The sequence below is a fragment of the Anabas testudineus genome, chromosome 4 (genome assembly GCF_900324465.2).
Source record: "Anabas testudineus chromosome 4, fAnaTes1.2, whole genome shotgun sequence".
Taxonomy (NCBI): domain Eukaryota; kingdom Metazoa; phylum Chordata; class Actinopteri; order Anabantiformes; family Anabantidae; genus Anabas; species Anabas testudineus.
Window position 1 is genome coordinate 9196674 of NC_046613.1, and position 64140 is coordinate 9260813.

Sequence of the window (64140 nt, forward strand, 5' to 3'; positions counted from 1 at the left end):
TTGTGTTCACACAAAATGAGACAATGTCTTTCCCATGTGAAAGGCTACTTATTTACTGTTTTATGTCTAAGATTTGACACTTGATAAAATTGTTCCAACAATTTCTGTCAAATAAGGACACAATACAAATCCACCTTTGACAAGATGTGTTGCTCAAAAACAGATGCTGCACAACTTTTAAACACTTAAGTATGCCTATTGGGCTCAAGGGGGGGTTGACAGGAATCCAGTGGAAAAAGTAACATGTGTCAAAATAAATCTAGCGCAGTGCCAGATCACAAAAACATATCTTAGCATGTGAGAAGGGAGAGCACAGGAGCCCTGAACCTGCATAGGTAAGACCTAGGTTTTTTTTTACTCATTTAGCCATGAGTGATGCAGTGTTGAGGTATATGATACAGATTTGATGGAGATATTGCATTAACCTGTATTGAGTTTTTCACTTCCCCGAGGCTTCTGTACTCGGCTGTGTCTTTTTAATCCGTTTTTTTTTTTTCCATCTTGATAGTGACAATCTTTTTTGCCAGTGCTGTAAGCCACTGGCTAAAGATACAGCAAAGCCACTTGATACACAAAGGCACCACCATGTGGCAACATTTTATAAAACGTATTATATAAAACAGTTAGTGTTAATGTTAATAATTCAACTACTTACAATGAAATAGGCAGAATTTTGTTTCCTTAAAATTACACAATTATTTAGCACAATGAACCTTAATTCTTAGGTAAAGAAATTATTAATTGACCCATTAATATTTGCATAATTAAACAATTTTAATGGGATTTTAAGAGGGAAATAATTGTATCAATCAATGTAAAATAAATTAAATTAAACTAAATTGATGGATTTTGTGTGATGTGATTTAAACCCTTTAAATCGTACCAATATGGGGAAAAGGCTTAGACAACTGATTCATTATTCTTTAAGTAGCACTTTATTTAGGCCTAACCCCCTGAATTAGCACCTGAATTTAAAAAAAGACTTTTTAGGGTTTATTTATAAATTTTTTAGTCAAGGTGGACAGTGGGATTAATAATAGACTGATATATTGAGGAATATAATCCAGTCATTTAAATCACATGTTCGCCGTATTTTCCAGGTTAACATTGTCCTTTTCGGTGCTCCGTAGTCCTCCCTCCTCTCTACCTGTATAGTTGCTAAAGATGGCAGAAGCTCCTCCATGTCCCAGCCGGTTCTTCTGTCACAGATGCTCGGCAGAAATTAGTCCTCGACTTCCCGTGAGTACCACCTGAACAGAGTGAAAACAGGGACCACTTATCAAAGTAAAAATGCTGTAGCCTTGTTGTTAGTTTAGCAGAAATTGGTGTAACAGAGCGGCCAACTGATAGCATGCTAACATGCTTAGCTGACTCTTACGAGATCTTGCTAGCGCTGCTCAATGGTAGCTACTCAGTGTCAGTTAGCTTGTTCTTAGTTAGTTAGATCTATAATTGTGCTAAAATGAACTGCTTAGCCATTACGCACAGAATAGTGAGACTTTTCGTGCAGGATTTGTAACATTAGCTGGGGAGGATCCTCTATTCATTATTGTTATATTATAGCATATTAGCCTAACTGTTAGCTGTCTTGGCTAGCAATAATGTTAAATGTCGACAATAGGGCGGTAATAAACTCGAATACTCCACTTGAGGTATTCCTTACATTAATTCACGTTAAACGTCGTTAACGCTCTTCTTTAGATTAGATGTATATGAATAATCTAGTGGTAACAATGCCACTGTGTCCCTTTCTTGTTTCGCCATTCAGTAAGGCACACAAGTGAGCTGGCTGTCACCTGCTAGAATGATCTGTTGAAGGGCTGTGGTTAAATACGCCTCTCACAATGTGAAGGATGAGCCACAGGTTTCAGTGGCTCGCAAAGACCAGTATTCGCCTCACACCACTTCTTTATTTTTTCAAAATCCCCCATACAAATGTATTATTTGACTTCATCTTTGTTTTATTATTTCAGTAATACTGCACTAGTGTCACGAAATAATCATATAAAAGTTAATAAAATGTAAAAACAAAAAGAAAACACAGGGACATGTATATATTCAAATATATCACGAGATATTATATTAGCTAAGGAATGTGTTGAATCTTGGTTAAAGGTAATTAGTAGTATGGAAAAAGACAGAGTTGGACTGATGGTGGCCAGGTGTGTTTTTTTTTTTGTAAACATCTTCCTCTGCAGATGTCCTGAAAACAGGAAACGGAGCCTCTACTTAATTTTCTCAGCTGTCCTTGGTGTTTGTGGAAGGAGCTTACAGACATTGTTTCCTGCACCAGCTGGTGGAGACAACAGTTCAGATAGGTGGTCAGGGTTAAAGAGGGAAGATCTTCTCTGACAGCATGTCTCATGCTGACCCCTCATGTCCAGCATGGTTATATTTAGGGACCAGGAGAGACAATCAGCATTCTGCACTCTAAGAAATCTGGTATTGAGGTATTCCTTCCTTTCTCAGAGCTTGTCTAGTGTTGCCAAATGTCTGTCAGACAGACTTTTATCAGACGTATGGACTGAGCTTAATCTGTAATTAGATCATGTCCAGTTGTTTTAATCAAGTCTAAATGTAATCTGTTTGGATTGCGCTCATCCCACTGTTCAGCTGGTCAAAACACCAGTGTACTTCTAAATCAGTTTCAGTATAAAGTTGAACGAATGAGCAAAACTTTACCTAATCTAGGTTTCTATTCTGTCCCCAGTCTAATATTTTGGTTTAAATTAATGTTTATTTTGTTTCTTTGTTTTTTTACAGGAGTATACATGTCCAAGATGTGAGTCAGGGTTTATAGAGGAGCTGCTGGAGGAGAGAAGGTTTGTATATTGAACATGTTATATCAACTTATCAGTGTATGTGTGTCTCAGTTGCATATACAGAGACACACACTATTCGTTATGGATGAAGAAAACCCCTAAATAGTCTTTTTTATGTTTTTCTTTATATGTTTTATCATCCTTCCTAACAATTAATATGTGACATTTATAGTATGACAGAGAAAACCTGTCATACAAAAAAAAAAAGAAGCTTTAAAACAGTAAATTTAGGAACCAGCAAAACATGAGTGTCTGGAACCAGTTCGATGATTGACACTGTCTTAGTCTCCATTCATCATCAGTCATTGCCGCACACAGTAATTCATCATATGAATACTTTGTAATCATATTTCCAGGTGCCTTAAACATTTAGATTTGACTTCAAATATGCAGTTGTGATTAGATTTGTTGCAAACAAAGGCATGCACTGCTATCTTTATTTGTTCAGATTGACTATGTATTACTTACCTTTATCTCTTTTTTCCAACTGTTGTCATATTCTATTCTTACTAAATCTACACATAACTTTGTCAACTATCTGTGCCCTGTTTAGTGCTGACAATGGCTCCGTGTCCACAATCTCCAGTGGGCCCCAGAACCAGCAATCATTTGAGGTTTCTAACTTATTTTTCTACTCAGATTATCTCTCACTGTTTTCACACACTCTTGAATAATGTGATACTCATTTTTAAAAACTGTTTCCACTGATGTTTGTGCTGATCTGGCAAGAGACAAAATGGAAATCATCTTAGGGTTTCCACTTCTGCTTTTACAAATACAATTCAGCCCTTCACAGAAATATAATCAAAAATGTCTGGGCTGATTCAACTTGGCCTATTCAAAGATAAGTGACACTCTTACTCTGCTATGTAGTTCGTATACCGTAAGTGTGAGGAGGCATTTTCCTGCAAAATACAAGAGGAAATGCTTTCTTTGGGATGACTTAAATTTATTAATAAAAACAAATAAACTGGTTCTATTGCCTTTAAGGACAGGTCACTTTCTGTTACTTATACCACAGCACTCAGCTTGCTTTGTTTGCTTTGCTCTTTGTGTCTTCTAGAATGTGGACCAGCATTTATTTACATTCCCTTCGAGCTATGGTCAGTTTGCTCTGGGTGTGTTTGATGACAGTTTTGATTTCGGAGCTGGACTTGGAACAGAGGATAATCGGGATGCTGAAAACAGGCGGGAAAGGGAAACGGCATCGAGACAACGGTATGGTGCCAGGCAACCGAGAAGTCGCCATGGTTCAAGACGACAAGCAGGAAGGCATGAGGGAGTTCCCACTTTAGAAGGGTAAAGCGCTTGTGCGACTGAAATATCACTTATTCTTGAGTTACTATGTGTGTCTTTGGTCACCCTTTCTCTAAGTGTTATTCGTCTACCTTGATTTGTACATGTCAGTATTTAAAAACGACTTTAACTAATATCTCATTCACAATATTCTTATTAAACCTGTATGTTCTCTTTTGTAGCATCATTCAGCAGCTAGTGAATGGAATAATTGCACCTACTGCAATGCCAAATATTGGTGTTGGACCCTGGTGAGTCTCTGGAACAGAGCTATAATGTACTAGGAAGCAATTTGTCATCAAAATACAACTGGCTTGGTCTGGTTGATCTAATGTTTCCTTTTTTTTAAAGGGGTGTTCTTCATTCAAATCCTATGGATTATGCCTGGGGGGCCAACGGACTTGATGCAATTATAACACAGGTAATTTTGGGAAGTCTTCAGATGTTTAAACAGAAGCTTTTTTTGGTTAGTTATACTAATTGTATAATACAAGATAATGTTGAATTTCATACTTTAGATGTGTATATGTTATTATACAAATGCGACAAATAACTTTCTTTTCACTCTTTCCCTCTTTCATCTGTAGTTATTAAACCAGTTTGAGAACACGGGACCTCCTCCTGCTGATAGGGATAAAATTAAGAGTCTTCCCACAGTACAAATCACAGATGAGCATGTTGGTAAGTTACAATAAAGAATAGTGCTGTAATAAGTTTTGTCATGCAAAGTTGGACACCAGTGCAATTTTGTTCAAAACACACGGCTGTTTGCTCCTTTTACATTGCAGTATGAGACAGAGGACCAGTCACACTTAGACTGACACCGACAAGCAATTTTACACTCTCCTATTAGCCTAACTGCATGTGATTTAGAGTAAGTATTTAGTCAAAATGTATTTAAGAACACAATATGACTGGTATATATACATTTAAATTTTTTTTATCATATATTTATGGATTTTTATATATATATATATGTTATATATATATTTCAGGAAAACTGCATGTTAATAAATATGCACATACAACAAAACACAACTAAAACAACAAACCAGTAAGGTACACAGCAAAGGCAACAGAGCCAGTTAAAGCTAATAAAAGCTAGCCACAGCTGTCCCTGACAAAAGCTGCATTCACTTCTTCCCTCCATGCCCCACCACCACCTAAATCTTTCCTGAAAATGAAATGAAATCAGTTTGTTGATGCCAGTATCATGATGAGTTAATTTGTTATACAACACAAAGAAGGCAGCAGCTGAATCCGACGGTGGAGAGTCGGTAAACTGGTCTTAAAGTCGCAGTAGCAGCCAATTTGGATTTGACTCTGACTGGTGTGATTAAGCTAATATTCAGTTGTTTAAGTTTAAATAATGTAATTAATAGTGTCATCACCAGTAAGGTTAAAAAGCACAATATAGGTGTACACCATTGTACTATTTTTAAGTGTTTATTATTCAAACCTACAGTGCTGTGCTACAGTACCGGGCATATCATATTTATAATGGTATGTTTTTCAGCTTCAGGACTGGAATGCCCTGTGTGTAAAGAAGATTACAGTGTTGGAGAAAATGTGAGGCAGCTCCCATGCAATCACATGTTCCACAATGACTGCATAGTACCCTGGCTGGAACAGGTATTAGTCATCAACGATTTAATGCTCTTTCCACCCTAACATTCAGCAGTAGTCAGTTACTATTGGAAACTGTTAAATTACTTTGAAACATCACCGATATGACTAAGGCAGCTTTATATTTTTTCTTCTCTCTAGCACGACACTTGTCCAGTGTGCAGGAAAAGCCTGAGTGGACAGAACACGGCAACAAACCCTCCAGAACTATCAGGGATGAACTTTACCTCATCCTCTTCCTCCTCCTCATCTTCTTCATCCTCCTCTACTCCTCAGTCTTCAAGTTCAGCCAGCAATGAGAACTCCACCGATAACTCCTAGAGAAACATTTGTCCTTATGAACCTATGAGTTGCTTATAGCTCCTAGGCTGCTGTACTTCAGAGCGGTGACCTCCAGTCTCTCCCTGCCGAAGGGCAGAGACCTGAGTGCATCTCGTCAGGAGCACTCAAGCCTAATTCAGGGGTGATTGATACATGAGATCCATGTAATTCTACTTGCCCTGTTGCTCCCACCTTCATCAGGAACCTGAACAAATGAAGGATGGAGGCCTGGAGTGCAGCTTCTGTCAGGGAGGATGTAGAGAAACATGGAAACTACAAGAGGCTCTATCTGCTTGAATCAACCTCATACAGGGAAGAAGAAAAACAAAGGAATCCAAAGGTAGAAAACTTGGGACAACAAGGCAGTTGCTGTAATTTCTTTAGTTTTTTTTTTTTTAATTTCCAGATTTCTATGATTTAAAACGAAAAGGAAAATTAAATGTATAGTTTGTCGCTTTTTATAACTAGTATTCATATCACAGATAATGAGAAAAAGACCCAAAGTGCACTGTCTAAGGGTGCATTTCAGTTTCTTTGTGGTTTAGAAGGCTGTTTGATATTTGATTAATTTAGTTCTCATATATGATGAATATGACATCATTTTTTTATAGTCAAGATCCTACAGTTTTAAGATTACCTGACACCTCACAGGTACCATTGTATGCACTTGAAACAATATGTCAAATTGCAGTAATTTTGTGCAGTTTCAACAATGATGTGAATAATCTTTATTAAATCACACACACACACATACAGGTTTGTTTATAAATTCTGTCTGAAAGGCCTGATAAATATGAGCTTTTCACAAAACACACTTAGAAACAGTTCAGTACATTTTAACTTAAGCATAAATTAAATATTTTTTCTAAAGTTGCCAGTTGAAGGACTATTGCAGTATGATCATGTATTAAGAAAATGGTATGAAAATAAAGATGTTTGGGTGCTATCACTCAAAATTCATGTAAATGGTTCTCCGTGTGTGTACATATTCTGGAGGCCTGCTTGTGAGCAACAGTAGTTGCACACTAAAATGGACTTGATGACATTGCATGGTAAAATTAAGCTTGTATTTCCAGAAGTGACAGTAACCACAAAGAAATGTGTTTTTATTTTGTGTGAACAACCACTGAGGCAAAGTTGGTGTTCTCTGCTGCGCTGTCTGTGCGGTGCTGTGGTTAGACACTAGATGGGAGTGCAGTAATCAAAACGACCATGACATTATATTTGATGATATTTTCTGTGGTACAGCAGATATTCTAAAATTGAACAAAAGTGACACAGTGACATGTTTGTCCTAATACCACATAAATAAAATAGTAGTATGTTAAACAGGTTTGGCTAACAAGCGGGTTGTGAGCCGTACTGGTTTGTGTTTCCCAGTATGAATTATGTGTTCTTTTGATGACGTCTTGCAGGCTCTTAGAACAACCAAGCACCAAGCGGGGAACAATAACATCATTAGTGAACACTGTTGGAAGTGATTTCAATGCATAATACAGTTCTGAGATGTTTTGTACTTTCAAAGTGAGGCCTGACCCAAGGCATTCCAATAGTAAACAGAGTCTATATTAAATCCTTCAATGGGTACTTGTGTGCTTTATGTTATCAACAAGCTAATAAATTCTGCTTCCTCTTATTGTTTAGTCACATGGGTGAATTTCCTCCACATTGTACCTTTCTTTTCCTCTGGGGTTTAGGTTCAAAGGCCTTTAATCTGAGGGGATTGTTCCTTTTGGACAGAACATTGGTCTAACTGAAAGATAAATCTATAAACCTGATTTATATCTATGAGTTTGACTTTACAATGTGAAGTTGCTACCTCGTGTATAGTTTGTTTCATTCTGATTAACACAGTAACCACAGTTATTACCTATTTAAAGTTGTAAAGTCACTACATCTGTCAGCATGGCACATTGGAATTTTGATTTCATGTATGTCATTTTTTTAATGTAAGTTTTCCATTTAATTTGTTCTACAAGTGTCCACTTTAGTGACACTTAACCCCACAGCAATATTTCCAATAACAGCATGTTTTGTGTTAGTATTGTAATTGTGTCATCTCTTAACACTGTTCAAAAAATTGTTTTTGTTTTGCTTTTGTACAAAGTTCAGAAATTGGATTTCTGAAATGATATGCATCCCTGATGAAACTGTTCTTAGTTTTCTACAGGTGAAAGCTACACTGCATTATGAGCAATTAGCTCTTGAGTTATTTCAACCCAACGTGAAACAATTCTGTTTTTGTATTGTTTGCATGCTACAATCATTTACCTTCACTTATAATCAGGCCATTAAATACGTTAAACTTAGTATAAGTTAAGAAAATTGGAAGAGAATATAAGCAAAGATTAAGTTTGAATGAATTCAGATACAAAGCACCATAAGTCACATTTGACGTGACCACGCCTCTGAGCTTGCGTCATGCGTACGTGCTTATCAGTGCGTGTACGTGAGGTGCAACTAGAGGACGAACGTCGACTTCGGTTCCAGTGACACGCTCGGCTCAACGCGGAGAAGTTCACCCGAAGAGGAGGAAGAAAAATCGGCTTTCCCTAATCAACGATAACTCTATTTATTCGACGATTTTATAGATACTACATTGTTAACCATGAAGTTAGTGTGGGCTGTGACTGCCCTTATTCTGGGCTGCTGGCGAGCTAGTGCGTCTACAGGTAAGATTTTTTTGGTCAGCCATGTTTGTTGAAGATGTAGACTTTGCCCTGAAAACGAACATTGACATTATTATCGCTACTTCTCTGTGTGAAGGTAACAACAACTGGGCTTTTCTCTGTCGCATACGTTTTCTAGGAAAACTACACGTTAAAGTCCATATTCAGCATTAAACTGTCACATATTGACGTTTGCTGCTAGGCGGACGCTGGTGATAATGCTAGCTAATTAGCGGACAGTAAACCGGGCCATTTTGTGACTGCGCTACAGCACTAAATGTGATATTTTCGATATATTTTTTTTGTCATTGTCTCACATAAAGTGAATTTAAATTTCTATCTTATGGTAGTGTTATCTTGCCACTTGAAGTTATATTACAGTGAAGGGTCTTCGGTAACGATAACCTTTGTATGTTGGCACGTTAGCTAAACGCTAGCAACGTTGCCCAAATCGCAGTTGCCTGACATTACAAATGGTTGCTATCAGTGTTGCAGTTGCTGTTTAAAATTTTCTTTCATTTTTGTTTTCTGACCTACGCCATGTTTACCAAAACCGTGGGTAAAATGATTCCAGCCATTAGGTAAGCCGCTTACGAAACGGAGTGCAGCCTTGTAACATTAGAAAGAAATCCAGTTGTCACGGCTGAACATCAGGCCTCACCTGTGTGACTGACGATCTTCACCGACCATGTTAGATCTACCAGCTCCACGCACTTCGCCATAGTTGTTGTTTTTTTTTTTCCAGTTTTAAGCGGTCATCATTTTGTCTTGGATTCAACAAGTCACATGGCTTGCTCAACGTGACGCTTAACTTATTAGCTGTCACAGTATAAGCTGAGCTTCCTGTCATTCAGTTGTATTAACTTGACATTACCAAATTACTTGTCAGTAGCCTCTCTGCTTGCTATTGCTTGGTCGACCTGGATCGCCAGACTAACGCGGTGCTTTGCTTGGCTGCTAATGATAACGATCAATTATCTGTTGTCTGTGTCATGTGATGCTGTGTTTGCCACTATGATGGTAAATAACTGACTAGGACAAGCATTTGTTTAGTGAATATTTTGTTGTAACAGCCCTTAGGGATTAGGTGGAGCAGGAGGCCTGTTCATAGGGATTCTTGGGTTACCAGGCAAGACTCAGCAGTTCAAGTGGTGTTATTATGAAGCTGCTAAACTATTATTGTTTTGACAGGAACCAAATGAGCGTGGAAGTTTGAAAATGTAGTTATACTCCTCACATGCAAAATTGACATGTAGGTCTCAGATTCCAATCACATTGTATTAACTTATGTCTGGCATTTACTGTTGTGTGGCTTTTCTTTTTTTGCATTGTGTATTTAATAGGGGGAAATTGTAACAATGAGTTTTATTACTGGAACTGGTACTCCCATTCTTATGACACTTTAGAAAACCAGGGGTGAGTCATTTCACTTCACCACAGCATTTCATCACCCCATGACATTTATTAAGGACATGTGCTGCATCCCTGGTTTCATAAATCAAATGTTTAACAGGGTATTTTTAATTTTGAGTTGGTGCCATCTACCACAATTTATGAATATTATAGGTATTATTGTAGTTTAAAAAAGTGCAAGAAACCCTCATGCCGCTCACTTGATAATGACAGAGGTGAAGTGGATCAGGAGTAAAATGAGTTGTCCCTAGAGTTTCAGCTTCTTTTATTTTTTATTTTTAGCCTAACTTTGGCAAGAAAAATAGGTTGTCATGCATCAGGGTAGGTGAGGCGGCTACTTGTGAAAAAAGCATGAAATATCCTATTTTTAAACTTGTTAAAGAATTTACTAAATAGCGTTGAATATAGACTCATTTTGTTATTGCCCTCCATTTTGAGACTAAAGCTACTTAACCAGCTCTCATCCAAATTATCCATTTATGATCATGACAAAAGCCCTTAGTCAAAGCAGTAGCACTGGTAGTAACTCTCTTTTCTTGCTGGTGTGGGAGTTGACATCCTTTCAAAAGTAGTGACTGTGTGCTGGTCCACCTCAAATTAATGATTACATTAAATGAAGTAGCTACCTGATTAATGCAAGATCGAGTTGAGATTCAAAATATTTATATTGGCTATAAATAACTGAGCAAGAATAAACCTGTTCATCAGAAGTTGCTTATTTCTAAACATGGCAATGACCAAATTATACAGGCCATTAATTAAAGCTTGAGCTGGCCTCCTTCAACCATGTTTCTCAATGTGTTACTTCGCATATTGTACTGTATTGTTGGCTTCACCTGTTGAGCATGAAAATTTCAAAATACTTTGAGTGTTGAAAGTGGCCTGAGGATAAGTTAGTCTTTGTATATACTCTACAAAAGGCTGAATAAATCCCTCCCCAACTTGTAAATTTTTAACCAGCCAGTTGAATAAAAGTTGAGACAGACTTTATGGGAAAAGTCTGAAGTACAGATAGTCATTCTTTCAGTTTATTTGCTACCTTCTAGTCTGTGTGCTTAACACGTCTTGTTCAATCACATCAAATATTCAATCCTTTTCCTGTGAAATGGTAAAATGGTTGATTTCTAGCCCTGCACATTGTTCCGGCTGTTGAAATTGTTGATTACCGCATGCAATGTAGAAAACTTACTTTGAAATTCATTCTTTGGAGGGACTCCAAATTAAATGGACCTGATTCATTATGTCAAACAGAAGATTATAGGCAGTAAACCAGACAGTCAGGATTTGTGTGGTTTACATCTAATCACAGTAGGGACTCTGAGCCAGGACTATATTTAATTTTGAACTTTCATAAAGCATGTGCTGTGAAGGTGACCTTTGGAAATGGTAGGGAGGCTACTCTAAGTTAGAAATGTTACTTGATATGCATGTAGAGACAACTGTCTGGTTTTTCTTTTGTTTTTACTAATATATGCTTACAGTTTTGATTCTAAATTGTTATTCCCAAATTAAAAATTAACTTTATCTTTGTGAAGGAAATGTAGGGGGGAAAAAAGGAGATGTTATAGGCGAAATGGCTGGCTTTGCTTTAGCCTTTAGTGTGAGAAGGTTACTCTTTTTTTGGACCTACCTAAGTAAATGACCTGAGCACCACTGAGTGGGTCAAATACTAAAAAACTGGTTGCCTGGAAAACCTTGTGGATTATTTTGGTGTCTGATTTAAGCTTTAAGCACATACTAATGCATAACGCAATAATATTCATCCAACTGGACTTCACAGGATTGTATTTCATTGTCTCACCGGTATGTGAAACAACACAACCACCCCAAACCAGCTTCCTCATCACCAGCATAGGGAGAAAATAAGTTTACTGATTTTTGCCATCTGTACACACTCAGCAGGACTTGACAGCCTACTCAAAATCACCAGAGCTTTAAAGAACTTTCTGATCATCTTTCTGTAAGTTTATAAGAATATTTGAATTGTAGCATATTGCATTAAACAAACTGTTTTTTTTTTTTTCTTAATCTGTTTTGTAACACAGAGGATACTGACTTGTGCCTCAGTGTCATGTGCATAGCCTTACATTAAAAGGCAGAAAGTCTTGAAAAACACTTAGTGGCCCATTTAAAAAAAAAAATAAAAAATAAAAATAATTGCTTTGTCCCTTATTTTTTATTTAGCTTTTTTAAACAACATCTGCTTGTCATGTTTCTTTACTTTCATTATAGAGCTCCAGACATGATGTGACTAGTTCTGTTTATGCTGCCATGTTGCCAGGAAGCATAAGTGAAGATGAATGGAACTAGTATGATTTTCAAGCTACCAGTTTATTCTAAGAACACTAGGATTACAGATCTGCCGTATCCAGACATCTATTTCCTTTGCCACTTCATCATTTTACAAATCAACATACGGAACATCAGTGTATATTACTTGTGTGAAAATCCTGGTAGTCTGTAGTTCTGTGCTTTAAGAAGAGTTAATTAGAGGATGTCTGCAGCATTACATTTGTCTATATGACAACCACCATCTACCTTTTTTTTAAGTTGGCATTCTCACCCAGTGTCATAAGTTAAATTACTGGTGAATTAGTGAAATGTCATTACTCCTTCTGACATGGCAGTGTCACTTCTCAGAGCTCTATACATTGTCTCATTTCACGTGAATGCTACTGGATACTTTTAATGTTTTGTTTTTTTTCCCCCTCTTGTTATTATTTTGGGATGGAATTATTAACATTAATACTGACTCCGCTCAAAGTTTGTTTTTTGTTTAACACAATTTTCTAGCAGCAATGAGTTAATGCCTTCCTAAGATTCAGAACTAAACATTTAGAACTTGGCGTATATTACAAAGCGGCTGTATTACAGTATTATGGTTTTAGCTTACTCTACACTAGTTCATACCTAAATACCCATTTTTATTTCACATTATTTTATCTTAATTGCTAAGACTACCAAAATTTGGATACCCTTGTATCGCTGACCTGTTCTTTTTCTTTGTGTGCTTGCTTTTCATATTTTCATTTCATTTGTTTTATTAACTTTATTTTTTCTCTTTTCTGTTTGTTTGTCTTTCTTCCATCACTGCCATTTATCACTAATCCATGAAATCATCTGGCTTGCTTTAAACCCACCACATTTAAAATTTCTTAAAATGTGTCTGCTGGGTTCACTTTAAATGGTACTCAGCGGGTTTTATCAAGTCTCCCCTCTCTCAGATTAGGTTGATCAATGACAGTGCAGAGCTGCATTGCGAGGTGATAGGGAGCCCCATTCCTGAGGTACAGTGGTGGTTTGTAGAGGGTGAGGAGCCCAATGAGACCTTCACCCAGCTGTTTGACGGGGCACGAGATGACCGTGTGCAAATAAATGCCACATATATAGCACACGCCACTAGTACCATTCACCTCGTTAGCCTCGCCCTCAACGACTCAGGCACATATGAGTGCCGTGCTTCCAACGACCCTGATCGCAATGAACTGAAGAAGACGCCAAAAATCAAGTGGATCCGATCGCAGGCAAATGTTATTGTAATTGAAAGTGAGTGGCAGAAGAAGCATAAGGAGAGTCAAGTCTAGCTTGATTGTAATCTCCTCATTAGTGAAGTCCTGGACATTCAGCTCCTACTACGCTCCTATGCTTCCTGGTCCAATACCCTGTTCATACTGCTTCACCCAATATACACTCCCCCTCTGCTCTCCCCAAACTCTTCAAGGTTGTTTTGTAGTAGAATATGAACTTGGTTATAAAGCGTGGCTGTGCCGCTCCCTAATCCTGACACAAAACATGTCTTCAATCTGATGCCTTTTTTCTTTGTTTTAGAGCTTAGGGTACGATTATGGTTTTCTTTGCATAATACTGGTCATAAGGTTTGAAACTTGCAAATGGCTCCTGCTGGGGAAAAATATTGCACATAAAAACAAAGTATTTAATTGTTTTACAAAAACAAAAAGGGCTGTCAGATTACCTGAGACATTCATATTGCTAGCATGTTGCTTAATTGATACTAACACTGGCAGTGCCCCTTGCATTGATGCTTGTAGACCCATTCCTGTGGCTTTGCCTACTGAACTATAGGCACAGAAGATGGCAACTAATTACTAAGATACATCCTTAGCCATGGGGCATCTTTCTGCCTTGTGGTCCAGTATTATTTTTTTCACTTTTTGAAGAATTGGTAATTCTCTTCAAATAATTGAAGCTAAAATACTTTGATATTGTGTTTTACCAAACTCCCCTTTGTTGCTTCTTCTGCATGTCTTTATTAAATCTTTCCCCCACAGCCTTTTGTAGATTACTGTATCTGTTAGATTTCCAGTACGAATCCTACACTTCCCTTCATTCTACAGTTGGTGGGACAGGTCTCCCCATTTAGGGGAGCTCTTTCTGCCCTTCCTAAAACATTGTGTACATTTATATAGAAATTGTACTGATGTCACAGTGTTCTCTTAATATGTGAGTAGATTTGTTTTCTTCCCAGACTTGGTAAGTTGAAGAAAATACAAAGGACGTAGTTGATGATTCTTCTTTTCACCAAACCAAACAATTCACTCAGCAATTGCTTTAACAAAAATGTCTTGTATCCCAACCTTTGGTAACAATAGGATAAATATCTCAGGAAGGCAGTGCAGTGATTTCATATTGGACACCTAGAAATTCCTTATTATATTCCCTTTATCTTTGTTGTCAGTTACTGCTATCATGGGTTCAGAACTATTGTTCATGGTATTTCCATGCCCAAATCATTGGGTACATCCCAATTCCCTCAATTGTGTATGTTTCCCTCATTCATTTTCCTGGTGTTGGTTCCTCCCACTGAATAAGTGAGGAAAGATCCAAGGACAAAACACAAAACAAGGAAATTGTTCAGAGAAATTGGATATCCTTTTTGTTGTTCGTATATGATGACAGTGAATCAGCTCTGTCTGATTTGTCTTTATACTATTTGACAAACATCTTTTCATTTGTTAAAATATGCATTCTTTATTTATATTGTGCTTCAATCAGTCAAACTGAGAGTGCCCAGAGTCCATACACACACAAACCGGGATTGATAAACATGGAACAATAAAGGGAAATGGGATGTAGCCAGACGTTTTTGTGAAGGCAACTGTTGAGTGTTATAAGACAAAATATAATTTAGACCATAGTTAAAAAATATATATTTATCCTGTGATGCATTTTAAGGCATATCCTGATCATGAATTAAATTAGGCTGATAAAATAACCTTTTATGTCTAAAATCTGCAAAATATTATCTGATGTCTGTAAGGTGAACATTTTCATCTCAGAAGTTACAAATAATAATTTTATCCCCTTGTCTGTTCATTCTAAGCCCCAACCATCATTGCCGACCCCACTGAGGTCACCAACCAGACCTCTGCTTTGCTCAGATGCAACTTGACAGGCTCCACACTTCCCATCCATGGATCCCACTGGATGCATAATGGCAAAGTCATAGAAAAGTCTAAGACCACTGACTCCAATTCGTACACGACCCTCCAGTAAGTATGCGTTTCTCCTCAAGTTAGCCGTATGGGCAGAGCTGTCCTGGAGTTAGCCGGACACAAATAAGGTGCTTGTATTGCAGAAGTTTTTTTTAAATTTTTATTTATTATTTTTTTTACTACAAATCACTGATTGGCAGTAGTAAGTGATTGAGTCATATAAATAATGACAACCCCATTTTTAATACACATCCCATGAAATGCAAAGCTAAGCATCATTGACATAAAACTTGTTTAACTAATCCTAAACCTAGAATAGAGCTATATTTGTTTTGCATATTCATATTCTGGCATAGTGTATTAGTATCTCTATGTTCAGATATTCTCTGCCTCACACTTTGCTGTCTGCTTTTCTGTCATCCCTCCCCCTCTCATTTTCCCTCTTTTCTCACAAGCTGCCCCCATTAGCAGCAGAGCTAGTGGAACCATTCATGCATTCACTGCTGTTGATTAGCAGAGAGATGGACTGTGCAGACGTGCAGCTTTGCCAGTAGTCTTCGCAGCAGAGATAAGCACCCCTAGCAATGTGCTCACTTAACCTGACTTAATTTCCCATTAGAGAGAGCAGGCAGGACTGTACGGGACGGTAGCGTCAAACAATAGTGGGACTGTGATTAACATGGAAAATTTTGAGGTATTTGTTGTATGGACAAGCAGCTTTAGTTTTACCCTCAGCTCTTGAGCATGAACAGGCTTTCATTGTTGATTTTCTACTTGGCCAAGTGGAAAACTAATCAGTCATTAAAGTTACTGGTGAAGTAGGTACCTCGAAACATGCACTTGATTATTTCTGAGTGTTTCATAGGTTTTTCTCTCTTGTGTTTTTAACTTAGTTTGGACAAGATCACCTTTACTTCAGGTGGAAAGTATGAATGCGTGTTCCTGACTGAACCAGAGTTGAAGCAGACAATTGAAGTCAAAAGTAAGTTTATTCATAATTTTACAAATCAATTTGGTGATTAGTGTTCGTGGAGTGACACCCCCCCCACACACACCCAAACAACTCCTGAGTTGGCTGACCAATTCCTTCTGCCTGTATTTTTTGTTTCCCTGGACAAGACACTGAACCCCCACACTGTCCAAAGACCACAGCCACTGAGGCTGCACAAGCCAGTGGTACCAGTCTTGAGCCATCCGGTGCAAAACGTGTGCCTTGATCTGCTGTGGCGACAGTGTCAATATAAATACAACAGTTAAACGAGATGCTTTGGAAAAATTGATGTTGGCTCCTGGCTTGCTTGTTGCTCCAGATTAAAAGATTAAATGTATCTTAATAAATTCCCAAACCTTTATATTCTAATTTGAACGGGTTTCTCTTCTTCCTGTAGCACTTCCCCATGTTTCTGCCTACAAGCACTCTGAGCATGGCAACGAGAATGACAAAGCTGTGTTGATCTGTGTGAGCCATGGCTATCCACTACCCACAGACTGGACCTGGATTAAAGAGGATGAGCGTGATCAAATGGTATATCTCTCATGCTTGTCATTTTGATAATCAGTATTTAATGTAATTATTTCAGTTGTCATTGATACTGTGACTCTTTCAGTTAAAACTTATATGTCTAGTATTTCAATTGTGGAATGAAATTATGCGTAATGGTTACATCTGTCTTTTTGTCTATTTTGTTTACACACAATCCTCAGCCTATTACCAATGGCACTAGTGATAAATACGAGATCCAGAACACCCCCAACAAGACCACCTTGACCATTAATGACCTAAACATCGAAAAAGATATTGCAAACTACGTCTGCTCTGGAACCAGTGAAATTGGCACAAACAGTGACAAGATCTACCTGCGTGTCCGCAGTCGCTTGGCTGCTCTTTGGCCCTTCCTTGGCATTGTGGCTGAGGTCATCATCCTGGTGACCATCATCTTCATCTATGAGAAGAGGAGAAAGCCTGATGAGGTCAATGACGGTACGTATGTCACGTTGCTTACACCTCTACATATGAACAACTCTTGGACAACAGACAATTACATTGGTACCAGGAGAATTTTACATGGATCAGGCAAAGCAGAATTGCAACATTTGCCTTGCTTTTACATTAATTAGTAATTGGCTCTAAAGTTTTAACTTAAACTTAACTTTAAAAATCTAAACTTGAGTTGAGTCTTTAGTGATGATACATGACAGAGTATAAGTGTCTCATCTTATGCAATTGGACACAACAAAAACAAAACTTAATGGTCATTTCTCTGTTTTAGTATTAGTTGGAAAAACAATACCACACGTATAATATAAATACATCTGCATGTTTAGTGGGGATATGACTATTTCCCAACCTGCATTAAACTTTTTGTGGGAAAGCCTTGTTCTCTGATTTAATGTTTTGATAAAATAATGTAGATAAATCTTTTAGTAAGACCAAATGTGTCACTTTAACTGTTATAAGGATATATTGCCCTTTCAAATCTGGGACTATTAAAGCAAATGGTGGTGCTTTTTTGTCGGAGATATCTAGAATGTAGCTGCATGCATTCAAATGAGATCTTATCATCTTTGGTTTTGTTATTATTTGAATTTTTAATTGAAAGCAATTGGCTTTCACCCATGTGTAAACAATCTGAGATAGAAACTTTTTTTTTTTTATTTACATTTTGACTTCTCTGTTCGCTGCTGATTTTGCATTTTGGTAAGTGAACAAAACTGCATGTCAGACTGAAGTGGTTGGGCTGGGATAACCGTGTGGGAGGGGGCCTATGGGAGTCTGAATTAACTGCTTTCGTAGTCACCACTTCTAAGAGTAACATGCTCAAAGATTTGGTCACTCTTTCACTGGCCCTGCAATCTGACAACTGAGCAAGCTTTAAATATTTTCTTTCCACTTCTTTTCCTGGTGTTTTAATCACAATTGAGCCAATGAAAGAGTCAAACGAGACACTCAAACTAGTGTCCTGATTTGACAAGGAATTGGATAGGTTAAAAAGTGAGAGGTTTCAGCGTTCTGTCTGCATGCCTTCTGCATCTTGTACTCTTATGCATGATAAATGAAAGGTGACCCTCTTCTCCAGATTAGTATACCATTTACCATTTGTCTTATTCACCATTTGGCCACAAAGATGGCCTCCTCTTTGCCTTATTTTGTGAATACATGCCCTTGCTCTGGTGTTTATACTGCCACTACATGCCAGGATGTGTGTTACGTCTGCTAGTTAAAATATCTACTGTTTTTATCTCAATATGGCCACTGCAGTGTTCCTTTGGTGTCCTTTGCTTTTATTGCATGAGGCTCTGTGATGCTGGGTGGGTGGGTGCTGACTCAGGACAGTGTACAAATTGTTCATGGATGGCAATTTTCAAATATTAATATAGATTTGTTTAAGCAACATAATGGTTTACAAATTGACATTTAGTTATGTCATTCTATAGAACGCAAACCATGATTATGTAGAATTACACAATGAATTATTTAACAAGGATTTTGTGGTAGAATTTATTGCCAGAAATGTAACAGGTGGGCATGCCTAGTAGGATTTAATTATGATCTCGTTGGAAAGATTATCCCATTTTAACCTTTTGCTATGATTTGTTGGGGAGGGGCATGTGTTACTCACACCGGTCATAGACGCATAACCTGCAATTAGCTGACTCTTGTTTTTGTTTGTCTTCAATGACTGCTGTCCAGATGATGACTCAGGATCTGCTCCTCTGTAAGTACTATCAGCAGCTCAGTATCTTCATTCTCACTTTGCATATATGCTGTTGTTACAAAACTCATATTTGTTCTTTTTCAGGAAGAGCAATTCTACTGCTAACCACAAAGACAAGAATGTGAGGCAAAGAAATTCAAACTAGAAGCTGAAAGAGGTGTGTATGTGAGAGGGTGAAATCATCCATTGATAGTTATTAAAATAAAAAGATATTACACTGCCTGTCCAAAAAAGGGGACACCTCCTGGATTTAACTAAGTGAGATGTGTGATGCAGTGAGTAGCTTCTCATTTCTTAAACAACCATGTCTGAAGACACATTCTGTGGTTGTGGAAAAGATGTTAATCTGTTTCAGAAGGATCAAATTATTGGCATGAGTCGAGCAAAAAAACATCTAGGGGAGATTGTTGCAACTAAACTGGGTTTAAAAACTGTCCAATGGAAGAAGGTCATGTGGTCTGATGAGTCCAGATTTACCCTGTTCCAGAGTGATAGGTGCATTAGAGTAAGAAGAGAAGCAGGTGAAGTGATGCACCCATCATGCCTAGTGGCTACTGTACAAGCCTGTGGGGGCAGTGCTATGATCTGGGGTTGCTGCAGTTGCTCAGGTCTAAGTTCAGCAACGTTATGTGTCCAAAGACTGAGGTCAGCTGACTACTGAATATACTGAACGACCATGTTATTCCATCAATGGATTTTTTTTTTTGTGGTTCAGAGAGCAAGACACATCATTTTCACACATGGATTGGTCACCACAGAGTCCAGACCTTAACCCCAGGAATCTTTGGGATGTGCTGGAAAAGAATTTTTGCAGCAGTCTGACTCTCCCATCGTCAATACAAGATCTTGGTGAAAAATGAATGCAACTAATTAATAAGAATACATTTTGTGACATTGCAGAAGCTTATCAAAACAATGGCACAGCAAATATGTGCTGTAATCAAAAGGTGGTGCAACAAAATGTATTTATTTATTGATTTATTTTTTGGACGGGCAGTGTATTTCCAGATATTTGGATGTAGCATGTAATAAATTTGACTTTTTATCTAAAGTAAGGTCTGACCTAACTCTCTCCCCCCCCCCCCCCCCCCCCCCCCCTTTTCCTGTAGGGATGTGCAGTCCAGGATTCAGCGGTTATGTGGCACATTCTACTGTGCACCCTGCAATTTTAAGTACCTTTTATTGCTTGGGTGTTATTGTTTTGAGAAATTGACTGGTTTGCTCTGATTTTCTTTTCTCCTATATCCTTCTCCACATTGTGCACCCAGAGAACATAGTGTGAAATATTTTTCTGCTTGAGGCTGAGGTGCAAATATTGCATGAGTTTAAATGCTGTTCTAGCAAAAGTGTGTGTTGTAAAATCAGTAGAATGTTCACATGAGGAATACTTAGTTTGTGGTTATTTTATTCTTTATTTCATGCTAATGCTTCCTACAGTGACCTCACAGTTGTCAGTCTTTGCGTTTATGTTCTCCAATTGTCAGTGATTACTTGTAAGTCAGCATATTAGAATCAGAAACATTTGTTTCTGGTAAAGTCACTGCCATTCTTTTAGCAATGACTGAAGTGTTTGAACTGGTTTGATTTATCTGTCCCAACAACACCACCACCACAAACCTCTAAGTTTTAGACTTGGCCTTGACAAGCATTTCTTGGCTTTTCGCATTTTGGTTACTGGTTGTAAGTTTAAAATAAGAATGTGTAAATGACTAAGATTGAAGGCTTGCTAGGTTTTTGTTGCTTTAAGAAGGTTTTAATAGGAAAGCTTTTGTCCTTTTTTTTAAATCAAGTTTGGTTTGGTTTGTTTTTTTTCTCCATTCATTTTTAATATTCACTTATTTTAAATGGAAGTTTAAGTCTCCGGTGTTTTTTTTTTTTTGTTGTTGCCAGTGTCACATCCACAGGAAAAAAATCTATTAAGGACCAAGTACAAGAGATATCTGTTGCTTCTGTTGAATACAATTTTAATTACTACACACTGTTTAAAACAGCAGGTAAACATTTAATGAGATGATTTTTTTTCTTTTTCACTTGGTGTGAGCTAAGATAAAACATTTTGTGCGCGATTGTTGGACCGTCATCTCTGTTCCCTTTACTATGTAGATGATTGAGAAGCCATATGTTATTTAACCTGAGTAGTGTTGTGATTGGATGTTACCATTGAAGAGTTACAAATAAAGACTTAGCCAGACTTGTGTAATTTGTTGTACTTTTCATGTACATGGAAATACCATCTATTGTACAACTTGCACAAACTGAATAAAGGAATATGATTTTATGAATCTGTTTACTTAATTGACTTTAACTGAAATGAACAGTTTCCTTTAAAATGCTGGTCAAGAAGTGGCTGCACAGATCATTAACCGTATGTGTTGAGTTACTGTACTAATTCACTGTTCAAGTGTCTGTTACTCTAGCTGTCAGTGATCTGTTTAGGCAGCACTGATCAATTGTGTGGACCTATAAATCTTTCTAAAAGATGTGGCCCGTGTTTGTCCATCGGTACAGTCTACCTTAAAACAGGTGCCCTTATGCTCACTGAAATGGTTTCTGCTCACTAGGTATTCCAGTCCCTCAGAATTTGGAAAGTTCAGCTTTGTTTTATGTGAAAACTACACAAACTTCACCTAAGATGCTGTCATTGATAGATTTAGGCTGCCTCAAATGGTGGAACCTGCTTTTTAGCCTCATTCTCATCTAAACTAAACATCAGTTCCACCAGAAGGGGACAGAGCTCCTAATGGCCAGTATGAAAAGGAGGAGTGACCTCAAGCAGAAACTGTGCAGCTGGGCACCTTACCACCGGAAGATTGTGGTAAATCTGTGTTAAACGTGCAAAACCAATCCATCACTGGAAGCCTCAGTTCTTAAACATCAAGATTTCTGCTACATTTAGGTCTAAACCTGTGGGACTTTGACCTTTTCAACTCCTAAACCGGCCTTTCTATTGAGTTTTATCGACATGGATTGTGAAACTAGCTGAAGAGTGGATATGACTGATTATCTTGCATGAGATTAATCTTGGCTTTTAAATCCTGATGCAACTTCCCTGTGTGTGTGTGTGTGTGTGTGTGTTTAAGCTAAAGCAGAAACTGCAGCAGAATACAAAGCAATTTCTAAAATGATGGTGACAAATTTGAAAAGGCTGTGTACTATGGATTAACACACAATCTGCTTTGAGTCCTATTACAAAAAAAAAAAAAGCCTCAAATGCACAAGCTTGAGAATGTGCAATGAAGTATTTCTCCACAGGGTGGAGCCTTTTAACCGAGAGATGGAGCCTCTGGCAATTAGGGCAAACTACAAACCTAGAGCAACAGGTTTAGGAAAATCCAACTAGAGTCTGACTCAGTGTTCACTTGACCACAGCAGCAGGTGAATGACCCCGTATATTAACCTGTGGGCCTCCTCAATACGCTGGACCAATTAGTTGATGGCCAAATGGGAAAACCTGATCTCGTGACCTTCATTTGACACGTTTGACCCGCGGCTCTCATCAGGTGAGTGCATCTGTTCTGCTCCAACAAACCTGCTGCTGCTGCTGCGCACACGTTTTCTTCCCTATTGATTTTAAACGAGGGTCCACCTGTAGGCTCCGAGCTGCAGCCTGTGGGCAAAGCTCTCTCTTCCTCTCTCTCTCTCTCTCTCGTGTACACACACACACACACGCACAATAACAGCAACCAGGTTGCAGCCATAGCAACGCCACCGGTGCGCTGTCATCCTAAAGTGTGTGTGAATGGAAAACAGAGGACTGTTGCTGCTTTGAGCTCCTGCCTCCGCCACCGCCCAGTGTCGCCAGGTTCAAGGTACGGGAGTGGCTGGCTGCTCGTCTGCCGGTGATGGACGAGGCGGAGGACGGCGAGGAGGAGCCCAAATTCCAGCACCTTCGACTGCCTCGAGGATCCAGCTTGACCGCATGCGAGGATCATGGGAGCAGCCGGGGAACCAAGATGAAGACATTCACGCCAGGAGGCGGAGCCGCGTCCGTTGCGCGCAAAAACTCCAACAACAACGAGCAGTGGCTCCTGCAAGACGAAGACTCCACGCCTTTCAGTGCCAGCGGCAGCGCAGCCTCTGCTCACTCACACCAGAGGGATGCTGTCGGTGGCCGAGGAGGCTCAGAGTCGGACCACAGGGGCGGAGGGGATCCAGTCTCGGAGGCAGGCGTGAGCGCAGCGGGAGCCATCGGTATGATATGCAACAAAAACGGAGATTGTAGAAGGGACCCGACCAGTTCAGGGAGCCTCTCCTCGCTCATCTCGAGGCAGGAGAAGCAGGCAGATGTAGCAGCAGCTGCTGAAGACGGCAAGGGGCAGGCTGCGAGCACGGACGGCGCTGTCACTTCAGCGGGGTCCCTGACACAGGGGCCGGGGGCCGAGGTCAAGGCGGCGGCGATGGAGAAGAAGGACTCCAGAGTTTCTTTCTCCAACGCCCCGGCCAGTAAAGGGCAGACTCCGAGTCAGCAGTCGAGAAACTCTGTGACATTCACCAAAGCTGAGGACGGCTCGCAGATCGTGCCGGACGATGGAGACTCCAGGGGGAATCAGACGTACATGCAGCGGCAGTTCAGCTCCATGCTTCAGCCCGGAGTTAACAAATTCTCCCTGCGCATGTTTGGGAGCCAGAAGGCGGTGGAGAAAGAGCAGGAGCGCGTCAAGTCAGCCGGTAACTGGATCATCCACCCATACAGCGACTTCAGGTACGAGCCAAGTGAAGTTAAAGCTTCATGGGAGCTGAGAGCTGGCGTGCACGAATGATAAAGAGCATTGTGATGCCTGTTTGATTGTTAGTATGAGCAGTATCATTCCCAGTAGCCTAGTTTAATAAATAAATGATGCCCATTAGATTTCATATGTGCAAATATCAGCAAATATTCCCAGTGACTAAAGAAGGACAGAGCCCGTCACAGATCATATTCCACACTGAGAGACTGAATAGCAATAAAATAAAGATGTTCCCACACAGCTTTGAGCTTTAAACTAGTGCAAAACAAAACAGTGTTATGACGTGTGTCAGTAACAAACAAACAAACAAACAAACAAACAAACAAACAAACAGGAGGGTCATTTGTTAAAAGAAATCTTCAGGGTTGAATTGGGGAGAAAGTCTGAACGTGAGTTTCAGCACCGAGGACAGCTCCTACAGTTCTCCCCTAACAGGAATCCAGTGGTGAGGAGACACCCACAGTGTGAGCTCCCTGCTGCTCTGCACTCTGCACTCAGGTTTGAAAAGTTAAAATCGTGTTCATCACGACAGTGATTAGGCTCAACGTTATTCACGGCAACATTCATGACTCAGCAACACACCTCTGTCAGTTCCTGCCTCTGCTTTCCGGTCTCCCTCTTAGTTGGAGCTGATCTGACACCAGTGTAAGTTGGGCTTTGTCAACAAGAGTTCTGTGACTTGGAATGATTTGTGTTATTAGTACAAATGACACAATAATCGCTTTTATGTATAAATCAGTGTTAAGAGTCCTAAACCACTGCTCCATAACAGGATATAGCTGTTCATAAGAACCTCCTCCTTACTCTGATATTATGGGTAATGTCACCAGGGATGGTGAAGAGAATCTGATGCTGCAGAAAAGATTAGACAACTGGAACTGTTTTTGTATTTCTGCTTGTGTGTGAGAGATTGAATGGGGGACCTGCTCCACCTCTGACCACCTTCTCCCCGCTGCCTCTCCCCGCCAGGTTCTACTGGGACTTCACCATGCTTATGTTCATGGTGGGCAACCTGATCATCATTCCTGTGGGCATCACCTTCTTTAAGGACGAGACCACCACGGCCTGGATCATCTTCAATGTGGTGTCCGACACCTTTTTCCTCATGGACCTGGTGCTCAACTTCAGGACGGGCATTGTGTTCGAGGACAACACTGAGATCATCCTCGACCCCAAGAAGATCAAGAAGAAGTACCTGAAAAGCTGGTTTGTTGTGGACTTTGTCTCTTCCATACCTGTGGATTATATCTTCCTCATTGTGGAGAAAGGGATTGACTCGGAGGTGTACAAGACGGCCCGGGCGCTCCGGATCGTCCGATTCACTAAGATCCTCAGCTTGCTGCGCCTGCTGAGGCTGTCCAGACTCATCCGCTACATCCACCAGTGGGAGGAGGTAAGCGGAGGAGTTTTAGCTTTCGCGATTCAATCCCATGGAGAGGGTGAATGTTTGGATGTGACTTTTACCGTTAGATTAAAGTAGTTTGTGCTGAAAAATCAAGCATTATCACGTTAGTGCCATCAGAAATAAACAACACCAAAAGGAAGCAGAATGATTATTATTATAATAAAAACAGAAATAGCTACTTTAATTGTATAAAAAGATATGTTTATATTTAAAATGTTATAAATTATTTCTATTAAGTTTGTTATTTAGATGACATATTATATATCTATATATCTGACTATATATTTCTTCAGCTTTTCCATCGCGAGGCGTCCTAACATAGCTCGAAGGCAGACAGGAGGCACTGATGCAGCATCGCCATTATCTGTGAAAGAATGTGCAGACTGTCAGGAGACCTTCACACAGGAGTATGCTTTTAACATGAATCATGCTGATGAATGTTGGGGTCTAAGAGAAGCGCTCGTCAGCATCAGATCAAAGTCATCAGATCAGAGGCGCGTTGATTGTCACTGATGTTCTAGCCCAGGAGGAAGCTGCGCTCTGGACGCTTTGTCCGTCTCACCGTGTTCTCATTAATACAATATTGGATTCTAGCGCAGTAATTTCTGTTTGTATATCAAAACAATCCTCCTTTGCATAATTACGTCTTGAGGTTTTATCATGTTGTTGAGTAATAACCCTGATAGCTCAACTGATGCAGTTAAGGATTCATGAAAGATTCATCCGGGCCTGTCCGTGGGAAAGTGAAAAGGGATTTCCCAAGGAATGAACGCAACCACTGGGGATGCTAAATATATTTTTTTGTCTGTTTGTTTCATAACAACAGATGCATTTTCCACATTTTTCTAATTGTTGTAATGTGCCCTTACAGCCTATCAGGGCATTCAAGACAGCCGTAAACAGATACTGACTGAGTAGCTACTGTAATGCAAGTACACAAGCTTCACGGATTGCATTACAAGTCACAACACAACATTTATCTATAAACAGATGCATTATCATCCACCATATATCTTTATGCTGCTACATAGACAAAATTAACCTGGTGTCCTTTGTGTGTGCTTCTCTGAGGATCCTTATTTGGACTAACCAAGCATCTATGAATAAATGTGTGTGTTCCCTCACACTGAAAATAACCACTGCACTCCTGATTGCAGAGCGGTAATTTGAGCTCACCAAGAACTCTAATTACTGACTTAAACACACACAACCAAGCGCCCCCTTTGCTTCGACTCAGCCCTGCCCTGATCCGCTTAGTTCAGCTGAGCTCTGCTTCGCTCAGCTTGATCCAAACGTTGGCCGGCTGAGTTTCCCCTCTGCCCAGCTCAGCCCGTCTCAGCTTAGCTCAGCTCGCTGCTGTGGGGTGTCCTCGAAGATCCCAGTTTGGCCAGTCGATGATCCGGAATCAAATCAATCAAGAGCATTGAGGTCAACAGTATGTTTCTGACATGATCTTAGAATAGAGTGGCGTGTCTGTATGTTTGTGTATGTTTGCTGTGTAACTGACACAGACGCAGAGATAAGCATTGGGAATAACCAGAACAGTTTCCTGAGGCAGGAATCGAGGCTCTTCACTCACTGGCATGCCCAGAAGATGCCTTGTTCATCAAATAGATAATTGATGAATGGGTGGGATTGTTTGCATGAGTGTGGGGATTTATACTAAAGAAAAAAAAAGATTTCATAAGTTCACCATTTTTATTTATTTTTCATTTATAAATGTCGTCATTTGAATCATGTGGAACAGATATATCCGTGTATTTGACCATGTGTGCAGCAGAGATGAGTAGAAAGTTGTTTTTTCAGTCTGTGAACTGTCGTCACAGTAACATGCCTTGACCCAGATTGTGGTCTGACAATGACACATGACCGGTTGCTGTTGTGGTGTAGGGGTGGACATCCGCCCTGGAGCCTCATTAATCACGATGGGAATGCTTTCTAATCACAGGGCAGGGCTTCACAGTGTGTTTCCCTTTCTCCTTCTTCAAATTAGCTGAGGCCATTAGCCATTATAGGAGATACGGACACAAGTATGGAAGGTAGCAGCATTACATTTTACATATGAGTGGAGACCAGAGAAGTGTCGAGGTGTGTTTGACAGATGTATATATTCAGCATTACAACGGCGTAATGCTGAGTATACTGTATGTAGGTGCAGTAAGTTGGACGTATTGGGTGACAAGGAGGTGCTGAGTACACAGATACACAACACTGAATTGTTCCTCCTTTGTCTTTATCATAAATAAGGAATAAGACATTTGTGGGACTTTAAAAATTCATCATAGGTCACCATGAAAACACATTATACTAAAAGGGCCAGAGCCACAGAATCATTATGTGCTTTAGCAAGCGTGCTGCAGCTAGGGTGGAGGACAGCGTTACACCAGTTGGTCTCCTTGTGCTGGCACTGTAACCAACGAACATTTATACCCCGGGGTTCAGTAAGAGAGAAAGTTTTGATATTCCAGTGAGCTGTGAGTTGAAGGCCTTGAGGTCTCTGAGGTGACAGGGTGAGTCACCGAACGCCCTGGTCCGGCTACTCCCATGCTGTAAATTCACGACAGCGGCAGCCCTTTTATATCTCCACACACACGCACACATGCAGACACACACACACACACACACACACAGTATGGCCTAGTTCACATGTAGGACGACTCTCTTGTCCCCAGTGAGAGATGAGCCACTGGTTTTCATGTAAGAAACTCTCAAATTGGCCCATAAAGCCGAGCATTTCAGTCTGAATAAATATACGATATATAGATTATATGCAGACACATTTACACTGTCTGGCCTACTTCACTTGTAGGGCAATTTTCTTTTCCCCTAGTGGGCAAATATTCCTAGTATTCCTAAGCAAGGATTTCACACCACTTCTACGCACCACTGTGCACACATGCACACGGCGGTAACAATGCCTGGCCAATAGCCAACCGAGTCACAGTGAGTGGTGTTTACGAGGCCGTGACCGACACCTCCGCACAAATGAACCCTCCTAGCTGAGACGAGCGAGGCTAAGAAACAGCAGAGAGACAACAGCTTCGGCTGCTTATTAAACCTTCAGAAATATCGGATGTTTTTTTTTTCCATTGTACACCCTGTGTGGTTGTTCTTTTTCCTTTTACCTGATTATAATGTATCACTTCAGTCTGAACCATCACTCCACTAGGTCAGGGGAGGGATCTGCCCAGCACCAAACTGCACACCAACAAAGTCAGGGACTAGCTACTGTAGCAACAAAGAACTAAAAGAGAGTAAATATTGGACTTAGATTAGCCAGGTGGCCAAAAATACAACAAGAAAAAAAACGGAGAAGTTGCTCCGCATCTGTTAGATTATAGGCAACAATTTATCATATAAATAGGAGTTGTTTTTACATCTTGTCCACGTTATTTTAAAATGGTATTTAAGTCAAATTAATTCAGGTGAGGAATAATTAGGCTGCATGTCCGCTGGTGCCTTCACTTCGCTTCACAACATTAGGAAATGAAATGTCACTTTGACTGGTGTGAAGAATTCAAATGGGAAAATATGTATGTAACACCTTGTAACCGTCACAGCAGTTAGAAAGCAACATTATAATTTACCACTTGGAGTTTCTGTTTGCCTTGCATCTATAAGTGTAGTATTCACTCTCTCTGTTTTTGTTTTTTTACCAGCTCCTGAGGGAAATAGTTGTTTCTTTAGATGCTAAATGCTCCACTGTGTTCTCCAGCTAGTCTCTTTCTGTCACTTGGTGCTGAGCAGCGTTTTAAAGTTTTTAAGATGACAACAAAGAACTGACCACTTTCACATTTTATCCACATTGTCACTTGACTCTGACTGTTATTATAGAAATGTTGACCATAGGTCCTTTAATGACGATCTCTTCATGTAAATATCATAATAAATGGTTATTTAGTCAAATCATCTAAAAATACGTTCAAAGCACAGAGTGAAATCATGAACTACACTCTCTTCTCCTCCTAATAGATCTTCCACATGACTTACGACCTGGCCAGTGCTGTCATGCGAATCTTCAACCTGATTGGTATGATGCTGCTGCTGTGTCACTGGGATGGCTGCCTCCAGTTCCTGGTTCCCATGCTGCAGGACTTTCCATCTGACTGCTGGGTTTCCCTCAACAAGATGGTGGTAAGCAAAGTGCTCGGTGTGTTTGCGCGTTTTGCGTTAAGACATTCACAAGTCACACAATCGCATGGACATCAGTATGCAAGGGTGTTCAGAAGAACAGTTACTGCAAAAGTGGAACATAAAGCGTACTCCCCGTGGAGCCCAAAGGTGTGTTATTTGGCAGGCAGATGGGGAAATGGGATTTTAGTTAAAGTTGAGCCTGCACAGATGCATGCACAGAGGCACACACACACACACACACACACACACACACACACACAGGAACCGGCCTCAATTAAACCCTCTCTGGTTAAACCCAGGAGACACGCCACTGTACAGAGAGCAGGAGGAAAAGTAGGCCTTTTTTTCACTCGGTCTATACACAGTGTCACGTGATGTGCTCTTTAGCCACACTCTCTTCTTTTTCTCTTTCTGCCTTGATTATTTCTCACCCAGATGTCCTCCCTTCTTACTGGCAGGTCGATTGTGGCTCTCAGCTGAGACAATTAAAGACTGTAAATGAGTTTTTTTTTTTTTTTTTTCAAATAAATATTGTATGATAGGAAATCTCTGTGGAGGAACTGCCCATCGACTGATTGTTAAAAGCTTTTAGGCAAATTTTTGATTAATTGGGATGTCATTTCCCTGGTAAAGTCATGTGTGTGATGACTATTATGATGGCAACTATTGAAGGTTGGTTGGTAGATTTGAATCAGTGCCGTAAGGATTAAGTAGTTACCAGGCAGATTATTGCAGTGACACAGAGGACTATGTCTTTCCGACAAGCTATTGCATATTAGTAAGATGCATTTTATTGTCCCCAAGGACACGTTTGTCTTAGGCACAAATGCTACACACAGCTGCATACAAGGAACAAACAAAACCAAACAATTAAGTACATAATGTCCATGTGTACCTACCACACAAAGGACACACACACACACAACACACAGTTGTTACAAAACAGTAAAGGAAGAAAAACAGATGAGCACAGTCACTCATATCACACATGAGCCCAAATGTTAAATAATATACAGAATAAACCACCAAACAAAGACATTATCACAATAATAATATACACAATAAAAATAACATAGTAACCTGTAAAGTGACAACGCACCTTTACAACTATTAAAAGCCAAGATGTGCAAGGAGGTTATGTCCGTGATAAATAAATAAATCACATGTGCACTTTATTGATAATTTATTAATGTTTATTGGGATAAATTTGATTTTTTTTGTTACGAACAGGCTAACGAGCGGACCCAGAAGCAGAGAGACAACAAACAGAGTGGAATTTCCCAATAAGTTTATTGACAAAATACGTAATCAAAAATACAGAACAGACGTAATGCAATGTGAACAAAAGAACAAAACCCTCAAAAGGAGGAAAACTCAGGAACTCTGCAAAAGGCAGGCAAAACTAGATACTCACTAGAAAAGAAACCCGCAGTAATCGCAATTCAAACTGGAAATCAAAATCACAGCCAAAAGCTGGAAAAGAACAAAGTAAAAAGCAACCCAAAACGCAGCCGAAGCTGGAGCTAACAAAAAAACAACAGCAAACGCTGGGACTAACAAACGAAACCAGGCAGCCGAAGCTGGAACTAACATGAACAAAAAACGCAGCTAAATGCTGGAACAAACAGAACAAGTACAGCTACACTGACAAACTAACAGTACGCAAACTCACAAACCGTGGATGAAAAGCCAGAGGTCGGGGAAAAGGTAAATGGAGGAATCAGGATATGCACAGGTATGACGATTGACACACTAGCAAATGACTGACAGACAGACACCAACTTAAATACAAGACACAGTAATGACAGACACAAGACACCTGCTAAAAAACACACACCTGCTGCCACTCAGACCAGCCGAGACATGTCCCCAGAAGTGATGGGAAACAAAGAGGAAAAACAAAAATACAGAGACATCTGGGGACACTGCCTCAGCTGGCCAGAGGAGGGAAATGTAACAGAGCCCCCCCCCCCAAAAGTCGCCCCCCGGCGACCTAGGAGGGGAACTCAGGGTGGGCCCGGTGGAAGGCCCGCACCATGTCACGGTCCAGGACAAAGCGGGAAGGAACCCAGGACCGCTCCTCCGGACCGTACCCCTCCCAGTCAACAAGGTACTGGAGGCCCCGACCCCGGCGACGACACCGAAGGAGGCGGCGAACGGGGTAGGCAGGAGCACCATCAACGAGCCGGGCGGGCGGAGGGAGGCCGGAGGAGGGCGCCAGTGGACTCCGACAAACCGGCCGCAACCTGGACACATGAAACACAGGGTGCCCTTTCATACTGGCAGGAAGGGCCAGCCTAACAGCAGCAGGATTAATAACTTTAACAACCTTGAACGGACCAACAAAACGAGGGGACAGCTTACGGCCCTCCACCTTAAGAGGCAAGTCTTTGGTGGACAGCCACACCTCATCTCCCACCTTGTAAGCAGGAGCTGGCCTCCTGTGTTTGTTGGCCTGCCGAGCAGACCGGTCCTGCCCCCGGAGGAGGTGCCGGCGAACCCGATCCCAGGTGGAACGGCACCGCCGGATGAGGGCCCCAACAGACGAGACAGAAGCCCTGGCAGACTGTGCAGGGAAGAGAGGAGGCTGGTAGCCATATGCTGCCTCGAATGGCGAACAGCCCAAGGCGAAGGACGGAAGAGAGTTGTGGGCGTACTCGATCCAGGAAAGCTGCTGCGACCAGGTGGAGGGGTTGGTAGAAGCCATGCATCGCAGCAGCGTTTCCACCTCCTGATTAATCCGCTCCGTTTGGCCGTTAGTCTGTGGGTGAAAACCTGAAGACAAGCTGACAGTGGCACCGAGTGCCTGACAGAATTCCGCCCAAGCTGCCGCAGTGAACTGTGGGCCCCGATCCGATAAGATATCTTCTGGCAGACCGTGCAACCTGAACACATGGTCCACCAGAAGCATGGCAGTGTCCTTGGCGGACGGCAGCTTGGACAGAGGAACAATATGGACCAGCTTGGAAAACCGGTCTACCACAGTCATAATTACAGTCTGTCCATTTGAAGGCGGTAATCCAGTCACAAAGTCTAAGGAAATGTGCGACCAGGGTCGCGACGGAACAGGAAGGGGCCTTAACAAACCTGCAGGTGCTTGGTGGGGGACCTTATTGCAGGCGCAGACCCGACAGGCAGCCACGTATCGCTTGACGTCCTCCCTAAGCGATGGCCACCAGAAGCGTTGGGCGATCAGCGCTGCTGTGCGAAAAGCACCTGGATGACAGGCCAGCTTTGAGTCATGCCCCCACCTAAGCACCTGCGGACGAAGAGAAGAGGGGACAAACAGACGACCCACGGGACAACCATGGGGAACAGGAGTGACATGAGGAGCCTGTCTTACCCTCTCTTCTAGGTCCCAGCGGAGGGACCGAACGTTGACCGGGTTAACGATGTGTGGGTTGATGGCATCCTCCTCGGAATCCGAGTTCCCCTCTTCGAACTGGCGAGACAGAGCATCCGGTTTGCCATTTCGAGAGCCAGGCCTGAAAGAGAGGACAAAGTTAAACCTGGCAAAAAACAACGCCCATCGAGATTGGCGGGCGTTGAGTTTCCTGGCAGTCTTGATATACTCCAGGTTTCGATGGTCAGTCCAGACCAAAAAAGGCTGGTCAGCTCCCTCCAACCAGTGTCTCCACTCCTCCAAGGCCAGCTTGACTGCAAGCAGCTCACGGTTGCCAACATCGTAGTTCTTCTCTGCGTCAGACAGGCGGCGAGAGAAGAATGCACACGGGTGTATCTTGTTGTCAACTGCAGCCCGCTGAGAAAGGACCGCCCCGACCCCAGTACTGGAGGCATCCACCTCCACGATGAATTGCCTCTTGGGGTCAGGGAGGTTGAGTATGGGAGCAGAGGTGAACAAATCCTTCAAACAAACAAATGCTTCCTCAGCAGCCGAGGACCAAACGAATGCCATCTTGGACGAGGCGAGTACGTGGAGAGGGGCGGCCACCTTACTGTAGCCCCGAATGAACCGACGGTAGAAGTTGGCAAACCCTAAAAACCTCTGTAGCTGCTTACGGTCTTTAGGGATGGGCCAATCCCGGACTGCTGAAACCTTGGCAGGGTCCATAGACAACTTCCCTGGTTCCAGGACGAAACCCAGGAAGGTCGTTTTCTGTACGTGAAATTCACACTTTTCTGCTTTCACGAAAAGCTGATTCTCCAACAGGCGCAGAAGAACAGCACGGACGTGCTGGACGTGTTGATCAAGGGTGCTGGAATAGATTAGAATATCGTCCAGGTAAACAAAAACAAACTGGTTGATCATGTCCCGGAGCACGTCGTTCACCAGGGCCTGGAAAACGGCGGGGGCGTTGGTAAGACCAAACGGCATTACTAGATACTCATAGTGGCCGTTGGGGGTGTTGAATGCCGTCTTCCACTCATCTCCTTCCCTAATCCGAACCAAGTGGTAGGCGTTGCGCAGATCCAGTCTGGTGAACACTGCTGCATCCTGTAAAAGTTCAAAGGCTGAGGAGATGAGTGGCAAGGGATATTTGTTTTTGATGGTAATGTCATTAAGGCCTCGAAAGTCAATGCAAGGGCGTAAGGATTTGTCCTTTTTGTCCACAAAGAAAAACCCTGCTCCAGCTGGTGAAGAGGAGGGCCTGATGATGCCAGCCTGGAGGGAGTCTCGGATATAGTCATTCATAACTTGCCTTTCAGGGTTGGATAGAGAGAAAATCCTACCCCTAGGAGGGGTTGTACCAGGGAGTAGGTCGATCGCACAGTCGTAAGGGCGGTGCGGCGGCAGAGAAGACGCACGGCTCTTGCTAAATACCTCCTGGATGTCGTGGTAGACTGGAGGCACCCCGGACAGGTTGACTGGCATGGTGGCAGGCAGTGCAGTTCTGGAGGAGGAAGGAGGGTTTGCTGAGCGTAAACAGTTGGCTAAACAAAAGGAGCTCCAGCCTCTTACCTTCCCCGCTGACCAGCATACATGAGGGTTGTGCAGAGCGAGCCATGGGAGACCCAATAACAGTGGCGTATGCCTGCAAGAGATGACATTCAGCTCCAAAAACTCCTGGTGGTTACCGGACACCACCAACTTAGTAGGAACAGTCTTATGCTGAACAACATGTATAATATGACCATCTAGGGCTCGTACCTCAATGGGCTTACTCAGCCCCACAGTCCTGATACAGAGGCTCTGGGCCAGAGTGCTGTCTATGAAATTCCCCTCTGATCCCGAGTCAATGAAGACGTCGAGGTCCAACGACGCTTCTGGTCCAAACAGCTCCCCTCTAAGCACTGGACGAGGATGGGAGGACGTGAATGCAGTAAAGCTCGTCAGCGCCTCCCTGCTGCCTGACGAGCGCTGGAGTTTAACGGGCACTGACGAGCTCGGTGTCCAGTCTCCCCACAATAGAGACAAAGTCCCCCCAACAGGCGACGCTGCCTCTCAGCCGCTGGCAGACGAGTTTGTCCCAGCTGCATCGGTTCCCCTGGATCCGCCAGGAGAGTGGAAGAAGAAGCAGCCTGACGTCTGTCACCAGGAATAAGCAGCTCTTCAGCGGTCGAGGGCCCCGGTCCAGTGGAGGAGGTGGATAGAAGACCACGCCCCCGAGTGCGTCGGTCCAGCCGCCGCTCTGTCTGCCGCTCAGTGAAGCGTTGGCCCGTTGCTACCGCCAAAGAAATAAGCTCCTTTAACTTTGTTGGGAGTGTGTGGCCTGCCAACTCGTCCTTTATGCCCTCCGCGAGGCCCTCATAGTACTTATCGCAGAGAGTCTCCTCCTTCCAGCTCGTCATGGCCGCCAGGGTGCGAAACTCAATAGTATAGTCAATGATAGACTGAGCACCCTGGGAGAGACGGAACAGCTTCGCTGCAACCACTCGGCGATGGGCGGAAGGATTGAATATGGAGGTCAGTTCCTCTGCAAACTTATCAAAAGAGGAACAGCACTCATCCTGTTTCTCCCATTCAGCCATTCCCCACTCATGTGCCCTCCCACCGAGGAGAGAGAGTGTGTACGCTACCTTGCGCCGCTCGGTGGCAAATGTATTTGGCTGGAGCTCAAACAAAAGTCTGAGCCCAGCCAAAAATGAGCGACACTTGGTAGCGTCCCCGAAAAAACGTTCGGGAGGTGCCAATTTGCACTCGGTAGAGGGAGAACTAGCCAGCAACAAAGCCTGGTCCGCAACCGCACTAACAGAGGCTAGGGCCGAAACATGTGCATCAGTCTGGTCCTGTAGGTGACCTAGCATGGTCCCCTGGGACTGGAGCGCAGTCTGTAACTGCCACCTCTCTGCTGGGTCCATGTTGGCTAGTGTGTTCTGTTACGAACAGGCTAACGAGCGGACCCAGAAGCAGAGAGACAACAAACAGAGTGGAATTTCCCAATAAGTTTATTGACAAAATACGTAATCAAAAATACAGAACAGACGTAATGCAATGTGAACAAAAGAACAAAACCCTCAAAAGGAGGAAAACTCAGGAACTCTGCAAAAGGCAGGCAAAACTAGATACTCACTAGAAAAGAAACCCGCAGTAATCGCAATTCAAACTGGAAATCAAAATCACAGCCAAAAGCTGGAAAAGAACAAAGTAAAAAGCAACCCAAAACGCAGCCGAAGCTGGAGCTAACAAAAAAACAACAGCAAACGCTGGGACTAACAAACGAAACCAGGCAGCCGAAGCTGGAACTAACATGAACAAAAAACGCAGCTAAATGCTGGAACAAACAGAACAAGTACAGCTACACTGACAAACTAACAGTACGCAAACTCACAAACCGTGGATGAAAAGCCAGAGGTCGGGGAAAAGGTAAATGGAGGAATCAGGATATGCACAGGTATGACGATTGACACACTAGCAAATGACTGACAGACAGACACCAACTTAAATACAAGACACAGTAATGACAGACACAAGACACCTGCTAAAAAACACACACCTGCTGCCACTCAGACCAGCCGAGACATGTCCCCAGAAGTGATGGGAAACAAAGAGGAAAAACAAAAATACAGAGACATCTGGGGACACTGCCTCAGCTGGCCAGAGGAGGGAAATGTAACATTTTTTAAGTCAAAATAAAGAAACAATAACCACTGTGTGTCACATACCAAGTTTATAGGTCATTATTTTGTTCCCCCTATATTATATATATTACAGCTTGTAAACACCTTTTTTCTAATCTTGATTGGGAAATTTCCACCTCCTCTTACTTGCATGTTCTGAGGACACTGCCCAACCAAAAACACACTAATATATCGTTGGAACACATTCATCGTACCGTAATCGCATCGCGTTCCTTCTCCTGCAATGTCTCAACATTTATTCTCGTCCAGAGTTGCAATAATTTTTTACCAAGATCTTGTATTGATGATTGAAGAGTAGGACTACTGCGCAACGACTTCAGCACAACCCAAAGATTCTCAATAAGGTTAAGGTCTGGACTCTGTGGTGGCCAATCCACGTGTGAAAATGATGTGTCATTCTCCCTGAACCACTCGTTCACAATTTGAGCCAGATGAATCCTGACATCGTCATCTTGGAAAATCCATTGATGGAATAACCTGGTCATTCAGTATATTCAGTAGTCAGCTGACCTCATTCTTTGGGTACATAACACTGCTGAACTTGGACCTGAGCATCTGCAGCAGCCCCAGATCATAGCACTGCCCCCGCTGACTTGTATAGTAGGCAATAGGTATGATGGGTGCATCACTCTGAAACAGGGTAAATCTGGACTCATCAGATCACATGACCTCCCTTTTTTTTGGATGTGCAGTGTATATTTTTACAATAATATTAGTAACTCTATGTTTATATATGAACAAAAGAAGAATACTGATTGCCTCAGTGATGCACAGATATTTCCTCAGAAAGAGCTGTTTGTAGGTTTTTTTGTTTTTGTTTTGTTTTTTTGTTTGTGGTTTAACTGGAAGAGACCATGAATACGAACTCTTCATGAAATTTAGATTTAATATCTTGTAGCTGATGGTGCAGGTGAGCTAATGTAGGTGAAATGGGACAGTGAGGACCTACTACAGAGCTGTTACCTCTGACGATACAGATTCCTACACTGTTACGATTAGTTTGGGAGACGTTTGGTGAAAATGGTGAAACAAATGTACCGCTGTTTACTACTATACGATCACCGGGTACAAACTAATCTAAGTGGCTTGCAAGATACTTTATGCTATTTCTTGCAGGTACCATCACACCTCTGTTGTGTCTCTGGATGTTCAGCAGTCTGGATAGCTCTGTCTTCGTGACTTCTTCAGGTATAGGCTGTTTGCTGAGCTGTCTGATTCAAGAAATGTTTCATATGCTGAGAATGGTCCTGCTAAATGTGGGCGCATTGATTTGTGACATTCAAGGTTCAAAATGCTCGTCTGATAACACTGTGTACTGTGACACACTGGTGGCGTGTGTGGACTGTATGTGTGTGTACATGTCATCTCGAGGAACAGATGGATCTCACACCCATTGACCCCAGGGGTCATTACTGTTGCTTCCCTGTCTTTCCATCTCTTGTTTCCCGTTTCATCTCTGGCCATCTTTTTTCTCACTCCCCCTCTTCCATCACACACACACACACACACACACACACACACACGTAGTTTCCGATATTTGTGGTGGCTAACAAGAGGCCCGGTGCTGTGTGCCAACTCTATATGTCACTTCTGACTTAGATATCATTGACTTGGCATTTTGGATATTGCTGACCTCCACTTTCTGTGCTCTAACATCCCCCCTTTCTTGACATCTGGAGTTGTTTTCTCAGTTACAAATATTAATGTGGTAATGCAGTCTTATTAGCATTCAACTCCTATTCAAAGTGACATTTGGTGTAGATGCTTTTCCAATTTCAGAGAACAGGCAGTGTCCTTACCGCACATTGACATTTGTTCCTGTACTGTTAATTATCACCAGTGGATATGGATGCAGAGGAAATACATTGTTGCCTATCTGCTTATCACTAAGCACCCCTCTTCATTTCTTCATACCTGTTTCCTCTTCGCTGTGTTTACAGTAATGTTTCTCTTTAATGCTTTAACGGGTTGTTCATGCTGTTTTCTGAGCTTGATGCCATGATGCCAGTGAGCACCCATGTCGGCGTTGCTGCTCTGTATCGTCATCTTGGGTTAATCAAGGTGAGGGATCGTCATCAGACTGGCTTAGAATGAGAGATCATTCCTCCGTAGTCCACACTCATTTCCTTTTTGCATCATCCATGCATATATGGAAATACAGTCAAACTGACTGTGTAGAAACAACACATTCACTTGTCAGATGTACCTGTTTTCATATGTACTGAATACTGTATGCCTTTTTGAGACTATTCAAATGACAAATACAGTAAGTGATCAACAATGCTTCCTGACAACTCTTTTTCTGACTTGTAAAAGAGATGCACACAGCAGACAGCGGTGTTTATTATAAGGCAGATAATAAGGCTCCTGCAAGATAGTGATCACAAGAGACCAGATCACCATGGCCTGTTGTGACTCTTACGTGGCTGACAGGTGGTTTGATCCCATTTACCTCATCCTCAACCACGTCTCAACTTCTCTTTGCTTCAGTGCGAACTGAAGTACTGAAAGTTTCTGTATTCAGTAGTCAGGCTGCTGGAAGGCATTTTACTAAAGAAGACTATTTTCTGTTACACCAGTTTGTGCAGCTTTGTAACCTACGCATGAGAACTGAACTCAGGCACACACACAAGCCTCCTACTTTGAAAGTTAACGAGGATACCCTCCATTCATTCAGTTACTAAAGTGATCTTACTGACAGGCCTGTCAGTGCTCATAAGAATAATGGACCACTACTGTGTGAGATCTGTTGGGTTCTGTGTGTGTGTGTGTGTGTGTGTGTGTGTGTCAGAGTGACAACTGCATCTTATGATCCAGCAGCTCATGTCAGTGCGAACTGGGTGCGTGTATCATCGTCTTAAATGTATTTCTCAGATGAGAACAATTAACTTGGGTTGTGCAGTACAATGTGTGATTTGGAACATGGAAGTGACTGCCACGTGGAAACTGATTGGATGTTTCTTTCATCTTTCATTTATTCAGGTTGACTCAGGATATTTGTGTCTCTTTTATGAGAACAGGGAATGAACGCTTTGTACCTCCCCACACAGTCTACTGAAACTCATGAGATATTTCAGTTCATATCATTTTATGTTTTTCATAACTTAAACTACATTTACAATTACAAACGGATTAGGTCAACAGCACAATTACAATATTGAGGTTTCTTTAAAGGTGTATTTTTTGTTGACGATCATTATTAGCGTCACACTGAGCTTATTTTTGTTTTGTTGGGTCGAACCATGTGGCAGTGAGCTATAAAATAGCCTCACAGCCTGTTTGGACCTGCTGTCTTTGTGGGGCATGTTTCCCCTGGTGAAAGCAACCCCATTTGAAGAAGAAAAAGTTTTTTTGCCATGTAGTGATAACAGTGAATGCAGTTTTCTGAAAATAGTTTACTACAAAAAGTAGTAATATGTACTAATACACACTTGCTCCATTCACTCAAACAAGATTGTTTTATTAATTGAACAGTTAAATACAATTAGGGATAGAAAATAACAGATCAGAGTCGTGTTAGTCATTCTATAAGCCTTTACACACAGCTAGTACTAGTGCTAGTAAAGTATTTGCATATTATCATGCTCAGAATTACAGTGCTCCTATGTATATGTAGTGGGCCTTGTGTCCAAGGTCACTAGTTCTTACTGCTCTTTGTCATTTATCTTTGAAGATTTAGGGAGTCAGTATGTAGGGCTGATGTTCATCACATTTTTTTTTTTCACATTTAGAATAAATTGCCCTTTTTGGCATCTGATGAGCAGCTTTTTGCTGCCTTGTCATTGTATGAGCGTTTTTTCTTAATGAGTGGGAAAATGACCATCCTAACAGGCTGATGTGTAGCAGGTATAACATTTACTAGGATCACTGTGGGAATTCAGTAGCTGTTTGCATTCTAACATTTTTAGTCCTAACACTAACGTCCCACTGGTCACAAACTACAGTCTACAGACACAAAATAGATGAGATGTTTAGATATTTTAGTGGTCGACCAACAGATCAACATTATGATGCAATGAGTCAAGCTGAAAAAGCAGCTGTTTCTTTCCCAGTGTTATATATATAATAAAAAAAGTCATATAGATGTTTTCTACTTACTGTCTATATGATAACAAAAACCTGCCGCTTACCCATGAGCAGAACAGATGCTTTGGGCTTCAGTCATATGGCCACAGCTTGCATCATCAATGGGACACATTCTCTGCATGCACATGGTTGCACACCAACAGCAGTCTAAAATGTACAGCTGTGTCTCAGTTCAGAGGCCGAATCATCCAAGAGACACAGGCCGTGAAGGTGTGACCCTTAGAGGACCAGGCTGAACCTGCTCCTCCTCTGCGGATGGGTTTCTCCTCGTGAACCTTAACGACTAGCTACAGTGGCGCCCCGGTAAATTCTCGCCTCTCAGCACATCACCCTGGTCTCCAAAAGTTTCACCTTTTCAGTTTTGCTGAGAGCGAAAGGACAGCAGCTGTGGTGTTTCCCATTGCAGTGCTGCCAATGTTAAATGCCTCCGAGCTAAATGTGCAAAAAATGAACTTACTTTTAATCACAGATGTTATGCTTATGAAATGTAGGCAGCTCAAAAAGGGTAGTTTAGTTTATATGTATACATCTCATTACATATTTGCAATTTTGTAGAGGTCTGTGGATAAAAAAATACCCTATTTCATGTTCTCTCAAATATCTAACGATACCCTCCCTGTTGGTGCTGTTACACTTTCAAATTCAATCTAACAGGAAACATGAAATGTTGTTAGTGTAACCAATCTGCTTTAAGTAAGCACACCACCTAATCTGTTATGTGGACATACATCCTTGAGCACACAAGGCTCATTAGATGTTTAACTGCAGGTTCCTATCGACAGAACTGGCAGTTAAACCTAATGAGCTCAAAGCCAATAGCTACAGCTAATTGAGCAGCAAAACGCGATCCAACACAAATCTCACAAATCAATTACAAACAATAAAGTTGGTCAATGGGTTGTCCATTATAGCTGAAACATCTCAACAGCAGTTGAATGTCTCACCATAAAATTCTGTGCAGATTTATGTTGCTTTTTTTTTTATTTTTTTATCACCACCATCAGGTCAAATGTGTAATTTGTTCAGTTTGGTGGAAGGCAAGCCCCCGGAGTACTTTGGTTTATGAGAAGATTTGTGCAAAATGAATAGCGTTCCCATTTGCCTCAATGTACTTTGCTCTGTGTTTAGTGTTAATTATGCAGCAGTTGGTCAAGTAAGACATTTTATTGGCTCCCGGTTAAACTCAGTCCTGTTAAAAAGTATTTGGTAACACATCTGCATTTAACAAAAAGAAGGAAAAGAAGATTGCGAACTGAGCCACCGCGACACCTTCATATTTTGCTCATCAGACGAGTGGGTATGCCAATCAAAGTCAACTTATTGTGATTTTAATGCCAGGATTCTTCATTAACATTCTTAAGTAATTCTAGCAGACACCGAACCATCTTGCAACTTTCCATACTCATTTTGTTTTAAATAATGAACACACACTTGAACTCAGCGGCTCTAAATAATGAATCTTATTACACTGCTAACAAGCTCATTCAAGGCAGCATACGTATTAAAATCCGAACTGTCTGTCCTTTCATGCAAACCAAAGTCCCTGTGTCAGTTTGAGATTGTCAGAGAGTGACCGCTCCCTGTCAAAGAAATGCTCAGCAGCATGACTGGCACAAGTCTAACACACACAAACACACACTCTAATATATAAGTGAGAGTCCAACATGCATGTGAACCCAGGTGGGCGGGCCACCATGCGCGTACACTATAATTACACAATCATGCATCATAGATGTCCCATACTCCCTTTGTGTTTTTCCCTAAATATATTATGTACAATTAGCTATCATCCACACTGCTCAGTGAAGACCGATGGCAGACCAAATGAACACAAGAGCTAATTGCGTTTGTTTCCTCCCTCTTCCCCACCCTCTCTCAGGGTGGCATCTTTGTGGAATTAGTTTATTTTGTTGCTATGAATGTTGTAATTTTCGATAGCAAGAGACAGGTGTACACTTTGTCCATTTTAATCAGGTATCTTCTCAAACACACAGACAGATGCCCACCAGCTACGGTCTGTTTCAGTAAAGCTGCTGAGGATATGCTATAATGAAATAGATGCTTGCTTCATTCTAAACCCTAAACAGTTCAATCAATTAATGAAATCAAATTCATCAGTTTAGTTAGTTGTCCAGTGGCCTAAGTCTGCACTATTCATATCAGTGAGGTTAGACTAAATAACAGAAACACCTGCCAACTGACACGGACAGTGGAAATAGGAGACTCACCTGCAATGTAGGCCTTCGTATCAGCAAAAAACATTTCTAGGAATTTGTGGCAGACCGGCTTATTTTTTAATCTATCAACTGTTTCACCAACACTCACGCACAGTCGATGAGTTATACTGTAGCAGCCTGCATCTGTGCCAAGATGATTAAAATCGACTGGCAGCTTGCCACAGATTTACAGCAACAATATGCTGTAGAAGGCACAACAGTATGTGACAGTAGTAAATAGCCTAATTTATCAGCAGCACAAGCTAAGGGCTATTTGTTGATTTTACAGAGAGTGAGGTCGTGACCTTAGCTACCCCATATGAAGAGATGGATTTATTAGTACTCAACTCTAACAAATGCATTAGTATCTTCTGTTCTATTTTCTTTGTACAGTGCATATAAGGACAGTCCGGGGTGTCCACTGAAAGAACTGTAGGTAAATCAGACGACCTGAAACATAGACAGGCAGATGCAGCCATGTTTAGGAAGGGGTTTGTTTCTGTGCTTGGGCTCTCTATAACCAGCATGGTGATGGCTGAATGCATGGATTCAGCTCTGCCTGTTCATCACCCACAGTAATGGATGAACGAGTTCCAGGTTGAGGATGGAGGGTTTCAACATTTTGCAGGAAATATTATTCATTATAACGGGCTTAATGTCTGTGGACAACCTAGCGAGTAGGACTGCAGTTAAAAGGCTACAGTTATTGTGTACACAGCAGGAGTTGGAGCTATGATGACACGTTTCTTTGTTTTTTCATCATGCTGGTGCTCAAGGGTAGGTCCTTGAAGTCTCATCTTCTTTCTCTGCTGTTCTTCAGATTACCTTTGTAAATACCAATAGCCCCACGCCAGTACGTCCTTTTTCACCTCCTTCAAAAACAACCAGATTTGAATCTCAAATGAAATGCAAATGCCCCCCGGAAAAATACAAATCACAAAAGAATCTAACCAGTCAATCAGCGACTGAGGACACCGCTTGTCCCAGAAGGAGTTTTAGAAATAGCGCTGGCACTCACGTAGAGTGGTGAACTGTGGACGGTGTGTGAAACACAGCTGGCTGAGAGGAGGATGTGAGGTTCAGCGGTGCCTGTGGAGGGCTTCCTAATGAATCTAGCATGGGAGAATTGGGGTTGACTGAGTGTGTGAGCACCAATCAAAGGCAGACTGGGGCAGGCAGATGTACAGAATCCTCATTAACACTCGCCTTTTCTGATTCTCCTTCTGTTCTCCCAAGACCAGGCAAAGGGCTGCTTGGTGATGATGATTAGGCTCTCCACCAAACCTACAACAATCACCACACACACACACCATACACTTGAGCGTCTTCTCTTTGGCCCACTTCACTCTTTTCTATCCCTCTTTTCGGTCACACATGGCGGGATAATATTTCTCTGCAGTGTACTGTAACAGTTACTGCACAGAGAGATGACAGGCTCAGGTCATCAGGTCAAAACCGCTGTGGCATGAAAGTGAAATGAAATATAGTAAGTAGAAGCTATTCTAAGAAGACCTTCTCCTTACTCGCCCATCTCTTCTGTCTTTATGTCCTTCATTATATAGTGTATTTTCCTCTCATTCTTTTCCCTCTACTGATCTCTCTTCCCACAGAATGACTCCTGGAGCGAGCTCTACTCCTTCGCCCTCTTTAAGGCAATGAGCCACATGTTGTGCATTGGCTATGGAAGGCAAGCCCCGGAGAGCATGTCCGACATCTGGCTGACCATGCTGAGTATGATCGTCGGAGCCACCTGCTACGCCATGTTTATCGGCCATGCAACTGCGCTTATCCAGTCTCTTGACTCCTCTAGGCGGCAGTACCAGGAAAAGGTAAGGATCTGGATCTTTATTTTGACGCTTACCACTTGTCTTGTCATATCTTTAGATCACTGGTGATATAAATCAGAGGGTTAGCTACAGCATTACCTGACCAGTACCCAGGTGGCCCCACTGTTTCGAGCATTTCCTATCAAGGTGCCACGCGGAGATTTAATCTGCACTGCTAGTCCTCTACAACAATGTGGATAAGGTTATCACATTTGATATGAACAGAGAGAGTTCCTCATTTGATTTCAACGCTCTTTGATAGGAACAGCATCTGTTCTATTAGTTCGATATTCATGGCTGCAGTGTGTTTAGTCTCGGCCCATCTGTCATCCCCGTACAACAGCAGATCAAACACCAGGGTGTCTGAAGGCCATGCAGGGAGCACGCTCCTGCTTCACGAGGCCACCGTCTCACTGACGCTCTGTGTCTTGTTAGCTTTCCTAGATCCTCTGTGATGTGGGGACGTCTTCTGCTATCTGTCACTCGCAGACACGCGCGCAGACACGCAGCATACACATCAAAAGCGACTGGTCGAGCTTTGCTTAGTGGAAGTCTCTGGTTAATGTTGAGAACAAAAGGACGATCAACTTCTGAGTCATGATCCACGTGAACTTTTACGCTGTTTACTTTCTTGCTCTTTGTTGCTCTGAGATAATCATCCCGCTTTATTTTCTAGGTCATGATATCATGATGATGTTGTTGAGTTCATAGTAGACCAACTCTCCTAGGATGGGTTGTGGTCGTCTTTGAGCTTTAATGAAGCTGCTGTATGTATGTGTCATAAATGCAGCAGGGAGTAGCTGCATTATGAATGGATCTGGGGTACATCGTCCATGATAACAGAACTTTTAAAAGATGCAACTGGTCCTCTGGATAGTACACAGATTTCTGTTGTAGTCTGTCAATTGGAACTTTAAAGCAAAAGAAGTGTGTTAGGCAGGGATTGTGGGTAACACGACATCAGCAGGTATTACTGACTGATTTGTTAAAACCCGACTTACTGTTCCCATCTGGACTCTTGTTAGCAGTCATTGTGCTTTTCCTGCACAAATGACCCATACTCATTCATACTAATTCAGTATCATCTTATAGATCCTTCTCAAAATACTCTCTCTCACTTGCTTTCATGTAATTGTCTTTTGATCTCGCTAACTTTTAACCTTGTGCTGTTTCCCGTGCATTTTTTAAACTATAATTTCATTTTGCAAAGCTGCTTTTCTTTTGATCATGTTTTCTATTTTTAAATTGTTGTTTTTTTCTGGGGTTTTTTTTTTGTATTTTATTGTTTCATGCTTCTTTTTTTTTTTGTTTGCCTGTATTGAACTTCATTTGATAATGTGTTATTTTTGATGTTGCTCATTTTTATTGTCTTCGTTACCTCTGTGAAAAACGTCACCGTATGTTGTCATTGCCATTTGTGTTCGTGTTCTAGTCAGCGGCTACAAACTTATCAGCAGATTTAGGCGATATTTGACATAAAGCAATATCGGGGTCTGAAGACGGAGTGATTAGTGTTTAGCAGGGATCTGGATCCAGTAGCAGGGCTAGGCAGCCATTTATAAATCCTCAGGTAATAAAGAATAACCAACACAACCATTCCTCCTACAAATTTCATCCAGAGGGATGTGATAAATAAATATTTCACTGTAATTGGTTACCAGATGGGCTATTTGACATTGATAACGTACAGTAAGTTTAAGGATGTTCTCTTCCAGCAAGAACAGCTCCTACTCTGTGCTGGAGTCTGTTTTGTGTCAGCTGCATGTCGCTGTACTCTGTCAGGGATGTGACGTCAGCAACAGTTTCGCCTCTGTACCTCTCCGTCTCCTCTTGTTCCATGATGCACAAGAGTGAAATCAACTCATCAACAGCTCATCCCCTCGCGAGTCCCCCGCGACTGTTTCTTCATCATTACCAATGAACTGAACCATGCAGCACTGTGGCCCACAATAACTCCTGCCATCAGATAGCAGACTGGAGACAAAGCTATGAGTTGGAACTTGCCTCTGCAACAAAACAGATTCTTTGTATAAGATAGTCTAAATGCTAGCGACAGCATGAGCATGTGTTGACATAACACTGTGTAAACACTTAGTGTCGCGCTCAGTGTTGAGACAGAAATGTCATAATATCTCTGCCGCTAAGCATCTTCCCCGGGGAGAGCAGCCAAAGACCCCACTGACCAAAGAGAGACGTGGCTCGTCGCTGTTTAATGTTCGAGAGTTGGACAATGGACGCTGGTGTTTGTCCGCTTTATCAGAATTGACACATGTTGTTTGGTTTTCTGTGTATTTAGCAGGTCTAGGGACGGGAATATAAACAGAGAATCACACCACAAGTAGGAGATAGGAGAGGGATGCTGCATGTTAATGAGAAACACTGTAGAGCAGTGGTTCTCAGCCTTTTTTGTCTGCTGTCCCCTCACATTCCTGGCAAGTGCCCCGGCTTCATCACCCCCCATATTCCAGGTGTTCCAGATGTTCTTTTTAATTGATATTTAATGGGGAATTTTAGACTATGTCTGCATTTCAGCCGTGCACAATAATTATTCACTAATCTTTGATTCATTATTTGTCATAAATTACATTTAGCTAATAATTTCAAGTGTTTTCTTTGATAACTATTTTATCCATTTATCTGTTATGTCTTGTTTGAACCTAATAATAGTCAGATGTTTTTCTTCCTTTTCTAATTATTTACAACATGTATCTCTATATATCTCTGTTGGCTTGCTACATAATTTGTATGTCAGTTGTAATATGGCTTTAATATAGCTCATTTAGCTTATTTAAAAAAAATTTAGATGGTTTATATTTAATTAAATCACAGTTAGTTGAGATGCTTCACAATATTTGTGCCCTGCTAAAACTGAAAAAGTACCCATGTTTTTTTTTTCTTATATATATATTATAAAATATACCTATACCCAGTTTTTAAACACGTTAGAAAATAACTGCAGTTTGAGATGACTACAGTACATGTGAAGCTGCTGATGATGTTATGTCCCTGTTTGGTTGTCTGCTGACTACAAACAGTAAAGCTAAGGAGGCAGTGACAGTAGCTTAGTGTTTCGTTGTCATCCCATCCTTCACCTTGAAGTGGCTGGTGCCCTCATACTGTGTTTCCCCACATCACTCTTCCCATCTCCATCCCTCCAGCCTTCCTTTGCTTCATCAGTCCATTCGCCCTTGACTGTTGGGCAATACACCATCTGCCAGCGGACACCACATGGGCAGAGGGCATTAGCCCTTATGTAACCGCATTCCTGCTTCTCGCCCTCAAGAGCAATAGAGCAGCATGTCCAAATTGCTGTGAGACGAGGGAGATGTGACTCCTGGGACCTCTAGTGATGACCACTGATCCACTAGGCCTTGACACATGAAACAACTAACTGCTCACTTCATAACCTGGACAATCACTGAGGTCTGACCCTGACCTCCTGCAGTCTGACACTTAGATTTGATGAAATGCATCATCTGGCTTTTGACAGAAAACAAAAGGTGGAGCTTTGGACCACAGATGAGAAACAGCACAGATCAGACTCCAGAAATAGCTTGTAAGTGAACCTTGATTTAATCACATGTTTCTAGGGTCAAGAGCTGTTTCATGCTCCACTACAACAGGGTGATATCCTAATATAAAGAGAGGGCTGATAAAATAATTTTTACAGAACCACATTTATAACCTTAAAGCCACATTTTACTTCCCTATCACGCTGTTGCTTAAATTATCTTGAGGTTTACATTAAAAAAACAAAACAAAAAAAAAAACAAAAACCCCAGTTGAGGATCGATCATCCAGGATGTTGACAGATTCGTTTTTTCTCTGCCTCTGCTCTTCAGGCAGTGAGCTGAAGGACGGCGCTCGAGTAAGCTCTGGTTTTAGAAACTCTGGTCATCACAGACACACATAAATGTAAGTCTTGTCACATGCGGGGCCCTGACGCTCAGTGACATTGCCCATTAATGGGAGAGCCAATTCAATTTCTCTCTTCCCTCTATGGGAGCTTACAATGACAACCATGTATCACGCTCACAGTCCACCAACTGAGGGCTTCATGTCCCATAAAAAAAAAAAAAAAAAAAACCTGCGCTGCCTCTGAGTTTACAGACGAACAGATTTGATTTTGTTGATGTAATGTGTTTGTTAGTTTTAGTCCAGCCCAATTTGACAGTATAAGAAAGACACTGCTGTATTATTAGTACTGTTTAGGACCATTAAATTCCTGTATGTGCTGTTTTCCAGGATCATCAGTGGTAAACATCTCTTCTTCATGTATCATGGTTTATGTATGTTTATATTTTTATCCATGAGAGACACCTGACATCTCTCCCATGGTCCGCATTTTGTTTTTTATTTCCTCAAACATTTACAAAACACTCTCTACAAATCCCTCTCAATCCAACTACGGCGTGTAAGTGGTGAGCACATTTGATTGGACTTTATTTCGAGACGTTGAGGCCTTTTCGGTCTCACTCCGGTCTTGCTGACTTTGAGTGACATGGCTGCTAATCTAAGTCTAATGCTGAGAAAACCAGAAAGTCGATAAAACTCAGCTCCTTCAACAACCACTTTTTTTTTTAAAGGAGTGGGGAAATGGGAGAGAAAGATGTCATTGCGGTTTAATTGGGACTGTCGCACACTGAATCCTGAGGCAGGAAACACTTAATAGAGGAGCCTCCCAGTTTATCCCCTCGCTTGATTGAGCGAACTGGATACTCAGTAAGTCGGCTGCATCTTTATTGTTACTGACACACAGCAAATAGGGAGGAATGTGTCCAGTTTTAGTGAGTGGGCTTTTTACTTTTTTATATTAGGTTTGTTCCGTGTTCATTTTGAAAATTGTATGTGAATAAATGTCAATATATTCATCATTTGAAAAGAAAAGTGAGATTGTTGTTTGAATGTATGTATTTACTTTCAAGATGTTATACATCATAAGAAATTAGTGTTTCAGCGGCTTTTCATGCTAAATGAATCATGACCTGAGATGCTTAATTAAGACTGAATGAGACTCAGATTAAAATTGGTTTATGTACGAAAGGAAAGGATGCAGTTAATTGTTTCTGTGGAAGTAATTTCATTATGTGGTTTACTAAAGGAAGTGACACAATCAAGAGCTGCTCAAAAAACAGCAACTAGACAAAGTAAATAGCAACCAGAGAGAGTCAATTATAAGTCATAAACGTGAGCGAGGCATGGTAGGAGATTGAAGGGGATAGCAGGTTTAATAGAAATGAACCTAACAATACATCTCACGTTGTATCATATATCAGATCTTTCATAAACTCAAGTTTATCTCCTTCGTTGAACCACTCAGCTTTGTATTATGGAACCGCCAGTATTTCACCTTACGGTGTGACAAAATGTTATTTCCTGGACAGTGAACATCACATGCAAGCGTCATCGAGCAAGGTCGTTGTCAGCGCTCCTGCTGAGCCTCCATAGTGGACACGGTTTGTCCTTATCAGTCATGATTGACTGGTCAAGACTTGCTGGCAGGAAGGTATCAGCGCTCCAGAATATTAAAGCATTAGTTTCCACACCTCAGTTGGTCATTTCCATATATCTCCAAGAACCATTCAGTCACTTAATGAGTGAATAAAATGAAAATCCAGAACAGCTAAATATTCCCCAAAGCTCTGGATCTTCCCTGAAGAGATCTCTTAGAGTTTTGATAGTGGTGAAGAGCGCGATAGTAGATCGGGCCAAAATGACCTTATATTCTATCAGTATCTCAATATTGTTTTGCTCAGGTCAAAATCAAACATGTAACTCTCCTGTTAAAATGAGCAAAGCGTTTGTTTTTATCAAAATCGGTTCTTGCTGCTGTGTAGTTGTTTATCTGACATTAAAACAGTAAAAAATCTCAGCTGTTGCACCTATAATTCCAAATGTGGAAGGAAAAAATATGACTCCTGCTTGTTAATATAGACAAGTTGGGCGTAAACAACAATGGCTTGGCTTGACAGAATGCAATAAATTTCTTTTACTGCCAGTAACTGGCACCATAAACATTTAAACTATTTATTATCTGAGGCTGCGTCACAGTGAGCAGCACTGTACTGTACTTTTCAAACCATCCATACATGGATGGTTTGAAATGTACATAAAACTACATAGAATCAACCCTTTTTAGTATAAAGAAAGCAAATCCAAAGCCACTTTGTACATTGACTAGTGAATAATAGCGAGATTTATTTCACAATTGACTTAAGTATCATGCAGTTCCACGTTACAGCAAAAACAGATACAGTAGATGCAGTGGCTGCTATTTTTTACAGGGAAGCCAAGCATGAAAATGTGCTATAGGGCGTCATAATGAGCTGAGAGAAGTGGACATTCAGGCCGCATTTCATGTAGATAAATGTAAGAGTAGTGAATTGCGATGGTGTGAATCACTCGGGTTCAATTTGACCCTTCGCTGAACAAACACGATGTGCCACGACCAACCTCCATTTCCAGCTCTTTTTTTTTTATAGCCGCGTACTTACATATTTATCAGTCGCAACATAAATAACACACATCTTCCTATCTCCGTATAGTAACGTAAGTACACACATTCCCACTGGTTCTGTTGAATTATTTACCGTGTCTTGTTTTTTCCTTATGACAGTGTTCACTTAGGAGTTTTTTCATATACGTTCTCTCATGAATCCCCCAACAGTCAGGTTAGGACAGTATTTGCAGCAGCTTTTTTTTTGCTTTATAATAAAGCATTTGCTAAACCAGAGAGCGAGAGAGACACTGGCTGTGGTTAAGATGTACAATAGGAACGTCTTTCTTTCTCACAGCACAGTAGAGCGTGATGAATCCTCGTGGGGCTTTACAGTGCTGTCATGTTTCCGTAACAGCTTCATCACAGTTTTCCTCCCATAGGTACAAGCCATAAATGGATCACAGGACCATCATGTACCATTGAGAAACTGCACATATGCATGCTAACTGGAAGTGGTTTGAAATCAGCTTAAGGAAAAAAGAGAAATGTGTGATGCTTCTGTTTTAGTAAATGCAAAATGATGCTGCAGAAATCATTTGGTTACAGGATTTATCGGAGCTCCTCAGCTCCAACATGGGGTTGTGAGATTGCTGCCACTAATAGTCACAAGTTGAACAAACTTCCCAAACCTCTGTCACGTTTAACAAAAGAGTTGCCGAGTCCTGTTTTCATTGATTTATGCTTCTGTTTGTCCCCCGCCCCCCCCATCTCTCACACCTCCCTCCGTCTTCCAGTACAAACAAGTGGAGCAGTACATGTCGTTCCACAAACTGCCGGCCGACTTCAGACAGAAAATCCATGACTACTACGAGCACAGATACCAGGGCAAGATGTTTGATGAAGAGAGCATCCTGGAGGAGCTTAATGAGCCTCTGCGCGAGGTATGAAAACGCCAAAGCATCCGCCATAATGTGCTCAATCAACCAGAAACACACATCTTAACTGTGCTCTGGGTAAATGGACAAGAGGAAATCCATTATAATGCTCAGCTTAATATTGATTTACTTATCAGAGAGTCAGTGAAGTCAACTGAACTTTTTCACCAACTTGTGATGAAAATTAATTTAATTAAAAAGAAGTTCATGTTGCCAACGCCTGTCACCGTTTTCTTAAACTAAATATTTACAGAACTTTAAATTGAATGCCCGCTTTGCATATTCTCAACATTAGGAAATCAATCCTCCCTCAAACGCCAATGCAAATCTGCAAAGCAAATCCAATGTGGTTTCTGTCGCCATGCAGGAAATCGTCAACTTCAACTGCCGTAAGCTGGTGGCCTCCATGCCGCTGTTTGCGAATGCTGACCCAAACTTTGTAACAGCCATGTTAACCAAACTGAGATTTGAAGTCTTCCAGCCCGGAGACTACATCATCAGAGAGGGCACCATCGGCAAGAAGATGTACTTCATCCAGCACGGGGTGGTCAGCGTCTTGACCAAAGGAAACATAGGCATGAAGCTGATGGACGGCTCCTACTTTGGAGGTTTGTTGTCGTGTCCATCACCTCAGAAACATATGTTGAATTCCTTTGTGGCTGTTTTATTCAGTGCTTCCAGGCACGTGTTTATTATATTTACCCTACAAATCTCCCATCCACTATAGTGATATCACAGCTGTGTGTTTACAATCTAAACAAGAATCATAGCAACAAGCACATAGAGAAACAACATCACCCTGACATTTTGCTTGGACTTCTTGTGCAGTCCTGCCTTACAGCCACTCCTGTCCCACTTTCACGGGTTGTTGTTCCTCTGTGGCCGTTTAGAAACATGTGGTGCCTCTGCCGCCCTTGCCACCCATGAGCCCACACAAGCTTGCACAAACGTGCACACACACACACACACTTTTTTTTTTAAGTTTCGTGGGCTGATGCTGACGGTCTGGGCTGCATTTTTAACATCCTGTGTCCTCTGCAGCAGACCAGAGTTCACTGGCAGTAATGCTGATGTTCCAGCAGCCTAGGGCACTGTTGGATTGGCACGGCAGCACAGCACACACATGTACACCCACACACACACACACACACACACATCACACCTACACACATCCAATTAATAACAGCTAATTAGCGCTGCAGAATGGTGATGACGGGGCCATTTGTAATGTCAAGCGCACAGCCAACCAGGGACGACCACAGGTCTCTCTTCATACGCAAAACTGGAGGTGAGCTTGGATTGGAGGGACGGCACAGTTTAACCACCACCATGGTAATGGCACATCAAAATGATGACTCTACAGCCACAGTTTTGATATGTGCTCCTCTATCAAACAGCTGAGGTTAGATATGCTGGTTGGACTGGCTCCATTAATACATTTGGAAAAATACAACAGCTTTGTATTTTTCTACAGTAAGTCTGCAGCTTAGCCTTTGGCCATTTTTTCAAAATCACTGTCTGGTGGAACAATACTCCACTTCTGCTGCCACAGCCGTCACATTACTTAGTCATAAAATTGCTCTTTAATCCTAAATTTGATGCCTTGACAATATTGCAGAGTTTTGCTCAGCTACATGCTCACTTGGTCAGAATCGATTTGCGGTAAAGCCATTGTAACTTGTCCAAACTGCCGAAGCTTTCACAACATGTAGCCTCAGAAAGACTTTTGTTTCTTGTAATTGAAATTATTTATAGAGGATGCAAGTAGAGATGGAAAGCCAGAGGAAGTTGAAGGGGCAATTTAGTAATACAACTGTGCAAAGCTCAGAGGCTTGTAAGAGACCGATTAAGAAAATAGAAAATTTGAAGCAGAAGTCAGGACTATGGGTTAAGCTTAATGCGACTCAAAAGTATTTTTCCTTAGAACGTCTCGTGTCTAGCAGATGCTAAATCCTTTCAAATCCCTTGACCCCAGTTTGTAACACTGGGGCTCTGTTATAAATGTCTCTAAACCCTAGCCAAGATACCCGATATAATCATCAACATCATCATCACCACATCATGAGTGAACTTCTCTTTATGTGTGATACTGGCATAATTCTTCAGAATCTAAAACTGAGTATAGAAAAGAGCATTTACACGAGAAGAACAGGACACAGTGCAGGCTGAAAGAAAAGCTTAAGGGTAAATAGTTCCCATCCTGAATTTCCTATTCACAAGCGACAAATGGCTAACCAATACTTTGAACAGCTTTTTGATGCAACCCCAGTGGTTTCATTGGTGCTATTATCCTCTCCCAGCATCTCCCTGCTGCACAGTAATGGTGTTAGCAATATGCAGATGGCTGTGTTACGTATAACCTGGGAGATCCCAAGTGACCGTTTGTCATGTATACATATACTGTTATGTTTCAGCTGGCAACAAGTTATTTAACCCTAACTGATGCAGTGAGTAGCTTTCTTAAACAACCATGTCAGAAAAGATGTTAATCTGTTCCAGCCATAATAAGTATTTCCCCAGTTTCCAGGCAGGTTGCTAATACACTAACCAAATGCTGGCAGCCGCTTCATTTTAGACAGACACGACAGTTCATCAGTCTTTTTATCTGGCAACACTTGGCAAGCATGTTTCTCAAAATATTAAATGACTGTATAACTCAATTGCCAGTCTGAACTGACTGATGCTCTTTAATGATGTTAACATGTGTGTGTTTGCGGTTACACCTGGTGCTGTCCTGCTGCTGGAGACAGCGCAGCCATGAACCGACAGTTACAGCCCTTTCCAGTGTAGTGCACCTATGCATGTTCTTAATAGAGCCTCTGCGCCTTTCATTATTTCTCTCCCTTTCCCACAGAGAGTCAGAGGAGGTCAACCTTTGAGTCAGGGGAAAAGGAGGGCATATGGTTGTCAAGACAACTGTCAGCCCCAGCCCAGAGATGAAGAAAGCTAGAGAGAAGAAGATGCTAGGGGAAGGGAAGGGTAACAACTGAATGTAATGAAGCTTAGCTGCACATCTCCAAATATAGTGTGCTTTCTTCACACGGCTGTCAGTGCTGTTCCAGTGCTGGAGGAAATACTCACTGTTACTGTCAGTGGGTCACACCGACTACACTCAGCCCCTGCATGCATAAAGCACATTCAGATTCGGATTCACTCTCACCCAGACAGTTTTGTACAACCCAGGTACATTTTAACATCCACAGCAGGTTCCGTTTTGTAACGCTGATGTCGTTCGGTATAAATATCCAGCCTGCGTAACGGTCCTCACCTTGTTAAGCTCTGCTCTGTTCTCTGTCACTATCTGACACCCTCAGATCAGTGAGTCTGACTGGTTTTATTTTGACCTGACCGTCTCTTGTCTGGTTCTTCTTTCACCCTCCTAGAGATCTGTCTGCTGACCCGTGGCAGACGGACGGCCAGCGTGCGAGCTGACACCTACTGTCGCCTGTACTCTCTCTCTGTAGACAATTTCAATGAGGTACTGGAGGAGTACCCCATGATGAGGAGGGCCTTTGAGACTGTTGCCATTGACAGATTGGACCGGATAGGTAAGAGCACCATTTACCAGTTGCTTTTATTTGATATGAGCCCTTTAAATGTTCTTTGAGATATTAAACTAATCATCATGGTAACATGGACTACAAGAAATAATAACTCACATAGAGCCATAGGACTCCACAATTCATAGAATCACTTACATTTCACACCAATAAATATCCATAGCTAGCAATTATTGATGTTAACTGACACAGACAAAATAAACTCTTACATCAAAATAACACTTGTAACAAATTATTTTATTCTTCTGTAATTTGGACCAAATTAATCCAGACCTAATTTATGAAATGTGCCTCTCTTTATTGGCAATAAGCCCCGCTGATACAAGCCACAAGTATTGTGTCTCCATGAGCATACGAGTCATTCATAAGATGAAATGAAGCACAGGCAAAATGTATTCATTCATTAATGCGATGTCTGTGTCAAAACACTGCGCTGTCTGACAGCGATGATGTACGATATGAATGATCCTAACAGGGACGGTGGAGAAAATGAATTGAGGGTGAAAATGTATTCACGGTGGTGAAGCATTTATTGTTTCACTTCTCAAGTAGATTTGTGTCATAGAAGTCAAATGTTTCCTTTGGATATTAGCTGTTTTGGAACATACTGTTTGTTTCAACTGAAACATGACGGAAACTCAGGATGGTTTTTTTAATGATTACTCAGCAGCTGGGACTGACTGAACATCACTGGTTTTACCACACACACACACACACAAATATGCACAGACCACTTTATCCTAGTGAAGCCCTGGGAGCCCCTTGTTAGCGAGCAAACAGAAATGTGTTTCTATTTCTTCACAACGACAACAACTTTCGCCTCTTATCACCTGCACCGCGAGGTCAGCAGTGTTGCTGATGTCACATCACCTCGTCACATGACCGCACTTCACATGTTTGCAAAAGCCCCCGAATCTGCCACCTGGCAGCTGTTGCCATAGCAGCCAGATTCCACACACGAGCGGCCTTCAGTCAGTCGGCTCGCAGATTTGTAGGGAGGCCGACACGTCTGCTTTAAGGCTTAACCACGAGCCAAACATTCCCGCCGGACTCCATGTGAACTTGATGCATGTTAATCACTAATAACGTGTTCTTCTGTTCAGCTCTATTAACCGTTTATGTCAGAAAACCCATCTCTAGCAAGCGTACACAAGGCTGGCACAAATCATATTAAGAGTATGAAATGAAAAAAACGTACTCTAAAATAATGAGACCAGATCTGTTAGAAGCGGTTCTCATTTCGAGTTTCAGTGTATTCATTTCTTCAAACATGAGTCTTTCCACTTTCATTACATTTGAATAGATTTTTTTTGTTGAGCGTCTGTGATCTTCAGTGCTTATTTTGGATCAGTTCAGCTTGACAGACCATAACTGCTTACATTAATACCAATCCCACACAGAAAGAGGATGATCCCCAGTTCATTGTCTTCATATCCTTAACAAATCAAATTGGATAGCCTTGTATGTTAGAAAGGGGATGGAGGGTAAACTTGCATTTGTTATTTGTCTGTACAACATTTCATTTTTGTTTTTATTTTTTTGTATTTGCATTTTTTAGATGCTTGCGAAAACTGGAGAGGAATCTTTACAGCAGTGATTTAAGGGGGGATGGAGGTGTTACTTGGTAATGAATAGCCATCCGTGTGAAAGCAGCAGCTCAAGTGATGTGTTATATCTGTAGGTGTCTGTGTTTGTTCTGCAAAAAGGGCAACTTATTCTGAACAACTGCTTCTTTTTCTTATAGACTCTGACCTCTAAAAAGCTGCGTAATCCTATAATCTCTGTATTAGATAATAAAATTGTGTCTTCCTAACCAGTGGTTGCCTTCCCTCTTACATTTTCATTCACTGTAGCCTCAAGTGCCATCAGTATGGTATTTTCACCTGGGCTGTCACCTTTAGCGTCACAGGCCTACAGTCCTGCTCTACCTGTTTCTAGGCTCTTCAGAGAAAAAAACAACCTGTTCTTATGAGGTGGAGAGTGGAGAACTCTCTCAGTGTTACAACCAGGCTTTACCAGGCTTCAACCTAATAAACAGAGATCCCTCTGACTACACCTGAGAGGAGATCTCATCTCAAGGTGCGTGTCTATTCAGTCTGTAGATAGAACCCAGGCAGCATGTGAGGACACAATAGGCACCACAGATCTGGCCTGGAGACCGCCTGCTTTACTGCACGAGCTATATTCACTACTAAAGTTGCTGACATTCACTCTCCTCTCTAAATGCCCATCTCCTTTGGGTCCATCTTCGTCCCCAAGATGCAACAGATGTTGCATTTTGTCTGGAAGCAGCAGGAATCTTGTCTTTGGTCTAAACCATCTTTCCTGTCTGTATTTGCTGGGTAGATAGCGACCCTGTGACTGAACTATCATCCATCTCAGTGATAGACTGGTAACGTGTCCAGGGTTTACCCTGCCTAATGTTCAATGACAGCTGGGATTGACTTCTGTACCCTGCAACCCTTAAGAGGTAAAGTGGTTAGGATAATGGGTGAATGGAAGGATGGATCATCACATTCTGGTAGAAACTGTATATTGTCTATATCCCTGTCCCTCCCATGATGCTGACTCCAAACGAGATCTTTCATCCTTTCTGTCTTTCTCCTTAACTGAATAAAAGAAACTCTACAATGAGGATTTGTCATAAGTTGCTTCTCTACACATCTCAAAGTAGTTGATTCACCGGTTAGGAACAAACATCCCCCAGTTGGGCTCTCTCTGTCTTCATCAAAATAAGCGATGTCTCCGTTAGAGCTTCCATCAGCCTTGATGCTCATTACTTCAGAGAGTGGTGACGTACAAATTCAACTCTCAGCAGGTTTCAGACACAACAATCTTCTGAACAAACAATTTAAGGTGATGGGAAACCAGTGAGTTTGAGGCTCATAAGTCTATGATGCAAAACTTGCACAACCTTTACCTGAGACAAACCATGGGAAGACAGATGTTGTGATTCTCTCACACACGTCCCTGCTGTGATGTCTCAAACCTGCCTCTACTGGCAATGTCTGTCTATTTTAGTGTTTATAGTTCAACTTTAGTCCTCCATGTGCTGTCAACAGTAATGTGACTTTGGGTGGACCCAAATTCTCTGCTCAAATGCACACCTGCTTTCATAAGATTACTTCTCCTGGCTAGAATTTTGTTTTCTACAGGACTATGTACAGTAGCATGCAGAAATTCACTCGAGTCACTCACTGTTCTGGGGCATTGTAAAAGCGTTTTTCTTTTTTAATGTAGCAATAAGTCAAAAGGAAACTGAAATTAGTAGTTTTAGCCTTGATTATACTTTGATGAAGAGGCTTTACTTTTACTTACTGGTGAGAGGTAAGTCATTTACATTGTTAAATCACAGCTTGATGTCACACGAGAGTTGTTGTGGTCACATGTGAGTTGTTAAGATGACGCTGTATTCATGTGAGTCATCACAGTCACCTGAATTTAAGTTTGACCTGGTGTGAAAATTTGAAAAGGGGTGTGAGCATTGCTTCTATCCATGGGTTGTTGCCTCTCCTTGATGTTTCCCAGATTACTTGCGTAACCCTGTTTCTCTGAGTAACCAGGTGATTTAAGGGTATAAAAATACACTATATTTGTGTGTGAGCACACCTTACACATGCCACCTCCACACAGAGAGCAGGGATGGGATGGGGTACTTCAGTGGAGAGGAATAGGAGGACTCACAGAAGAAGGAAGGAAGGAAAGTACGTAAAAGGATTAGCGTCATTTAAATTGGATGATCAAAATAATAAGGAGGGACAATGGAAGGCAACCAATTTTCAGTACAATTTGCATCTACCTCTGTAACAGCTACTTTTGTCTCCATGTCATTGCAGGCAAGAAGAACTCAATCCTGATGCACAAGGTTCAGCATGATCTGAACTCAGGTGTCTTCAACAACCGTGAGAATGAGATGATCCAAGAGATAGTTAAATATGATCGGGAGATGGTTCAACAGGTGGATGTACCACGTCCACGAGCCATGTCCATGACACCTCCTCTACATGGTGGGATCTTTACTCCTTCTGGTTCCTCCTCCCAGCCACATAATTCAGCAATTGCCTCTCTACAGCAGGCTGTAGCAATGAACTTTTGCCCCCCCATGCAAGGGAACTCGTTGGGAGCAGGGAACCTGCAGTCCCCTAGGATGGTTAGGAGATTCCAGGTGATGCAAAGTGTATCCAGCCCTGTCTCAGCCTCTCCCCTGCAGTCTCAACTCCTTGCTTCTGGTGCCTTTGCTCCAGTCCTGTCCAGCCCCCCTGTCCAGAGCCCACTGGCAATTGGAGGACAATCATTCCAGTATGGATCCAGTGCCCTGGCTGGTCCTACCTCAGGCTCCCAGCTCTCCCTAGCACCACAGCACATGGCCAGCCCTGCACACCGGCCCAGCACATATAAGAGTACCCACTCCTTACAAATGGGTAGTTTGACCCAAGATGCCAGGGCACTGTCAGCCTCTCAGCCCTCACTGCCTCACGAGGGGGCACATCCAGTTGCCCCTAGTCCACTGCAATCTACACGCGTCTCCTCCACTTCTATTGGACCCCCTCAGACCCTGTCTGGTCACATAGGTGTCCGGAGCACAATACCACACAGGGTGGTACTGCCCCATCAGATGTCTGTGGGGGCTTTCCCTGTAGCATCATTGCCTGGTTCTGTTCAAGGTTTTGGCGCTGGTACAGCAGTGCCAGTTGGGGGTGTGGGAACAGGTCTTGGGACTGACTCTGGACTACCCAAAAAGGACTCTATAGTTAGCCTTCCTGAGACAGGCCACATCAAAGTCAGATCCAGGTTATCCTCAAACTTGTGATCTTAATTAAACTCTTCGGGTGTAGTTATTCAATGAGGGCCTTGACTGCAGGAACTCGGGGATTTCTGTTCTCCTACAGCTTCTCTTCTCTCGACCCACTCCATTTGACTATTCATATGTATGAATGTTGAGTGAGTGGAAGCAGGAGGATATAGAGGAGATTGTCTCAACATAAATAGGCTTGTATGGTGACTTTAGATTCAGCAGGATTTATATGTTTCTTCTCACAGACATAGTAGATGCAAAGAATGGTAGTTTTAAAGGATCATCATCCCATCTCTGAAGCCATTATTTACCGTGTTTCCCAACATAGTCAGTACCATATAGGCATATGTACTTGACTCCCCCTTTCATTCATCTCAATTGATGCACATCTGCTTGAGATATCAGAGATTTGGCACTTTAATAGGGTTTAATTGCTGTATCTACCACATTTTGTCAGTAGCCTGGCTGTAAAAGACAATCTCCTCACTAAGGCATCATTTTTGTGGTTTCGTAAGAAGTCATAAAAGGTTTGAACATTAAAATGCTGTTTTTCTTGTGTTTATTAAGTATCCCTTAAGTGTGCATATAAAAAGATAATATTCAATAACAAATAATACTGAATAACAAGAGCCAAAAGCACTATTATAGGATTTCCTTCATTACAATATTTAAGCCATATTTCCCCTAGACTTATTATATTATTGTATATTAAATCAGGATTTTCAGAATCAGCTGGCCTCTTGAAAGTCTTCCCAGCCTCTGGTGGTCCCCACAGATAAATATGCGAGGCTCAAGGATGTTCAGATCACAGAGATTGAACATCCTTCATACTGAGATTTCAGCTGTGGGACAAATTGTCTTGTTCCAGCCAAGCCATCAGTTTCTGCAGGAAACATCTGCATATTATATCAAGTTAAAGCTGCATTAATCATGTTTTGTTTGTTTGTTTTTAGTGCATCAAATGATAAAGTGTAAGGAACTGATGAACTCATAGAAAATGAGCTCATCATCAATCTTTAGCCTATTTTATCTTTCAGCTTTGGGACAATGACTCACATGGTACAGTTCAAGCGTCAATATCAAAATATTAAAATTGTTTGTTTTTGTTTTGTTTTTGTTTTTTTACAACTGTGTGTCTGCTTAATTTGGAGCTCTCCCACCATGTGGACAAAAAAAAATGATTTATGCAGCTTTAAAGTTTATGATGAACCAAGCGCTAATACAGATGCTCCCTCCTAAAAGCAATGATTTGATTTATGAAGTAATGGTTTTAGAGACTGTCATGTGAGTAGTAATAACCCCCACACTTAGTCAAAGTATTTTATTGCATCTTATAATTGAACTCACTGCCAGTTAAAATACAAGGAATTTTATACAGGAGTCACATAATCAAAATGTAAATCTATTATTTTCTAACCCTGAATCTCATATTTGTTTCTGCAGCAGGTGTTTGGGCAATTTATCACTATGCCAAAGTCGATTCATACAGATAATGAAACTCCTCTGAAGAGTCAGCGTACTGTAAATGCTACAGTTTTGATCAACAGCCAAGGACAGTGCAGATACTTTGAAAGAAGGATATTGCAGTGTGCCTCTGTCATTAATGCCTCAATAAGAGTTCATCAGATGCCGCTGATATGTGTCCAAAAGCATTTGGAAAGGAACCTTTTCCCCTGGACCTGATATTCTATTCACCTCATCTTACTAATGCCTGAACCATCACTGGGTAATGAGAGTGGAAATTGGAATCCCTCGGGTCTGTTTGGGATTGTTATTATTCTCCTACGATTGGATTTCATTATACAGTGCCAATAATGAGTTCCTCTCCTATGATCATTTTGCATTTTCATTTCGTTGAGTCTCAGTTCCTGCATTGTTCTTGAATGTTGAGTGTTCTGAATGGACAAAGGTGAAGGTTTATAAGTTTTTATACTGTGTTTTTTGAGGTCTGTTGTGTGTTTTTGTTTTATGCTCAAATTATGCCCAGTGAAACCTATTTGAATGCTCAAAAATAATGAATATACAGTAGAGGCTTGTTATAAGAATATTGTTTTACTAATCTTCACATTGTGTCCTGGAGGCACTGTCCTGGGGCCGGAAATGCATTCAGTGACGATTAATTTATAGACATTATTCTTACTTGAGTGGAGAGAAAGACAATGAGAAGGAGAATGAAAGAAGAGTGAAATGGGATCTGATGCAAAAAGATCAATAGCTGAACTCTAATCAGAATCCAATATTAGTAATTCAAGTAATCAAGCCTGCAATTTTAATAAAAACATAACCATGAAGAGTCAAACCAAAGTGTCATGGCCTGGAATTTTTTGTATGCAAATGTTATAAAATCTTTCGCACTGACTAAACATACAAACCAGAAGTTAACACACTCAACTCATTCAGTCCTGATTTCATATTGTCTGAAGTTTAGCAAACAAAGCAATAACTTTAAAAAAGAGTGAGAAGTCACTTTATACAGACGATGTGTGGTGTCCTCGAGGTGTTAGTGGAGATGCAATGTTTCACATTGTAAACTGATTTCCCAAACTTTACTGAGAAGTTCTTTAAAGTCTGTTTTGGACGAACTCGAACAGACGTTCACATTTAAAACTCACTTTTCATTGACAATAACCTGGTTGTTATTTCTATGTGTCAAAATAGTATAGGTCATGTAAACCAGACTATACATTTATTAAGGCTAGTTTACTCTAAGTGTAGACATACTAAAAAAGAACATCAAGTATCTTATCTTCTTCTATCTTATCAGATATTTCTTGAGCATAATAGTTAGAGCAGAACTAAACTATTTGCATTACAAAAGGTGGATCACGTCTTTCCTACAGTTGCTCACAGTACCATCCACGGTTTGTATATAATCCTGTGCCAGTAGCTGTGAGGTCTGCATGGTTTCTTATCTTGTTTAAATTGTTCATCATTGACCCCCTTCTAGGCTGTTATCTTTGCCAATTCATTAGCATGTTGCCCAGAAGTCTGTACTTGCACCTTCACTTCTTTTTGAAGTACAACTCAACTCACTGACCACTTTATAAGGTACAACTGTTCAACTGGTTTTTAATGCAATGACGTGGTTGTTGGTGTTAACTGCTGATCTACTGGCGTTTTCACACACCACCAGGTTTACAGAGAATGGTCTGAAAAAGAGAAAATATCCAGCGAGCTGCAGTTCTCTGGACAAAATTGCCTCGTTGATGCCAGAGGTCAGAGGGGAACAGCTAGACTAGTTTGAGCCGATATGAAGGCGAAAGCCACTCAAATATCCATGAGCATACAATCGAGGTATGCGAAAGAGCATCTCTGAGCGCACAGCACAGGGGTCATAGCAGCAGAAGACCACACTGGGTGCCGCCACTGTTAGCTACCAATAGACTATTGGAAAAGCATTGCCCAGTCTGACCGGTCTCAATTTCTCTTGTGTCATTCAAATGGTAGGGTCAGCACATGAAAGGATGGATCCATCAGTGGTTCAGGCTGCTAGTGGCGTTATGGTGTAAAGGGATATTTTATTTACACACTTTGGGGCGCTTTGTACCAACTGAGCATCATTTGACCTTAACATGAGTATTGATGCTGACCATCCCTTTTTGACCACAGTCCCTTCAAATGGCCTCCACAGTCAACAGATCTCAATCCAATAGTGCACCT

General features: G+C 41.6%; 3 protein-coding genes across 4 annotated transcripts; all 3 read left to right on the plus strand.

Moving 5' to 3' along the window:
• The first annotated feature begins 1148 nt into the window (after positions 1-1148).
• Positions 1149-7701, plus strand: LOC113152957 (E3 ubiquitin-protein ligase RNF126). Its single transcript, XM_026346498.1, has 9 exons — positions 1149-1239; positions 2764-2822; positions 3376-3436; positions 3886-4121; positions 4301-4369; positions 4470-4539; positions 4706-4799; positions 5635-5750; positions 5886-7701. Exons 1-9 carry the CDS (start codon positions 1165-1167, stop codon positions 6063-6065), a joined length of 960 nt encoding a protein of 319 aa, XP_026202283.1. The 5' UTR covers positions 1149-1164; the 3' UTR covers positions 6066-7701.
• Positions 7702-8520: 819 nt separating this feature from the next.
• bsg (basigin) lies at positions 8521-21598 on the plus strand. Of its 2 annotated transcripts, XM_026344924.1 has the most exons (9): positions 8521-8737; positions 13343-13693; positions 15489-15657; positions 16494-16582; positions 16989-17125; positions 17305-17581; positions 19292-19316; positions 19401-19473; positions 20426-21598. In XM_026344924.1, exons 1-8 carry the CDS (start codon positions 8674-8676, stop codon positions 19459-19461), a joined length of 1173 nt encoding a protein of 390 aa, XP_026200709.1. In that variant the 5' UTR covers positions 8521-8673; the 3' UTR covers positions 19462-19473; positions 20426-21598. The 2 variants fall into 2 exon arrangements, with proteins under 2 accessions (XP_026200709.1, XP_026200708.1); XM_026344923.1 differs by lacking the exon at positions 13343-13693.
• Positions 21599-23158: 1560 nt separating this feature from the next.
• On the plus strand, positions 23159-60495 carry hcn2b (hyperpolarization activated cyclic nucleotide-gated potassium channel 2b). Its single transcript, XM_026342989.1, has 8 exons — positions 23159-24018; positions 25013-25436; positions 29421-29582; positions 44536-44754; positions 51985-52131; positions 52493-52733; positions 55509-55673; positions 59522-60495. Exons 1-8 carry the CDS (start codon positions 23159-23161, stop codon positions 60493-60495), a joined length of 3192 nt encoding a protein of 1063 aa, XP_026198774.1.
• Positions 60496-64140: the final 3645 nt, after the last annotated feature.

Excerpts from the sequence above, each read along its gene's own strand:
- bsg (XM_026344924.1), top strand. The coding sequence starts at position 8,674 with ATGAAGTTAGTGTGGGCTGTGACTGCCCTTATTCTGGGCTGCTGGCGA. Across the intron at positions 13,694-15,488 it reads AAATGTTATTGTAATTGAAA|CCCCAACCATCATTGCCGAC; the intron begins GTGAGTGGCAGA and ends GTTCATTCTAAG. Across the intron at positions 16,583-16,988 it reads GCAGACAATTGAAGTCAAAA|CACTTCCCCATGTTTCTGCC; the intron begins GTAAGTTTATTC and ends TTCTTCCTGTAG.
- hcn2b (XM_026342989.1), top strand. The coding sequence starts at position 23,159 with ATGGACGAGGCGGAGGACGGCGAGGAGGAGCCCAAATTCCAGCACCTT. Across the intron at positions 44,755-51,984 it reads GGCGGCAGTACCAGGAAAAG|TACAAACAAGTGGAGCAGTA; the intron begins GTAAGGATCTGG and ends TCCGTCTTCCAG. Across the intron at positions 52,734-55,508 it reads GGACGGCTCCTACTTTGGAG|AGATCTGTCTGCTGACCCGT; the intron begins GTTTGTTGTCGT and ends TCACCCTCCTAG.
- LOC113152957 (XM_026346498.1), top strand. The coding sequence starts at position 1,165 with ATGGCAGAAGCTCCTCCATGTCCCAGCCGGTTCTTCTGTCACAGATGC. Across the intron at positions 4,540-4,705 it reads TTGATGCAATTATAACACAG|TTATTAAACCAGTTTGAGAA; the intron begins GTAATTTTGGGA and ends TTTCATCTGTAG. Across the intron at positions 5,751-5,885 it reads TAGTACCCTGGCTGGAACAG|CACGACACTTGTCCAGTGTG; the intron begins GTATTAGTCATC and ends TCTTCTCTCTAG.